The sequence below is a fragment of the Elgaria multicarinata genome, chromosome 10 (genome assembly GCF_023053635.1).
Source record: "Elgaria multicarinata webbii isolate HBS135686 ecotype San Diego chromosome 10, rElgMul1.1.pri, whole genome shotgun sequence".
NCBI lineage: Eukaryota > Metazoa > Chordata > Lepidosauria > Squamata > Anguidae > Elgaria > Elgaria multicarinata.
In genome coordinates this window covers 51,224,670-51,296,390 of record NC_086180.1, presented here as the reverse complement: position 1 = coordinate 51,296,390, position 71,721 = coordinate 51,224,670, and the positions used below count along the sequence as shown (strand labels likewise).

General features: G+C 41.1%; 4 protein-coding genes across 4 annotated transcripts in view; 3 read left to right on the top strand and 1 right to left on the bottom strand.

The window, feature by feature from the left end:
• FGG (fibrinogen gamma chain) overlaps window positions 1–6,319 on the top strand; it is an 11,585-nt gene extending 5,266 nt beyond the window's left edge. Inside the window, exons 7-10 of the mRNA XM_063135376.1 lie at window positions 1–148; window positions 1,303–1,580; window positions 3,188–3,394; window positions 5,854–6,319. The exon at window positions 1–148 is cut by the window's left edge and continues 37 nt beyond it. Of these exons, the coding sequence (XP_062991446.1) occupies window positions 1–148; window positions 1,303–1,580; window positions 3,188–3,378 (617 nt within the window). The 3' untranslated portion in view covers window positions 3,379–3,394; window positions 5,854–6,319. The remainder of the gene's footprint in view (window positions 149–1,302; window positions 1,581–3,187; window positions 3,395–5,853) is intronic.
• A 5,648-nt stretch (window positions 6,320–11,967) lies between these two features.
• FGA (fibrinogen alpha chain) lies at window positions 11,968–21,185 on the top strand. Its single transcript, XM_063135312.1, has 6 exons — window positions 11,968–12,049; window positions 15,209–15,337; window positions 16,445–16,628; window positions 18,018–18,163; window positions 18,878–19,904; window positions 20,316–21,185. The coding sequence occupies exons 1-6, from the start codon at window positions 12,002–12,004 to the stop codon at window positions 21,023–21,025; spliced, it is 2,244 nt and encodes a 747-aa protein (XP_062991382.1). The 5' UTR covers window positions 11,968–12,001; the 3' UTR covers window positions 21,026–21,185.
• A 7,357-nt stretch (window positions 21,186–28,542) lies between these two features.
• FGB (fibrinogen beta chain) lies at window positions 28,543–42,893 on the bottom strand. The gene is made up of 9 exons (XM_063136331.1): window positions 42,732–42,893; window positions 42,508–42,528; window positions 39,426–39,632; window positions 36,260–36,443; window positions 33,824–34,051; window positions 32,144–32,257; window positions 31,070–31,192; window positions 29,538–29,823; window positions 28,543–28,993 (listed from the first exon to the last, which is right to left on the bottom strand). The coding sequence occupies exons 1-9, from the start codon at window positions 42,882–42,884 to the stop codon at window positions 28,762–28,764; spliced, it is 1,548 nt and encodes a 515-aa protein (XP_062992401.1). The 5' UTR covers window positions 42,885–42,893; the 3' UTR covers window positions 28,543–28,761.
• An 8,935-nt stretch (window positions 42,894–51,828) lies between these two features.
• PLRG1 (pleiotropic regulator 1) lies at window positions 51,829–71,324 on the top strand. The gene is made up of 15 exons (XM_063135327.1): window positions 51,829–51,933; window positions 57,793–57,899; window positions 58,473–58,615; window positions 59,932–59,985; window positions 60,660–60,753; window positions 61,427–61,517; window positions 61,670–61,771; window positions 63,150–63,242; window positions 63,546–63,695; window positions 63,793–63,894; window positions 64,861–64,963; window positions 65,655–65,763; window positions 67,604–67,743; window positions 69,188–69,381; window positions 70,689–71,324. Exons 1-15 carry the CDS (start codon window positions 51,925–51,927, stop codon window positions 70,746–70,748), a joined length of 1,551 nt encoding a protein of 516 aa, XP_062991397.1. The 5' UTR covers window positions 51,829–51,924; the 3' UTR covers window positions 70,749–71,324.
• Window positions 71,325–71,721: the final 397 nt, after the last annotated feature.

Below are 71,721 nucleotides of genomic sequence, written 5' to 3'. Positions count from 1 at the left end.
TCCAGTACAAGGAAGGATTTGGACACCTGTCACCAAATGACCAGACAGAATTCTGGTTGGGAAATGAAAAGATTCATTTAATAAGCACTCAAACAGCTATTCCATATGCCTTGAGGATAGAACTGGAGGACTGGAGTGGCCAAAAAAGGTATGCCACGAGTACCATTTTTTTTAGGAATATGGCTCACAGTTCATTACTATTATATGGGGACGCCTTCACTCATTAGCTACCTAAACTTTCAGGCATTTCAGTAAGTCCATTCTGTGCATATGCACCAGGGTGGCCATACATAGGACAGTCCTTTATGTGAAGATGTTATCTGTTTGAACAGCTGTTCAGAGATTAAAGTTTAAGAACCGTAAGAAGGGAGAGCAGAGGCCTGCAAGTGGTCCAGCAACACACAGCATTATCTGTTGATGGGCAACTTGGGGAGACAGCGTGGGGAGATGGTAATAGCAATTCTAAACTTGCATCTAGACATATTAACTGGCACATGAAAAAAATCTGTAAATATGTATCCCTTTTTGCGCTCTTTTTGGGTGATGTGTTCCTCTTTTGGCTATGTGTCTGGCCACCCTACAACGAGGGCATGATGGGAACTTGCTCTTAACAAGTTCCTCATTTCCTTTTCTAAGATCACTATAAGATTGTGTAGTTGCTGACAGCATGGCTGCACATGGCCTATGAAGGTTAAGAGGAACTAGTGACCACAGCTTCAGAAACAACACATCCACAGCAGTTTTCCAGGGAGTAAAGGATGGGTATTGGGTGGGGTGGGTGGGGGGTGGGGATCTGAGGAAATGTCTTTGTTTGGGATTGAGTGTCATAGCAGCAAATGCTGGGTGCTTTCTGGCTTTCTTTGCCACGTGGTGGTATTGCCAGGACCGGCCCTAGGATAAATAGTGCCCTGAGCTATGGTCTGTTTTGTAGGGCCACCCAGAGGTTTTATGGGGCTTGGTGCAGGTGTGATGTCCAGTGAGAATGACAGAGCTTAAAACTTCGATCTCTCAGCCACTGTGCTACAGTTTGCCCGAGCCAAAGTCCAAAAAGCCACATTCTGAGCAGTGGCAGTGCACTATTTATTTATATAATTACAAAATTTATATACTGCTCCATATCTGAAACAGATTCCGAAGCGGTGAACGTAAGAACTAAAACATTAAAAGATACACAAATTAAAACCCCATTAAATTTATATATAAATGTAAATAATAATAATAATAATAATAATAATAATAATAATAATAATAATAATAGCACACTTTTAAAATTTGGCATTTTAAACATTTTTCTTTCCACAGCCATGCAGATTATGCCCACTTCAAACTGGGAAATGAAGCGGATAACTACCGCCTGATGTACACCTTCTTTGCTGGCGGTGATGCTGGGGATGCCTTTGATGGTTTTGACTTTGGAGACGATCCAAGCGATAAATTCTTTACCTCCCACAACGGCATGCAATTCAGCACGCACGACAATGACAATGATAAATATGATGGTAACTGTGCTGCACAGTCTTCATCTGGATGGTGGATGAACAGATGTCATGCTGCTAACCTCAATGGCAAATACTACCAAGGTAATCACATGAACTCCCTCCCCTCCCCGCAATGTGTGGTCAAGGGGGCTTCCAAATGACGCTTTTATTGTGCAATCGCCATGCCTTACTCAGAGAACTGTATGGAGGGTATCCAGACAACTTCATCGTAAACCTCCTACATTTCCCCACCGTTTCTTACATCTTTGTTCTTAAGTCTGTTAAAGCTCCAGCCAACAAATGTTTAATTGAACACTCATTACTGGGCACTCAGAGAGTTTGCTCAGGTCCCTCACATGACGGTGTCTGCCTCCCACGCGCCTTCCGCCCCTTCTGGCCTTCCTTGCGTGACAAAAAAACCCCTCTTTAAGTACGATTTTTTTTAAAACTCAGAATTGCTGCTCTCTCCTGCTGTGTGCAGGAGAAGCAGTGCCATTAGAACAGCGGACTCAATGGGCCTCGTGCTCGTTCTGGACTTCCTCTTCTGAAAAGAGGAAACACGAAGGTAGGGAGCTTATAAAAAGGAAAAGATAGAATAGGTGCACTAGGAGGAGGTCTACGCTAGAATGCCTTCCTTGTGTGACTCAGCATTGTGGCAGCATTTCTTGAAAGCATGTAGCTTCCACCAAAGCACCTGTGGTATGGTGCAGTATTAGGGTGACTATACTAGAGTGACCAGATACAATAGAGGGCAGGGCTCCTGCAGCTTTAACTGTTGCGATGAACAGGGCATTTCACAAGGTGCTGCATGCATACAAATGACACCTGCCGAGATTCCCTTTTCTATACAACTGTTAAAGATACAGGAGCCCTGTCCTCCTTTCCATATGGTCACCCTAGTAGCTTTAGTCTCTTCAGTAGTCAAGGATTAAAGCATCTATTGTGCTATGATGTCACCTGATAGCGAAATACCTGTATTTTTCTGTGGTTTGAAGCTTCCATTGATTCCTTTGATGAATCTAAAAAGAGCATGGCTAAAAATTAGAATCTAGAAATTGTAAGGCTAAAAATTGGAATCTAGAAATAGGAAAGCTAAAAATCAGTCATTTGCTGCTTAACTGATATTTTACATATCACATATTTACTGGTGTGTGGAAACTAAGGCCCAGTCTTCATGGTGCCGAGTTGGCGCTGCCTCTCCGCAATACACCACTGTTTTACTCACCCGGGGTGGTATCAAGTAATCCCCATGCCAAGGAGGGATGCCAGTCACTGGCCACCTTCCACCAACACCACTCCCCGGATTGGCCCCTGGAACAAGGTCAGATAGCAGAAGAGCCATATTGACCTCGCTTCCAATGAAAATGTCGGGGTAAGTCCCTGACTTTTTCAAAGCATTGCTTTACGGGAAAGCCTTGCGGTGGCTGCAAAGCTGCGGCTGCATCATATAACTGACGCAGCACAGATTCACAGCCCTCACGGGGCTTTCCCTGCATATAGACAGCTGCTAAGCATTCTTATTTGGAAGTAAGTCCCATTGAACTTAGCAGCATTTCTAAATAAACATGTTTAAACACAGGGTACAGAAAAGTTGAAGTAAATGCTGGCAGCAGAAGGATAGCAAATACACAGTATTACACTCCACAGATATCAGTCTTAAGAATCATCTGACAACCCACTCACATATTATGATGTTGCTTACATTTTAGGTGGTACTTACAGTAACGAAGACCCTCGTTCAGATGGATACGACAATGGTATTACTTGGGTAACCTGGCGCTCTAAGTGGTATTCCATGAAGAAAACCGTGATGAAAATCATTCCATTCACCAGACTTGCAATAGTCACGGGACAGCAAAGTGGAGGAATAAAAGATGTTGGAAACCGTGGAGACATTTAGAAAAATCATCTAAAATGTGAGTTAAAAGCAACTTTGTACCAGAATAATGTTTGGTTATTATACCAGTCTCTTATAGACGATGTCCTCTGAGTTATTTAACTATATTGAATATATTATATTTGAGTATATTATCTGTCTCATTTTAAAAAATAAATATACGATTGCAGTCTTATCACACGTACACACACAAAATCCTCCTTTCCTTATATATTTCACATGGTTTATTTTTTGAAATCAAAAATTGTGAACACATGGAACTTTCTGGCACAAGATGTGGTAGGGATCCCGAGCTTAAATTACTTTAAAAGGGGATTAGATAAATTCAACTAGACTTAGAACAGTCCTATGCATGTTTAGACAGAAGAAAGTCCTACAGCTCCTTGCCTAAATATGTATAGGATTGTGCTCTTAATCATACCCATTCAAATCAATGGGACATACAATAGTATCCTTCCCTTTAATAAAAGGTTCTCAGCATGGCTCACAAAATAAAAGAGGTTAAGGACAGGCTAAAAACAATAATCAAAATCTAAAAAAACTAAAAAGCCTCGGGGGGTGGGGAGAGAAATGCCTTTGCCTGGTGCAGGAAAGGTAACAATGTGGACACCAGATGAGCCCCTTTGTGGAAGGCATTCCATAAATAACAGAAGTCTAGCAATGGGATGGAGGGTGGGGCTCGCCACCCCACCTGCTACCCCATTGCTGAACTCCTGTCATTACTTGAAGGAAAAGGCACTTCCCACATATACAAGCACAGTCATATATTATCACATCTGTAGCTCTTCTACAGATGCAGCTTTTGAGCCAACAAAGGGTACGCATTTTGCAACTACTGGCATGCTCTTCAGGTTTCCAACAGACCAGCGGCCATCCACTGAGGGAAAACATCTGACATGCAGGAGAGAGAAGTAACTAAATGTATTATTTATATAAAGGGTGCCTAATAGTAAAAAGGGGGGAATCTAACCACAAATTAATATTTTTCAAAATTTAAATTAATTTCCTCTTCTGTGTCATAGGCCTAAAGTAACCTTTTCCCCATTTATTTCAGAAATAATATATCTAGGATGGAAGCTTTAATGTGAAATATACCACTATTTGTATTTCAGAGGTCTTAACACAGATCCTTTCTTTCAGAAATCCGGGGGCTATTAGATGCTGGCCTCAAGGACATGGTAGAACCATCTGAGGCCCGCTATAATGAATTTGCTAGGCAATTCCAGAATAAAATCTTTCACATCCACCAGAACTTCAGTGTTATAGCAGGTGAAACTAGCGAGGTATCCAGAGCACAGTCTTGTTAAGTTTTCTTGGATGAGTTTCAGTTGGTACAGCTCGAGGACGTTGACAAGGTGCATGGACAGGTTCTTGCAACTACCTCAGTATTGGATCCTTGCCCCTCTTGGCTAATGAAAGCTGGCAGGGATGAAATAGCTGGCTGGGCCAGGGAAGTGATTAATGCCTCTCTGCGAGAAGGAGTGGTCTCAATCCATCTGAAAGATGCAGTAGTAAAACCACTCCTGAAGAAATCTTCCCTGGACCCGGAAAATCTAAATAACTATAGGCTGGAGGCAAATGTTCCATTCCTGGGGAAGGTCCTTGAGTGAGTGGTTGCGAGTCAGGTCCAGACACTCTTAGATGAGACTGATTATCTGGATCCATCTTAGTTGGGTTTCAGGCCTGGTTTTGGCATGGAAACAGCCTTGGTCGCCCTTGTATGATGACCTATGTTGGGAGAAAGACAGAGGGAGTGTGACTCTGTTGATTCTCCTTGATCTCTCAGCGGCTTTCGATACCATCCACCATGGTATCCTTCTGGAACGACTGGCTGAGTTAGGAGCCAGAGGTACTGCATTGCAGTGGTTCCGCTCCTACTTGGCAGGCCGGCTCCAGAAGGTGGTAGTTGAGGAACATTGCTCGGCCCCGTGGATTCTCCAGTATGGGGTTCCATGGGGGTCAGTCTTGTCCCCCATGCTGTTTAACATTTACATGAAACTGTTGGGTGAGGTCATCTGGAGTTTTGGAGTGTGTTGTCATCAGTACACTGATGACACATCGCTCTATTTCTCCTTTTCAAATTCAGCAGGTGAGGCTGTGGATGTGCTGAACCGGTGCCTGGCTGTGACAATGGACTGGATGATGGCTAATAAACTGAAACTCAATCCAGACAAGACTGAGTTGGTTCTGCTGACCAGATAGAGGGTGTTGAACCTGTTCTGGATGGGGTTGCACCTGCCTAACTTTATTGGGGGGGGGGTGGAACAGGACAAAGATCCCAGTTGTGGGGGGGGGCAAACACAAAGTGGATGGAAGACGCCTCAGTTGGATTTCCCAGAGTACTGGATTGATGGACATTTGGCCTGATTCATTGAAGCTCTTACATTTTTATGTACAAACAATCCTATTGATAACATACGCAATTTAGCTTTTTCCTGGGAGAAAAATTATAATTGTTCTTTTTCTCTTTTGTTGTAGGTTGGAGATGTTTAAAAGAATATTTTTTGACAACTATTTACCTGGACAAGTCACAAAGCCTTTATAAAATGCCACTACTCTGAACTCACATAAACTTTTGTAAGATAGGATCCGGCAATTGAATCAAACCATTAAATGTTTGCATTTGTTTTCTCCACCAATGGGATAAAAGGCAGCCATAGCACACTTTCTGCATGCATTGTATAAACACAAGTGCACACAACTGCACAATTTTGCACTAGGTTGTGGAAATGTGAATGGCTCACCAGTGCAGTCCCACCTGTTAAAAGCCTGTATCTTGAAGCTCTCTGGATTGTGTCTGTATGCAACAATGATACATCAATTTCCATGCATGAGCAAATCTCCTTCTGCATAGGAAAAACTGTTCTAGATTAGAGCCACTATTTCTAGTTCATTTGCAATGTGTCTTCTCAACATACATTTAAATAAATATTAACAAATAAAATGTGTCATTAATTTCTTCTTAGCTGCCACAAAAAAATTGAGAAAAATTCTGCAAAGGTTTCAAACTGTCTTGAAAAGATTGGTTTATAAATCTGCATATGTACTCATATCAACATCTAAATGTCGTTCAATTTTTTAAAAAATGAAAAAAATTACATAACATATATATGACAACTGTTGAATTTCCTTTATTTAAATTTGGAGCAGGACAATTGCATTTTAGAAAATGCAAATTGGTTTTTGAATAAAAGCACCAGATGACCATATTTGGTAATTTGATAAACTCTTACTATTACTATTACCTTATTGCTATAAAAAATTACCTTATCACTGTTAAAATATATTTTCAGGAAATGACACCCCATCTATTAATACTGAGAGCCAAGATATTTCTCCTTGTTACTTATTCTTCTTTCAGAAATATTTCCACTGTCTTTAATAAAATAGGGATATTACTATGTGAACCATTATTTATTTTTTAAAAAGGAATAAAATAGAGTTGTACCTCTTTACAGAAGATTCTAGCCTGCAAGCACTTCTCTGCTAGTCATGGTGATTTCTCATACTGCTTATTCTCAGTGAATAATTGGTCTACATATGGTCAAATGTCACACACAAATAAAACCTGCTGTCAGACAATGATCAATGATGGGAGTTACAGTCCAAATTAAGTGGTGAGAACCATGTTGAGGAAGGCTGCCTTCAGGCATCAATCCAGATAAAGTTAGCCAAGCTTTTAGGCCCATTGAAATTAATGGCTTTATATGAGTAGCGACTCTTAGTGAATAATTTGTCTATTTTAGTCAAGTGTTACTCATACACATACACACACAACCTACTCCGTTCATTCTTCCAGAAGCATCATTTGGAGCAATGGATCCAGAAGCACCCCCAAGCTGCGAACGCAGGGGAGTGTAACCCCATCCAAAATTGGTTGACACACCTCCAAGCCCAGGTTAGGGCCCTTGACAGTAAGCACCTCCGTTTGTTTTTCCTCATCCAGCTCATTACTGTCTCTAAGCATTCATTCAGAGGAGACACACTATCCTTAACTGATGCTGTTGTTAAAGGCATAGAGAAATATATTTGGCTGTCATCAGCATACTGATAGCACCCCGCCCCATGCCTCCGGATGATCTCTCCCAGCGGTTTCATGTAGATGTTGAACAGCATTGGGGATAGGAAGGTGCCTTGTGGTACGCCATACAACAGCTTCTTCTTTGAGGAGCAGCTATCCCCAAGCATCACCATCTGATACCTACCCGAGAGGTAGGACCGGAACCACTGGAGCACAGTGTCCCCAATTCCCAATCCCCTCAGGCATTCTAGAAGGATATCATGGTCGATGGTATTGAAAGCCGCTGAGAGGTCCAAAAGCACCAGCAGGGACACACTCCCCCTGTCAATACTCAGGCGTAGATCGTCCACTAAGGTGACTATAGCAGTTTCAACTCCATAACCTGCTCTGAAGCCAGTTTGAAATGGGTCTAGAAAATCTGTATCATCCTCTCAATTGCCCTCTCAATCACCTTGCCCCAAAATGGCAGATTTGATAATGGTCTGTAATTATTAAGGTCCAGGGGATCCAGGGAGGGTTTTTTTTAGAAGTGTCCGTACTACTCCCGCTTTTAAGAATGATGGGAAACTCCCCTCCTTGACAGATGCATTAATAATATGCTGTAGTTGTTGTCTAACTGCATCTCCTCCCTGGACGACCAGCCATGAAGGACAGGGATCGAGAGGAGAAGTTGTCCTCCTCACTCATCCAAGCAACTTGTCCATGTCCTTGGTACTCACCAACTGAAACTGACCCAGTGCATCCTACTCGTGGAGTTGCGAGACACTCCATTGTCAGCTTCTGCTATAATGATGGCATCTTAGTTGGCTCTTATCCGAGAGATTTTATCTGTGAAACTACCGAAGGCTCTAAAATCGGGTTCAGGGTTAGGGTTAGACCTCTCACCACCCTGAACAGTTCCACTGGATGTGAATTCACAGAAGCAATGCTGGCGGAGAAGAAAACTTTCTTTGCTGCACATATTGCCACCCCATAGGAATGAAGATGTTCTCTATGTCGTGTCTTGTCGGATATGTCGAGTTTTCCACCATCGGCGCTCTAGTCATAGTCCTTCCCGCTTCAGCTCCCTGAGATCTTCTGTATACCAGGTGCCCTGTTAGAAGTGGGCCGGAGAGGACGTTTGGGGGTGTTCATCTATTGACCAGGGCTTCAACAGGATCATTGACGATACCAGCCATACCCTCTAAGGCAGTGGTTCCCAAAGTGGGTGGTACCACCCCCTTGGGGCGGTGGGATTGCATAGGGGGGCGCTAAGAGGCAAAGGGGCGGCAGGGGGGTGCTCGAGGTGGTCTTTTTCGAGAAGCACATCTCCAGAAGGTCTTAAAACCCAGGCACATTTTTATGGGAGAAGGTAGTTTGGTCCCAAGCCATATAGGGGAAGAATCCATACATGTATTAATACATTTAAGAAGAGTCTTTTTAATGGTGAATTGAAATGTTTCAAAAGCACCAAAACACTAATGAAGAGACATACCCTGCTTGGTGTGCCCCGCCACGCCAGCTGCAAAACAGAGGCGTTAGCTCTCTTTTCCCTCCCTCCCTTGGCAAGCCTGTGGAGGGTGCTTTCCATTTAAAGAGGCCAATTGAGCTACAAAATGACATTGAGCTGAAGCCAAAGTTTAAGAAATCGTACCAGGAGTTTTGGTTACAGAAGGAAATTTCTGATCGCTATCCTGCACTATGGAGAGTCGTTCAGAAGCTCCTGGTTACATCCAACATCATATTTGGTGGAATGTGGTTTTAGTGCGGTCTACCTACTTCTCTCCAAGCAAAGAAATTGATTCCAGATTACTAAACATGGTGATTTAAGACTCATATTAAGTGACTTTAAACCAGACATTGGGAAACTGGTGTCACTTCATCAAGCCCATCCATCACATTAAGAATTTACAGAATAGTGAGGTACTCTACCCTAGTTACTAAATGTGATATCTAATATTCTTGCTAAATAACTATCAGACTTTGAAAAGATGGTATCACTGGATCAAGTTCATCAATTATGTTTAATTGAATAAACTAAAAAAATGTAATTGGATTTTGAATAAATATTCAATTAATTGTTACTGTTTTGAATTTTATTATTATTATTTTCCTTAGTGGGTCATTGAAAACCACTATTCTAAATAATGATTTTTATAGGGTAGGGTAGGGGGCACTGGGCATGAGTTTGTGGAACCAAGGGGGCGGTTACCTGAACAAGTTTGGCAACCACTGCTCTAAGGCTATCTGGAATCCAAGAGGATTCATCAGCCTTCAAGGGCAGATCATTTTAATAAGTCCGCCACCCCTGCAGGGGCGGATAGTAGCTGTGATACTAATCCTAATCAGAAAATGATCTGACCTTGACAACACAGAGGTATTTATCACCTCCATCCACAGATCCATCTGTATGGAGCTGAAAACAGCACTGAGGGCGTGACCTGCAGAATATGTGGGTCCAGAGACCAGTTGGGATAGGCCCATGTTTGTCATGGATGCCATGAACTCCTGAGCTGCACCTGCCATACTGGTCTCAAATGGGATATTGAAGTCACCCAGGACCAGCTGCCTATATGCTTCTGGTCGGAATTCAAGGTGTTGGCAATGTCATTTAAAGCCCTAAACGGCTTGGGACTTTGGTACTTGAGGGAGCGCCTCGCCCTATATATGCCTGCCTGAGATTTGAGATCTGTGGAAGGAGCCCTCCTCTGCATCCCACCAACATGAGTCATATATTATGGTGGGATGTGGAAGACGGCTTTCTCTGTTGTGGCACCCTGCTTGTGGAATACTCTCCCCTTGGAGGCCTGGCTGGTGCTGATGCTGGCTTCATTTCAGTGTCAAGTTAAAGCATGGCTTTTTACTGAAGCCTTCGAAGGCTATATTCTCCAAGGTTGTACATAGTTTTAATTGTTTTTAATTGTTCTTGCAGCCACATAGCAGAAAAGGAAATAATAATAATAATAATAATAATAATAATAATAATAATAATAATAATAATAAAATTATTTCTTACCCGCCTCTCTGTTTTGATCAGCTGCTGCTCTCCTGTGGCCACTTCCCACAAAGTTTTAATAATGTTTAAGTCAGAGAGGTCATGTGAGAAAGACTGACAACATGGCACTTCCCAACAACAGTATGACATGTGGGGTAGGAGTTGATGCTGTCTGTTATTCAGAAAGTACTAGAGAAAAGGGTGGATTTTCCCTTAAGCTTCCAAGACGTAGAGAATTTTAAACTATTGCATCCTCGGTCTCTGTGGTGGGGTCTGACTTTTGGTAACAGAGTATGGAAAGGGTGGGTGTTCAAATCTAACTGTATGGACAATGCTAAACATATAGTTAAGACAATCTTGGCGGGTGGAGAACCACCATCCTCAATCACAATAGCGCATTCTTGCTGACTTACCTGTTGAGGAACGATAGGATCCACCTGTCCCAGGAGGATTGTGGTCCATTATTGAGGGATCTGCAGTAAGGCCTATGGGCCTTCAGAGTTAGTAAATAGGCTAAGGGACAATAGGCTAGCCCTTCCTCTAGCATGCACAGTTTGGGTGGGTGAATACAGGGAAATGGAGGGCACCACAGTGAAGACCCTGAGGCATCCTTGTGGTGAAGGGCAGCTAACTTTAAGCCAAACACTTAAAGCTCACCAGCTTGAAGGAAGTGAGGAGGATTGCTAACCTTGGGCAAATGAGGTCTCATGGATCCTAAGGCTTCATAGCTTGAGACGGATCCTCATTCAGAAACCTCAGATCCACAACTAAAGAACCAGGAGGAGACTTAGGCCCTTTCTTCACCTAAGGTTTATCCCAGGAAAATGGAGGGATCATCCCTGCCTGCTCCCGGGTTCCCCTGTGTGTCATTTTTATGCACAGGGATGATCCCAGGACGATCCTTGGGAAAAAAAGGCAGGTGTAGAAACGGCCTCAGGTCTGGACTAAAGCCGTGATCTGTGGTGGGATCACTTGATGGAAATAGATAGCTAACTAAGGAGTTCTCCCAGCAAGAACCCCCACTGCTTTTGGTGGGTATGGGTTGGGTTCTTTCCTTATCTGTTGCAGATCAGGTATGGTGTCAATAAAATTGGGGCTGTTTATTTAAATCCATGTTTGATATCCTGTATTTTCATTCCTGGTGGGTGGGGCCCAATAACCACAATGCTGACTCCTCCCATGCGATCTTCCAACTTTACCAGAGCAATACAAGAAACTGTCTCCGGTAATTAATGAAGAAGCGGCACTCCTGCAGTGCAACAAATGCCGTTGAAAAACATTTGCATTTACCAGAGATTGTGTGGCTTTCCTCCCCATGGTTTATCGAAAAGTGATTCATTTCAAACATTACACAATATGTTTCTTGGAATATGGTGGGATCACCCACCCACATCTGTCTTGCATGTTTGCTGGCACTGTGCAAACAGACGTACAGCAAACAGACTTCAGAACTTGTGCAATAGAACCTAGGTCACCAAACTCAGGTATTGCATTTTGACTCTACAAACAGAAGGGAGACTAATCATTAATTTAGACAGGGGCGGGGGAGGGAGACCAGATATAGTTTAAATTCAACTCAAAATACCTAAGTGAAAGGCATCCTTTAGTGTGGCATCCACACCTTTCTGAAGATGTTTCTGAAGATCTTCTGCGCACTGCTATGCTTCAGCGTCACCTGGGTATGAGTTAATTTTATCTGTTTCCCCCAGTTAGATTGAGTTTTGTTCCTTCCATTGCGTATCTGCATAGGCCTATATTTCAGCTAAAGCAATAGACTTCAGCCTTAGCTAGACCTAAGGTTTATCCTGGGATCGTCCCGGGGTCATCCCTGTTCATGTAAATGACACACAGGGGATCCCGGGAGCAGGCAGGGATGACCCCGGGACGATCCCGGGATAAACCTTAGGTCTAGCTAAGGCCTTCATCTAAAATCAACCCACTGCTACCAGTAAAATCGAAGTCAGAAATGGGTTTTCCCCCTACTTCAAAGGCTGGAATTGGGGAGGGGGGATCCTTGGGGGCAGTGAGAAACATACCCATGCTTGCAAGATGCCATCTGTATTGGCTTCTCTTTGCATATATGGAAAAAGGCCAGTTCCACATCCAGCTGGCAGACATGCACAACTGGTTGCATGCAATAAGTGGCTCCAGATACAGATGTGCTTCATCATCTGCCTCAAAACCTGCCCTCTATCCAATTCAACAGGACCCAGATGCGCATTACAAAGTGGATGCACATGCAGATGTGCCCCTGCATTTTCATCTGCATATATTGCTTCTATGCAAGCAGGACTTATTTATATAAAAGTATAATTTGAAATGTTTATTATCAAAGGTAAAACCCTTGACTGGCGTTACTGTGTGCTCTATAAGCATTTGTTTTTAATAATATAGGCCTTTTTCATAAGCAGTTCCTTCATATTTTTCATATGAAAACTAGCTGGAATGTTTGGGCACTCCATGAAATTTGTAACTGTATACAACAAAAATCATTTGAAAAATCTATACCACTGAGGTTTTGTTTTTAATTTAAACTCAGCTTGCAGTTATGTTGCAGTAAAAATGAGAGTACAATCTTTAGAAGTAAGCCCCACAGAATTCAATGGGACTTACTCCCAGGTAAGTGTGTACAGGGTTGCAACCTCACTTAATTATGTTACAGTGTAGCAACTCCAAAAACAGAATTAATGTTTTGAACTAAATAAAGATGCTTCCAATTTATAAAATAAGCATGTTTCCTATGTTCTTTTCCTATAGAACATATTTGGACATATGATAAACTTATCCCTAGGTTGTAAACCAAGGAGCTTGGTCAACGGAAGAATAATATAGAGCATATAAAACAAATATTTTGTTCAATCAGGCAGCTATATCAGAGTTCTTTCATATTTGCTCTTTCAGCCAAGGTGCAATGATTAAAGAGGGAATCCTACAGATAGCACTTTCAAAACTCATTGATTTTAACTGAGGATTGCAGGTCATATTAGTTTTTTTAAAAAATCCTGATCTTACCGTTTAACTAAACGATTAAGGTATCTCAATAGTAAGAATAGTTACTTAGTAACATGTACTTAGAGACTTATCATTTTGTTTCCAAAACCTGATTGTTAAGAATGCCACTGTATGTGGTCATTATCTGCATCAGAAACTTCATGTTTTCATAAAGCTTTGGGATTATTATTTTTTTAAAAAATGAAACGCAATACAAATGTCCTGACATAAATTATTAAGAAATTAATTTAAAAAAAATCTAGATTTCCAGCAATTATCTTAATGCAGATTCATTTGTTTGGGTATATGTGAGCAGAGTCCCGTGATTAGAACAGAATGTCATCAACTATTGTACATTTTCCAATAATGGCTAATGTTAAGGAAGGGCTTTAAGTTACCACATCCTGTTTGCAAAATTTAAAGTTCCATAACAAAAACAAAAATGGGTGTTTTATGTGCATGTTTTCCCCCTCCCCTTTTCAACATTAAATGTGCTACTTTGGCACTAAGAACACAATGGGTTGGATCCAGGCCAACTTACTGAAACTTAGGTCCCACTGAAATCTAGGGAATTTAAGTCAGTCTTGACTAAATGTCTACATTGGTTTCAATGGGACCTAAACACAGATACCAAGGCAATCCTACCTCCCATGGCAAGATGGAAGAGAGGAAGGGGTGGCATTTTTCCTTTCCCTCCCTGGTACCATTTTTATTAATTTTGCAAATTCCCTCCCATTGAAACCAATGGCTGGGAAACTGATCTATGCCTGCTCCAAGGCACATGTAGATCACTAGCTGGGTTGGGGACATGCCTGGGGGCAGGAGAGCTATCCACAGATTTTCCTGGGATGCCCTCTGACCCACCCCAGCCCTCTTCCATTGTCCCCATTACCCCAGAAGAACTATCACATACATTTCCATTGCAGTTGGTTGAGGGGCAGGTCTCATTTCTCTCTGCCCTCAGTGGAGGAGATCTGTGGCTGCTGGGACATCCTCCCAGGGACCAAAAGATTCCAGCCTAGGTTGCTTAGAATCCAGTGCTATCTCTTTTGAGGGAAGGGGCTTCCCCCTGTATCTGGGACAGCTCTCAGATGTGCAAGTGATTTCCCAGAAAACTCACATATTTTTAGATCTTATTATGGAAAGTGATGAGTGTTTAGGATTGGGATGATGAAACTACAGCCAATGGAAACCAACATCCTATCTGCAGTTACATTTCCTTGTGCGCTGAAAATCCATGACAATTCATTGTAATGTTTTCTCTTTTTACTTTAGTTCTTTTATGATTCATTTTAAATTCATTGGACTGAAATGAAAGAGCTGCTTAAGACTAAACAAAGAAAAATGAATTAAGGCTGTAATCCTACCAATGTGTCAGATTCTGCTGTATTTCAAGTTAATATAGGCCTTTTATAAGCAATACAAAATTATTAATGTAATTGAGGAGGGGGGGAAAGCACAATCTAAAGCCTGGATATAAGCATTCTTTATTTCGTGATTTCATTTTTTAAATTTTTATGGCAGAGCTCCCTAACATTTTGCAATTAAACATTCTGATATTTATTAATGCAGAAAAGCAAAGATTCAAAAGACACAATAGAGTACAGATGGGTCACAAAGCATCACTCCAGAATTTGAATTATAAAAATATTCTGGGGAAAACAATTGCAAGCAAATATCCAGATATGGGTGATTATGTTATTTTCCATGTCTTTCTATGTTCTAGACGTTATACAGTAGGAACACATTGGCTGTTGTTTTTAACTCAGGGGATGATTACTGTGAGACTAATGCAGCCATCACTTGATGTCTCTCCCCCACCACAACCACCACTTTTTCTCTGACAGGCAACAGAAAATGGAAGCACCTTTGAGGATCTGGGTGGCTCAGCTCGTGGTTCCAGAATAGTGGAGCATAAGACCCAAGCCGGCTGCCTACAAGAATCAAATGCACAAGCATGCTCTGATGAGGACTGGGTAAGCCAATATTTATTTGTTTATTTATTTATTTTCAATTTAATACTGCCTGTTAGCTGAGGCTCTCTGGGCGGTTCACACAATTCACAAAATCACAAACCACATATAGAAGATAATGAAATGCGACATAACTTCTCAACATGCAAAATTTAAAACAATATGAACAGCTAAAAACAAATTTTAATAAAATTAAGAACAGCTGACATAAATGTCCCGCATCATATGCCATTAAATGCCTGGGAGTCCAGGGCAGTTTTAGCCTGGCACTGAAAAGTTCACAATGTTAGTGCCAGGTGGGCCCCAGTGGAGAGATCATTCTATAACCAGGGGAGCACCACGGAGAAGGCCCTCTCCCTTATTGCCATCTTCTGAGCCTTTTTTGGAGGTGGCACTCAAGAGGAAGGCCTCAGATCAGAGATGGAGAACCTCAGGTGTGCAGGCCATATCTGGGGTCCCCAGATGGCCATGGCCACTTCCTATGGCCCCAGCCATTCCCTTGACCACTGATCATTCGGTGGTTTCCTGGCTGGTCTTTTGTCCCCGCAATTTTTTGCCTTTGATCCCACCCACTGCTGAAAGGCAGACCCGAGCAGTTTCTCCAAAATGGAATTTGTCCCTCAGGAGTTCAACGAGTTCAACTCCCCTGCAACAGACAATGAAAGAGCCTGAAGCACACCAGTTGTACTATTTGCCATGTACCACCATGCAAATACAAAACAGTAGTTGTGGCATAAAAATAAAATAATTCTATTATTGCTAGGGTGTAAATAAAAAAAATCAGGTTCTCCAAGTAGCTTCATCATAATCACACTCACTCCTGAAGGAGAACAATGTGGAATCAAAAGCAAGTATAACTGAATCTGTCCCATAACATGTTTATTGTTATTCAACCTCCATTCACTTTGTAAACTGGCTTTTCCAATCTGGTGCCCTCCAGTTATTTTTGGACTGCAATTCCCAGCATCCCTGATGATTAGTCATGAAGGCTGGAGCTGATGGGAGTTGTAGTCACTTGTCTAGAGGGGGAGGCTGGTATAAAACATATGGGGCTGATTAAGTGATAAAACAGATATTTCTGTCCTTTTGCTTGCTTCTTCTGTATTTTAGGGCAAAAAATGTCCCTCAGGATGCAGGATGCAAGGACTGATACATGAAACGGATCAGGACTTTAATAACAGGATTGGCAAAATTAGGAAACTACTCACACAAAATCTAGAAAGCTACAAGTCATCAAATATTCTGAAGCAGGAAATCACGAACATTGTGGACCGCAATGTGAACAGTGAACAACGTGAGTTTAATCCCCACATTTGTATTGTCCTTTCTGACTGCTAAAAACACCAATTGAAAAGTATTATTTGCTTCAGGCTTTTACATAAGCTCAAGTGGGTTTCATCAATACAGTCAAATGGATTCATCAGTGTGACATCAGGGCTGAAACAACTCTGGGGGAGGCTACACCAGCCATTCGTTGGAGGATCATATCACAGTCATCACTAATGGGCCACATCCCTGATTGCTTTTGTCACAGTTTTTCTGGCTCTCTCATGTCTATCCTGAAGTCCATGTGTGGTGTGCCCCCCCCCTTTGTGAGGTCATTGCTGTTAGCTGCGAGTTCCAGGCTCGGTGAACAGCCAATCAGCTGTGAGGGGTGTGCACATGAGTTTCGGCATGTTTTACCACTGAGTGTTCTTTTTTTTAAAAAAAAAATACAAACATATCTTTGCACAGGAGCGCATATTCAAGAGAGTTCCTATCCCCCATGTGTTGCTGCATGTCTGCATTCATGCGCATCCCTCACGAGTCATAAAAAAAATCTTTGCCCCATAGCCCCGTCATCTGCCCAGCTCTGCCCACTTCTGCTGATCCACATGCGCTCCAGCAATGGCACTCCTGAAATTGCATTACACATCAATGCCATGTGCCCCGTGAGTGCCGAGGAACATTCGGGAGCATCCCTCTTCCATGCTGAAATGCCTGCAGGTGTAGATTAGCCCTACGTGAGATAATTTGGGGAGAAGTTCCCTTATCCAATCCTTTACCTTATTCAACTCCCTCCAGGATCACAATCATCAACTGCATCAGTTATCTTGCTTTGAACGCCCCCCCCACAAAGAAATCTCCTTCCCCCATTGGGGTCTCATTCCATCTCCCCTTCCAAGGGAAGACTGCTTGATTCACTCCAGAATTGATTCTGCTGCATACTTTTCAAATCTGTATGTAATTTTGCCCTACTCTCTTGTATGTGTAAAATCTGGTTAGTGACAGTAATAAAGTTGATGATGCCTTGCAAATCCATTCTTTAAATTATTTTGAGGATTGTCCTCAGGCTGCCCTACCAGTGATGGTCCATTCTTCAAGGATGGATATTCACTTATTCCCTTAATGCAATTTGTGGCCCTCCAGATCTTTTAGCCTAATCTCAATCTGGAACCTCAGCTGCTTCTTGTTAAAAATAAATAAATGCAATGAAGACCATGGGAAATCCTAAACAAGGAATTCAAAGACACCATTAAGGTTTGGCCTAAAATGAGTTTTTATTACTACTACTCCCTCCCCCATTAATATACACATTTATATTTTGAAATGCCAAATGAATATTTTAGGTCATTTTCATATCTTCCAATAACTATGATGAGATCCATGAAAATGATGGCTTCTCCTGTCTTTTTGGCTTCAGAGATTTCTGATAGTTATGGGCAAACATCTGATAATCTGAGGAGCAGACTTGTGATACTGCAACAGAGAGTTCTCAACCATGTAAACAAGATTAAAACCCTGCAGAACACTATCCAGACTCAAGTTGGAGAGATAAAGCGTTTAGAGGTGAGTTTGGCCATTTTCTTTGTTTTCCAAAGCTGATTTAGGACAGATTTCTTTGTTTGGCCCAAGCTAAATATTCTCTCCCCATCCCCTATTTCCAGTGGAAGCTGGTGGTTCTGATGTCAGTGGGGTAGCGAATTTGCTCCATGTTTCAATCACAATCAGTCAGAACTCTAAAGGAGAGATCCAAGGTGCAAAACTTCACACCTTGGATAATTCCATTAGGGTTCTGACTGAAACCTGGAGCGGAGTCACCAGCCTCTATGCCCATTTCATGGGTCCATATGTCTCCCATGAATGGAGGAATTTTCAGGAACTTTTTTGGGATTAGAGTAATTCTATCATTATTTGGGGGAGAGGAGGCAAGCTTGCCATTACAGATGACGCAGCGGAGGGTGTCCTTTCTTTGCTTTACAACATCCTTCCCCAGCCTGGTGTCCCCCAGATGTTTTGGACTTCAACTCCCGTCAGCCCTAGCCAGCATGGCCAATGGTCAAGATTGCTGGGAGCTGCAGTTAAAAATATCTGGAGTGCGGCAGGTTGGGAAAGGCTGCTTTAAACCACTTGAAGAAGCAGTGGAAATGCCAGGAGCAGCAGCCCGGTAGAATTCCACATTTAGACAAAACGGTCCAATGGTTACAGATAAAACTGCTTTGGGAGATTTAGGAATTAAAGTATACACATGTGTGTGTTTTTTCTCTACCCACCTCTGCCTAGGTGGACATTGATATTAAGCTACGTGCCTGCAAAGGATCTTGTGGTCGTGTTCAAAACTACAACGTGGACACAGAGGGCTACGACAACATACAGAAGCAGCTCATCCAAGCTAGTACCATCAAACTGCAACCGGAATTTGAAGCTACTCCTTTGAGGGTGCTGAAGATGAGGCCGCTGAAGGACTCTACTGTTCCCAGCCACTTTAAAACTAAAGCTCCTCTGTCCCAACAAGAAGCCGAAACACTTAATCGTTTACAGATAGTTGAAGCAATACTGGAAAATTCAGGAGATGAGTCCAGAGGCTCTCCAGTGGACCACAAGCATGTTGTGCCCAGACCAGGGGCAGCAGGACAGCCACACACTACCAAGTTAGTCACTACTACTACTACAACTTCTGGAGGGGGTGGCGCTAACATGAAAGTAGTCAGACCTGATACGGCTCACTACACCCAAACGTGCGTCAGAACAGTCACCACGAAAGTAATCCGGGGCCCTGATGGTGAAAGAGAAGAGACGGTGGAACAGTTTAGAGCTCCCGATGGTTCGGACTGTTCCCATGTGCAAGGCTTTGAGAAAGAGGCAGGAGGTTCCACCTACCATATCAAAGGGACCTCAGGCGTCGTCGGAAGTGGCTCCCTGGACTTGTCTTTGCTGCCTTCAGAGGCAAGAGAGTTTTTCTCTGGCAGCAAACTCCATACTGACAGCACATTTCATAGCACGGGAACGTTTGATGGACCGGACTTCTCTGACTTAGGGGAGGGAGAAGACGACTTCACAAGATTTGACCACTCCTCGGCCTTTGAGTCTAGGACAAGTGGCGGCTCGACCCATTCTGTGTCCAGCAGCAGTAGCACTAGTGGATTCAACAAAGGGGGCTCCACTTTTGAAACCAAGTCAATCAAAGTGCCAGGATTTAGTGAGACAGAATGGGTGCAACACGATCAGAGTGGAGAGGATAATCCTGATTTTCAGGCGCGCAGCTTGAACCCAGGAGGACAGAAGCAGGGGGAAAGCTACATCGGGACAGGTACCCATCCAGTTCATGAGAAATAATTGTTGCGGGAGCAGGAGTGAAGTTTGCAACCAAACTCACACACAGGCTAAACCGTTACTGCATTCTCTGTCGTTCTTTCACCCCTCAAAGCAATGAGTGTTTGTTACCATTTATGAAAGGTGTGGGGGGAGGGGGGAGATCTTACAGTGAGTAATTGGATAGCAAGGCGGTTATATACAGAAAATGATCAGTAATTCAATTTGCATGTAAGCTATCAGTTTGGGGCAGCGGGGCTGGGGGAGAGGTGCAACGTGTCTTTCCACTGTAGCACAAAATGAAGGGTGGCCACTTGACTTCAGCGCGGTTACTGTTTGGATTCCTGTGACCTTGTAATAAAAGTTTATCTGAAAACGGCTGTCAACCCGATCAACTTTGTTTTTTTAGACTGTGAGGATATCCGCCAAAAGCACACTTCTGGTTCTCGAAGTGGTCTTTTCAAAATCAAGCCAGCAGGATCCGCTAAGGGGTTTTCAGTTTATTGCGACCAAGAGACCACTTTGGGAGGATGGCTTCTGATCCAACAGAGATTGGATGGGTCATTGAATTTTAACGGGACCTGGCACGACTTCAAGAATGGTTTCGGAAAAGTGGACAACCAAGGGAAAGGAGAGTTGTGGTTGGGCAATGAAAAAATCCACGTGATGACCCGGAAGGACACCGTCCTTCGGGTTGAAATGGAGGATTGGGAGGGCAATAAAGTGTATGCAGAATATAATATGCAGGTGAGCTCTGAATCAGAAGGTTATCAGCTCATCATCTCAAACTATGAGGGGACAGCTGGGGATGCTCTGATCAAAGGCTCAGAAGAAGGAGGCAGTCAATACACATCTCACGCTAACATGACATTTAGTACTTTTGACAGAGACAGTGATCAATGGGAGGAGAACTGTGCTGAGATGTATGGAGGCGGATGGTGGTACAACAATTGCCAAGCCGCTAATCTCAATGGGATTTATTACACAGGAGGTCAGTATGACCCACGGAACAATGTTCCATATGAGATTGAAAATGGGGTGGTTTGGGTAACTTTCAGGCCCTCAGATTATTCTCTCAAAGCTGTTAGAATGAAAATCCGACCTATAGAGACAGAGTAGATCCCATTGCAAAGACGAAAAACATAACAAACAAAAACAGTTTCCAAAATGATATATACCTCAAAACTATCTTGTGTGTGTGTGTGTGTTTTATTTTTACCTAAAGCAACTGAGAGACATCTGCCTATTAAATAAAATAAACAGTTCCACTCAAAAAGAAGTTTCTGGTGTGTTTAACTTATTTTCAAAAACTGTTAATACATATTTTAAAATGTCTGGTGGGAGTGTTTCTCACACTTAAAATATCTCTGTGCTTAAAATCTATTCATAGTCACATTAAGGAATACACTGAGACATTCAAAAACAATTCCTATGGGGGGGAATAATAGTGTTTGTGGAGCAAAGAAATTTTAAATCCATCCCATTGCCTCTCTGGTTAGTTTCCTAATAATGGAATACTTTTTCAAATGTATAACATTATTGGAGGAGAGTTCTAATTAATTGGGAGAAAATTGTGTGTGTGGCAGGAGTGCCTGGCCTCTAAAATGGGGAAATAGAAAACCTTTAAGCAAGAAATAATCAAAGGACAAAACACTTTAAAATGTGGATGCCGTGAAGAACAGAAAACCTTCTTATAAACAATGAATTAAGTAATATTATGGGGAGAGCTAAGACAGTCCAATAATGTGCAAGAAACACATGGGAAAAGCCCTTTTCATGGGATGGGATGAGTTAAAAATGCAGGCTGAGGAATTGTACAATGTCAGCCTGCCCAGCATTAAAAACTCCTTGCACATATAAAATTAGCCTCTCAGGGAAAATATTGGGTGTATGTCAGTGCCAGTTTCACGTTTTAAAGAGCTCTTGGGCAAGACACCCTCAATGGGGGCCCTCCCTCAGTGAGTATTACTGCCATTGTAGGGTGACCATATTTTGGAAGCCAAAAAGGAGGACAACATGATTTGCTTCTTTTGACCTTGGGATTTCCCCAAACAGACTGATATCACCCCCTGTTCTCTATGGTCTCAACAAGGGATTGGATTCATGCTTAGTCAAAGGTAAATTCTACTTTGTTCCATGGGATTGACTTCTGAGTAAACATGCAGAACAGGATACAGTTGCAGAGGGACAGATCTAGGCATGAGGCAATGCTCTGAGGTCTTTGAGGTTGCACTGAGGGGGAGAGAGGAGGAGGCAAGAAGGAAGAAGACCCCTTCCCTCCCAGCTTGCTAGGAGGTTTCAAGCCCATTCTCATGCCTAGATCTGTTGAACTGGAAAAGGGGTTTGAAGTGGAGTAATCTGGAATAAGTGTGGTAGATATCAGGCTGCCCATAGATGGAGATGGACCTTTCTTTTGCTTTTACCTCCTTGGGCTCTTTTGGACCGGCCATTTTCAGCACACTTAAGAGCAGCTAAGCTGACTACTGGATTTGAACGGCTATTTGCATCTGAGGAAAGGCATTTTAGTGGGGAAAGAACTTCAGTTTATTGAGACATAATGCTTTAAGGGGGAAAGGAGGACACTTTGTACAATGCTAAATGCTATGGCTACATTTGAGCATTAATGCCTAGATCTGTCCCTCTGCAACTGTATCCTGTTCTGCATGTTTACTCAGAAGTCAATCCCATGGAACAAAGTAGAATTTACCTTTGACTAAGCATGAATCCAATCCCCTGTTGGGACCATAGAGAACAGGAGGGTGATATCAGTCTGCTTGGGGAAATCCCAAGGCTGACAGAAGCAAATCACGTTGTCCTCCTTTTTGGTTTCCAAAATATAGTCACCCTAACTAACAGAGCATTGTCCTCTGTTTGAGCATTGGGCTCTGTGTGTGTGTAATGTAAATAAAGTCTCTGTAACTGTTCCAGCAGACAGGAGCTACCTCAGTTGCCTGATGTTTTCTCCTATCCTGCCCCAGTTGACATTTACTTTCTTGCATGCTGACATTTAGTGAGTTGGAGTGCCAGCAATTTTCAAATATCACTCTTAATCACAATAGATAGTACCAGAGGTGCAACCTGGACCATCAACCATGCTACACCTCTTCCTTTCTTGGGAAAGTGCTTGACAAAGTGCTTGAGAGGGGGAGGTGTTTGCTTTGGGGGTTTCAAAGTGAATCTCTATCTTGAGATGGCAGCTTTTCTCAGGCCGTTGCTAGACGAGGCGTTAGCGTGGTGTGAGGCCTGGTCTCCCTCCTGTGCATCCAAATGACGCACAAGGGATTCTGGGGTCAGGCTGGGCTAAGACCTCCCTTAACCCGGGATAAGCGGATTTGCTTATGGCCCGGCTTTACCGCAGCCCCAGCCTGAGGCAGGGGCTGCGGAAAGTTTAGCGACTTCCATGGCTTTTCCCGGCTGCTCGCTTACTCATGAGTAGCCGGGAGAAGCCAAGGACTGGGCACAGTGCCGGGGGGAATCACGGGGGGGGAGGTGGGGGCCGGGGGAAAGACCGACCCTGCAGGAGAGAGGGGGGAGAAAAATGGGCATGGGCATCGGGGACAGGGGGCGGGGGAAGAAGAACGGGCACGGGCATGGGCATCGGGGATGGGAGGCGGGGGAAGAAGAACAGGCACGGGGACAGCCATGGCGGACAGGGGGGGAAGGACAGAGACAGGCCTGGCGGATGGGGGGGAGAACGGGCGAGCAAGCAAGCGGGCAGGGGGGGGCATCAGACATTTGTGGGGGGGGAATCAGGGGCAGGGGGAGCGGGAGACCCTTTATTTTTTTTTAAAAAAAAAAACCCTACCTTTTCCGGTGGTGCACTCCTGCACACATGGCCCTTTAAGGGGCGAAAACCCGGAGCATGCAACTTCTCAAGCTGAAACTGCTGGATTTTTGATTACTGACTATGAGGAACATACTTTTCCTAGGTATTCAGCAATTTGAATAAAAGAAAGAAACCCAATTGGTCTCCTTGGAAGGAAGGACAGAGAAGCACTTCACACATCCCTCAATTACACACACACACACACACAGAGAGAGAGAGAGAGAGAGAGAGAGAGAGAGAGAGAGAGAGAGAGAGAGAGAGAGAGAGAGAGCTGTCTCATATCCCAGTCCATCACACAAGCGTAGACCTTGTCTTGGAAATATGGAGGACAAAGTTGACAGAAGTTCCACCCTAAAGATGGCAATTAAGTTTGTAGCCACAATGCAAATACCTACCCCTCTCTTGTCAAGCACTATGGGTGGTGCTCTAGATCCCCTCTTTGAGGATATTGCTGTAGGAGCCCTGTCCTCTTTTGTATTTGGTCACTAGAAGGCAGGGCTCCAATGGTCTGAATTAGGGCCTCGCACACGTATTCTGGAGTAAGTAAACCAATCATGCACAGCTCAACTATGAAAGGGGAAGCCAACATTGTTCTAGTCGGGAAGCCTAGACATGCCTACTCAGGAGCAAGAACCATAGAGTTGAGTGGGACCGAGTCCCGGGCACAGGCGGTGGTGGCCTTGCTTGCCTTCTCCATGGGGTGTTTGGAGTCCTCTTTCCCATCCCCTTCATAGTTGAGCAGTTGAGCGAGACTGCCCTTCGACACACACGGCCCCAACAACAACAACAAAAAAGGGATAGCCCAATATAACGTAAAGACAACAATACATGGGAGGGAGAAGTGGCTTTTTTGCACATGGAGGGAAACAAAACTAGACTTTCCCCACTCTAAAATAAGATGGAAAATGGAGGGGAAGAGGCAAAATGAGCACAGGACAGGGACATCATCATGTGAGTACTGTGCTGCAAAAACACATACCAGGCATGGCAAGAGTGCGATAAATCGCTGGTGTGATGGAGCTCTTACCTGCTATTCGCTGAAATGATACTACATCGGGCTTTCCAGGGTGTGATAGAAAAGTAAAAATGGCAGGCAGCTTCCCAACTGCTGCCACTGTAAGACTGTAGTCAAGGGACCATGTAGGTGGGTGGGTGGGACAAATGGCAGAGCAAGGATGGCAGATGCTACCATAGGCCCTGTCCTAAACACATTTACTAGAGAGAAAGTCTCATTAAACTGAGATACTGCCAAATGAATAAACGTGCTTAAGACTGCACTGTAAGGCTTACTTCAAGGTAAGTGTGCATAGCTTTATGTTGTAAGCCAGGACTGCTAAGCCACTGTGCACTAATATTCTTACAAACTGGTGAAACTGCCTTATCCCGATTCAGACCAGTATTGTTGACACTTGCTGGTATCAACTCTCTGAGGTCTCAGGCCAGAGGTCAGTCCCAATCCTACTATCGGAGATCTTCCAGCTGGCGATCCCAAGGACTAAACCTGGGTCTTCGGTATGAAAAGCATGTGCCTCACCCTTCTCCTGGCTAAATACTCTGCATCTTTAGGGAGTAAACAAACTTCTTCCTTCAGACAGTGTTCCTGCATAGATGGAACTGCAGCTGCATTATGATTTGGGGTAAAATGTGTAGTTTGTCCTCATATCTTTTCATCTTCATATACATCCCAAGACCTGAAGGAATTGCATTAGGTATTTGGAATAAAGTGTATATTATGGAAGAATTAGGCTGCAGTTATTCCAGTTCCAACAGCTTAGAGGTACTGTTAAATACAACAGTAACGTCTCAATGCAAGAGGGAGGCAGAACCTCTTTCAACCAGAGGGCTGAATTCCATCCTGGAGAAGATCTCAGGGGTCACCTGCCAGTGGTGGTGGAGGCCAAACATATATAAAAGCTGCCCTATTTTAGCTTAAAACTCTTAAGCCTTAGGAGAGGCATTTCAACTTTTTATGCACAAATGCCAGAGTGGGCTGGATTTGGCTCCTGGGCCTGATGTTTTGCCTCCCTGCAGTTCAATGATCAAGGACAGGGAGATGTTTGTCCATAAGCCCTTAGCCAGGGGGCATGGCTGAAAAGGGACTCTGTGAGCAAAGGTGACTCATCTCTGCAACCATGGTCTAGACAACTACCGACCAGTCGCAAACATCTTCTTTATAGGGACGGTACTGGAAAGGGTTGTGGCAGAGCAACTGTAGGCACTTTTGAAATATACTGATGACCTAGACCCATTCCAATCTGGGTTTCGATCTGGTTATGGGACTGAATCTGCCTTGTTCGCCCTGATGGATGGGCGAGAGGGACAGGGGGGAGTGCAACCCTGTTAATTCTGCTCAATCTCTCATTGGCTTTTGATACCATCGACCATGTATCCCCCTGGATTGACTCTGTAGGATGGGCATCAGAAGCACTGTGCTACAGTGGTTCCAGTCTTACTTATGGGGCCAATTTCAGACAGTAACATTGGATGATTATCCCTCCACCCCTTGGCAATTGAGCTATAGGGTTCTGCAGGGCACCATCTTGTCCCCAAGGTTGTTTAACATCTATATGAAGCCACTGGGAGCGGTCATTAGGGGATTTGGAGCCAAATGCCATTAACATGCTGATGACACGCAACTCTATCTCACTGAGATATCTGAATCTGGTGAGACTGTGCAAGTCCTGGACAGGTGCCTATACTCAGTAACAGGCTGGATGAAGGACAATAAAGTGAAACTGAATCCCTGCAAGATGGAAGCCCTGTGGGTGAGTGATTCCCAAGTCCGAGAGATAGGCTTATTGCCTGTTCTGGATGGGGTTGCACTCCTTCTGAAAGATCAGGTTCTTAGTTTGGGGGGTACTCTTAGGTCCATCTGTCACTCCAGGCCCAAGTGGTTATAGCAGCTCGGAGTGCCTTTTACCTACTTTACTTAGTTCGCCAACTATGGCCTCTCCTGGACAGAGACAGCATGGCCACAGTGTGCAGGCATTAGTAACCTCAAGGCTAGATTAGTGCAATGCACTCTATGTGGGGCTGCCCTTACAGCTGCTCCAGAAGCTGGAGCTAGTGCAGAATTCAGCAGCTTGGCTGGGGACTGAACCTGGGACCTTCTGCATGCAAAGAAGGTGCTCTATCTCACTGAGCTATGGCCCCTCCCCAAACAAACAACAGATAAGAACTGCTGACTTTCTGTTCTTCTAGTAAACTTCCTAGAGGCATGGAGCTGGCCAAGTCTGAAAACAGGATGCTGGAGAAGAGGAACCATTGATCCAATCCGGCAGAACTCACATGCTCTTAAGCCTTTCCATCAGAATTTGAGACGAAAGTTCAGTTTTCAATGGGTAAGCCAGGTGTCTCCAACCCAGTGCTTTCCAGATGGGTTGGATTACAACTCAGAGCATCCCTCATCCAGGGAGTTGTAGACCAACACCTCTTTATTGCACCAGATTGGGGAAGGCTGGGGGAAGCTGATGGAGCAGAAAGTATGATGTGCTAAGCAAAAGATTTCTGCTATGTCTATCTTGGGGTCCTTCTATGCAAGATGAATGACATTTGCAAGCTAATGGGGTTGGCAGGTTCATATCCAATAGAGCATTTCTGCTTAGTCACATTGCATTTAACCAAACAAATATAAATGGTTGAGAACAATCCATGGCATCTCCAGGGGTACCCATATATATTTTCCTTTGAGCAGAAACCGGTGAAATGTCTGTCAAATCTATTATTATTATTATTATTATTATTGACAATTAATTATTGGCTTAAAGTATGTTCTTTTTCATGTTCCCGTTTACCCACCAAATCCATCATTACAGCATTTTCGGGGGTGGGGGTGGTATTTTCCCACTCTGAACTTTACTCATTGTGAATTTTTTTTGAGAACAGGTCTGCAGTATTTCCAATCAAGTCTGACCTCTTGTGCTACCATCACATGTAAAAGGGTAGCTCCCTAGTCTGGACGATTTAAATCCAAATCTGAATGTGAGAACTATCTGAAGTTATCTACAATCCTACCCTCAGAAATGTTCTAAGCAGACTCAGGATGCACCAGATGTTGACTGCTGTTTTAGAAGAGTGTTTTAACAAAATACCGTATGAGTCCAGATTTCGCCCATGTGGCAGTGGGTCAGTGGAGGATTGCCTTCATTATTTGTTTGTCCTATTTTCTCTACAGCTTGAATCAAGTTTTTAAATCCTATCCTCAGGTGGTAGTGGTGGGAAATGCTTGGTCTGACGCGGAGAGAAATGTGTTTTTTTTGTTTACAACTCATAAGAAGGTGATTTTATTGGCAGTGGTGGACCTTGCTCTTGTAGCAACTAAACTTTGAGCCATTTTTTTTTACTTTCAAGTAAAAAATAAGTAGTTTTTATTGATTATTGACTACTTATCACTAGATAAAAACTAGTGATAAGTAGTTTTTATTGATTAGGGTGGTATAGAGCTAGGGTGGTGTAGTGGCTAGAGTTTTGGATTGGGAGTCAGGAGATCCATGTTCTAGTCCCCACTTGGCCATGGAAACCCACTGGGTGACTCTGGGCCAGTCACAGACTCACAGCCCAACCTACCTCACAGGGTTATTGCTGTGAGGATAAAAATGGAAAGGAGGAGGATTATGTCCCAGCACTGGGAAAAAGGTGGAATAATAATAATAATAATAATAATAATAATAATAATAAGAAGAAGAAGAAGAAGAAGAAGAAGAAGAAGAAGAAGAAGAAGAAGAAGAAGAAGAAGCTGCTGTCTTGGGTTCCTTGGAGGAAAAAAGGTGGGATATAAATGTAATAAAATAAATAAATTCCATTTCATGTGTTTTTAAATGTTTTCTCATATTGTACTTTTATTGTATTCTTTGTTTATTTTTCTCACTCTGTGACTTTTGTAATCAATGGTTCTAAGAATAAAATTTTATTCTTTCATACAAACATGTCAGAGTCACTTTGTTTTTTACTGTTTTGGTGAAATGTAAAGTTTTCATATCATGCAACAGATATGAGCATAAAAATTTGTCATTGTTTATTTGAAAAACAATCACGATTGTTGGGAGACTGGCCTAATTTTCATGCTCACTTTCTTCAGTGACATCCAGGACCCTTTCCAGTTCATCCATACAATTCCATCATCTGTTCCGTGCTTTGCCATATCTGGGGTATAGTGTCCACCATAGTAGAATCTGCCATTTAGATTGCATGAATGACAGCGATTGTACCACCAGCCACCACCATCTTCCTTAGAACACTGTTTTTTTGGATCTGGGTTTATCCTGTGAGGAATAAATATACAAAGCTGGTGATACTGGTCTAAGGTGTAAATACACAATCTGTGAATATTCTCATATCTTCCAAAATATATGTACTGTAATTATGCATTCAGAAACAGCTATCTCTTGCTTGATCAAAGCCTATTTATCAACTGTTCTATTTCAAGAGATCATCTTAGTTCTCCAAACAATGAATATGGCTTATAATTCTAATTCTGGGATACTCTTCAGGACCTGTTCCAGACTGACAGCACAATCCTATATATGTTTTCTCAGAAGTAAATTCCACTGAGTTTAATTCTCAGGTAAGTGTGGGCAGGCCTGCAACCTAAAATGCTCTACAGGTGTAATTACAAACCCATCAGTCATCAATATTCATTCATTCCAATGGCACCCATGCATGACTGCCGCAGTTCGATATTAAGGCTCCAGTCCCAGTCGACTCTGTAAGAGGTGTAAAGCAGGCAATCCTTCTCTAGTTATACAGATGTCTCAAATGGCTGAGGCAGAACATAGCAGCAAATCAAAGGCAAATGCATACACATACCATCCATCATTGTCTCTGTCAAAGGTGCTGAAGAACATCCCATTATGGATTGTCATTGTTCTGTTATCACCATGCAGCTGCGATGCTCCTTCTAGGAAGGTATTTCCAACTGTGCCTCTATAGTCACTAACTGAGAGCTGGTACTTGTTTGCTTCATTCTGAATGCTGAATCTTCCATAATATGCTTTGCCCTTGGCACCAGCCCAATCTTCCAGTTCGATTAAAAGTTCTGTGGGTCCCATTTTGGTGAGCTGACTGATTTTGTTGTTTCCAAGCCAAAATTCACCTGTGGAACAATAAAAGTACAATGAAAAGAAATTGCCTGAAATTATGTCAATTTGTCCTGACTGAACTTCTCTTATGGCTCATCTACACCAAGCAGGATATTCCACTATGAAAGTGGTATATAAAAGGCAGGAGCCACACTACTGCTTTATAGTGGTACTGAAGTACACTGACAACTATTGGGGCTCATGACACATCTACACCAAGCAGGGTATAACACTATGAAAGCAGTATGAAAGCAGTATATGGTATGTCTGGGCCCCAACGGTTGTCAGTGCGTTTCAATACCGCTATAAAGCAGTCATGTGGCTCCTGCCTTTTATACACCGCTTTCATAGTGGGATATCCTGCTTGGTGTAGATGAGTCCTTACTGAGGCCCAAACGACCTGGCTTCCTCCACTTGATGTGAGCCTGACCAGTGGAGGCTGGTGGCTCTGATACCAGTGGGGCAGTGAATCCGCTCCAGGTTTGAGTCAGAACCAGTCAGAACTCTACAGTTCCACACCTTGGATTGCTCCTTGAGATTTCTGACTGGTTCCGACTGAAACCTGGAGCTGATTCACTGCTCCACTGACATCAGAGCTACCAGCCTCCACTGAACCTGACAACAGCACCTACTCCCTGCCAATGGCCTGTGGGGAGGGATTTTTGTCAAGATTTCAGAGAAGGACAAAAGGGTTAAGTCTCTCCCTCCATGCACTGCTGCCCTGATTCAGGACACAACCACCTTATGCTTACTATTCTTTTTGTTTTCAAACCCATACACGAGGTTGCAGATGACACATTTAAAATCAGGTGTACTCAGGCCCTCAGTCTGTAATGCAGTCTTCCCCAACCTGGTGCTGTCCAGATATTATGACTTCAAGTCCTATCAGCCCCAGCCAGCATGGCAAATGGTCAGGAATGCTGAGAGCTGTGGTCCAAAAGAACTGGAGGGCACCAGGCTTGGAAAGGCTGCTTCAGTAAGTTCCACAACTCAGAAAAAGGCCTCTTCTCTGCACAAGTTTTATGCCCTGATAGAAAACCCAAGAGAGAAACATCAGACCAAAGAGGCAGCCGTAAAGGCCAAACCCAACACCCTGATTATATCTCCACAAGCAAGACGCAAACAAGAGCAATCAATGGAGCAGAGACATATTAAAAGCCCCCAGTAATATAACTCCAAGATGAACCTCTTCTATTCTGCACTAGCAGAAGTAACTGATAATCATTTATTAATAAATGCTGCTCAGAGTCCAATTTTTACCTGGGGTGTCACAATAGTTCTTTCCACCACTGGATGCAATATTTCCAAATCCACCTTTATATGAATCCCATGATCTTCCAAAGCCAACACTGCCATCTTGGCGGTTCTGAATAAGAAGCCAACCTGTCAAAGGTAAGAGGGGACATCGAAATGTAACGATAGTTTGTAATTAATGCTACTTCATGCTAAGAAAAGCTTTTTAAAAAAGGAAGGAAACATCCTGGCATATGGCATTTCCAAAGCCATTAGTAATATCCCATTAATATTTTGTGTCTTATCATGTCTGATGATACTAGCATAAAGAACAGTTGGGTGAAATAAAGTTAGAACCCTATTCAAAAAAGCACACAAACCACTGGGAAGCTCCGTAGGGAGCAATCCTATGCATAATTAGAAAAAAGTCCTACAACTCCCAGCATTCCCCAATCAGCATGGTTGGCTGGAGAACGCTGGGAGTTATAGGCCTTCTTTCTGTCTAAACATCCATGGGATTATGCCCATTATCTGAAAACATAGGGCATGATGCTAAGTACATTAAAGTCCCCTTGGTTTCAATGAAAGAGATTTAAAAATCTTCATTGAAATCAATGGGACTTAAAACATAATTAAATTTGCACTGATTGTTCCCATAACTCACAAAATACTAAAGGAGAAATCCTAACAACATTAAAATCCTACCATAACCTGAAATAATGTGCTGTATGTTTAATTAACAAGTACTTAATTTCTAAGTTAAACTGACAGCTAATAACTATGTTTTCTTGTACCTGCAGAATTGTAAATGAAATGCTGTCGGTTCAAAATTGTTTGCCACTGTTTCTCTTCTCTTTACTTAGTACAGTATCACAATTCCAGAATTTGGAGAGCATGGGGCGGGGGGCGGAGCTTGGATAAGATGCCTTCAGTGGGGCCTCACCCCTGAATGGGCCTCATCTTCTTCCCACTGACACTATTGCTCATTCACTTACCTTCTTCTTCTGGGTACCATCCACACCACGGTATGAAGGAGCAGAAGCTCTCCTCCTCCTCCTTATCATTTAACATAGTCTTAACATTTTTCTGACTAACATTTACCTCCATTTTCTGTGGTCATGTCACAATAAACTTTGTATGGTTTGAAGAAAGGATCAGGTTGAATGAGGTACATCTCAGATGTTTCACCTCCTTTCCTAATGATGTCTTCACACTCTGCAATCAGAAATCAGTTGTATGTGTTACTGCGCAACCTACAAAAATCTGTTATGAAGGCCTTGATATTACCAGACCCAAACAGAAGAAAATTCTCTGCTCATTATTATACACATGCATAAAGTTGTTTACCACATCTCACTTTCACCTATCAGTGTAGTTCCCTGAACTTCCCTCAAACAGAGCATTTTCAAAGTTCTTTGGGGCCAATACCCTACTGAAGTCAATAACGCTTTTGGGAATCATACTAATTTGGCAATTCTTCCCCCTATTGCCATCAATGTTGTTGAAAGATGAGCAACCCTGATAGGATACCTGTGCAGCAATAATCATGAGATTTTAACGACTCAGGGCAAGGGATTTTTCATTAGATCAAACATAGGGTGACCATATGAAAAGGAGGACAGGGCTCCTGTATCTTTAACAGTTGCATAGAAAAGGGAATTTCAGCAGGTGTCCTTTGTATATATGGAGAACCAGGTTCTCCATATATACAAAAGACACCTGCTGAAATTCCCTTTTCTATGCAACTGTTAAAGATACAGGAGCCCTGTCCTCCTTTTCATATGGTCACCCTATCAAACAGGAGTGTCAGAGAACAAATTCCCTTGAATCCTATCAAGTGGTTGGAAAGAAAGCGAGGAAAGGAATGAACATCAAGTAAGATTGCCTGACCAGAGGTGGACAACCCATGATCCCCTCGGACTAATTGCAAAACCTTCTCCAATCAATGGATTCAGATCTCTGGTAAGAGCGATCTGCCTGCATCCCAGCAGGCCACTGGGTGGGGAGGAAGAACGAGGAGAAAGAGGGTGGGAAGAAAGGCAGAGAAAGAGGGGGGAGAGAGAGAAAGAGAAGAGGTAGCCCCATATACACTTGATTCTGGCCCTGCCCACACTGCTGGCTTCATGCCTGCCTGCCAGCATGTGCACGCCCCCCACCAACAGTTTACCCCCTAGGAAATGTGGCCTTGGCAGAAAAAAGTTTCCTCACTATTGCCTTGGATAGGGTGACCATATGGAAAGGAAGACAGGGCTCCTGTATCGTTGACAGTTGTCTAGAAAAGGGAATGTTAGCAGGTGTCATTTGTATGCATGCAGCACCAGGTGAAATTCCCACTTCATCACAGCAGTTAAAGGTGCAGGAGTCCTGCCCTCTTTTGTCCTGCAGCTTTATCTGTTGAGATGAAGAGGGTATTTCACCAGATGCTGCATGCATACAAATGATACATGCTGAAATTCCCTTTTCTGTGCAACTGTTAATGATACAGGAGCCCTGTCCTCCTTTTCATATGGCCACCCTAGCCTTGGACCTCTAAAAAATTAACTGATAGGGAGGCGAGGGAGTATGAGCCCAGCAGCCATCTTGAACTCAGAAGCTGCAGTTGTAGCCACAGGTTGAATTAACATTGGTTAATGTTGGGGTGCCTTTTGTTCAGCGAAGCAGAGGATACGGAGAGAGATAAGCATGAGGTCCTCCTCTCAAATGCACAGGGGCCTTACTCAAAGTTGCTGATGCACCTGTCCTGACTGCACAGCAAGGCAAACAGAGGAAGTGAGGCATTACCTTTTCCAGACACCACTGGTATATTGCAGGAAACAGTACAAGGAGTGCGGCATTCTATCAACTGGCTTGTGATGGCATTTTCCAGTTTTATTAGTTTTTTGTGTAAATTATCCACAACTCCACGAAGTATTCGTAGGCTAGATGGGATGTTGTTTTCTAAGTTATCTTTGATGAAAGTGTACTGATCCTCAATCTCCTTGTTGTATTGAGAAATTACATTCTCATTATCTGAGGGGGGGAAACATATTCATGTAAATAGATTGAAGAACTTTTAAGATGATGATGATGATGATGATGATAATGATGGTAGTCTTACACCTACCACCATTTTCCTCCCATTTCTCTGTTGTCTCCTTTGTGTCTATTTCTAGGTTGTTGTCCCCACCCCACCCCCGCCCCTTGGTGTGGGGACCTGTCCTCAGGGCCAGGTTAAGAAATGCTGTGTCCCTAAGCCATGTCAGGATTTAGAGGCTCCATGCCATAAAATAAAGAGAAAAAAGTCTTTTATATTATAAGAGAAAGGGTAATGAAAGGTACCACCCAGCTTGTAGTTCAACATTGTTAGATAGCCTTCCCTGAAGATGTACATAAAAGCACTAATAAAGTAAGTTGATTTGAACTTCTTTTAAACTGGCTCTAGTTTGCCCTTATTGCTTCCAATACTAAATGCTATGTTGCCATGCTTTCTCTATATAGAGTAACTCTGCTCTAAGTAACACCAGACTTTCCAACGTATTTAAGCCAAAGCGATTTCATCTTAGTTATGTAACATCTTAGTTATCTCCAATATATTTACAGGCTCCTGATAATATGAGGCCCTAAGCCATGGCTTACATGGCTTGTTCCTAAATCCAGCATTGCCTGTTTTCGCAATCTTTGTAAAACACCACATGAATGGCACTATCTCTAAAATAAGTAATAAATACTCATCTGGTTTGTAAACCATGACCAAGGTTTGATTTCTGCTTTATCTCCAGAACAAGCATCACAGATGTCTGAGGGATGCATCAGCCTATCTAGTGTAGAACCCAAGCCCGGAATCATTACCCTAATTCAGTAGTTCCCAACCTTGGATCCTCATATGTTGTTGAACTATGACTCCAATCACCCCCAGAAAGCATGACCAATTGTCAGGGATGATGGGAGTTGCAGTCCAGCATCATCTTAGAACCCAAGGTTGGAAACTACTGCCTAATTACTCAGACTGAGAGCCAACTTATGTAACCAAATTGGCATATTGTTAAATGTGTCCCAATAACCAATTACTATAGCACAATTCTATATGGTCTACTTAGAATTAAAATCCATTGTTTTAAATGGGGCTTACTTCTAGGTAAGTGTAAATAGGATTGCAGCAGTGAAAAATACATTTATGTAGGTGCCGGGCAGACTTATCTGGGGAGGGCATTTATCACACCATGAAAAAACCTGTACAGTGACAGAATAGTATAGGCTGAGTTGCAAACCAGGTACATCCAGATAAAATCATATGACTCTATATCATAGAATCACAGAATAGTACAGTTGGAAGGGGGCCTATAAGGCCATCGAGTCCAACCCCCTGCTCAATGCAGGAATCCACCTTAAAGCATCCCTGACAGATGGTTGTCCAGCTGCATCTTGGCTCTAGCAGTCAGGAAGTTTTTCCTGATGTCCAGCCGGAATCTGGCTTCCTGTAACTTGAGCCCGTTATTCCGTGTCCTGCACTATGGGATGATTGAGAAGAGATCCTGGCCCTCCTCTGTGTGACAACCTTTCAACTACTTGTGCTATCATGTCTCCCCTCAGTCTTCTCTTCTCAAAACTAAACATACCCAGTTCTTTCAGTCTCTCCTCATAGGGCTTTGTTTCCAGACAAATGATCATTCTCGTTGCCCTCCTCTGAACCCCCTCCAGCTTGTCTGCATCCTTCTTGAAGTGTGGTGCCCAGAACTGGACGCAGTACTCAAGACGAGGCCTAACCAGTGCCGAATAGAGGGGAACCAATACCTTGCATGATTTGGAAGCTATTCTTCTATGTATGAATGAATCCCCAAATAGCATTTGCTTTTTTTTTTTTTTGCAGCCACATCGCCCTGTTGGTTCATATTCAGCTTGTGATCAACAACAATTCCAAGATCCTTCTCACTTGTAGTATTGCTGAGCCAACTATTCAACTCATATCAAAGGTGTGAAGTATGTTAGGAATCTGGGGGAAGTGTGGTATGCTACGGACTATAAGAACACATTACAGGAAACATGTGGAGGCCAAGGGATATTTTGCTGCCCCCACCCCTGGGCTTTACAAAGCTGAATGCATTCACGGTAATCTGCTCTTTCACAGTGTTAATTGACTTTTACCCTTTTGGAGAAGCCTTTTAAAATTATACCAAGAGCAAAGCAGTTTTGTCTATATTCTGCTTTCCTGATGTGATCAGTACCAACAGTAAGGATTACCTTTTAGTTGTTTCTGTCTTTTTGCTAACCGCTCATCCAGGATAGTGGTGTAAATATTTATACTTGAAGAGGATTGCTCTAGCCGCTTCACTGCTTCTGACAGATCCTGAACAGTCGGTTTCACCGTCTTTTCCTGTTTTAACAGTTCGGTTCGCAGCACACATCCAGTTGGACACAGTACTCCCTTTAAACAACAACAAAAACACAATTATGAATGCAGAAAGCGAGGGCCTAACTAGACGTGAAGGGTTAAATGCCACTTCCCACACCTCACAGACCCAATGCTATTTGCAGCCCACTCAGCAGCTGCCATTTTCATAACAAAAACATGCACATTAATTGAATTCATGCAATTAACATCACATTTCCACGACCAACAGAATGTCACCCTGTAGCTAGCTTTTCTACATGAAACATTTGTTGCGCATTCGTCATTTCCAACTCCCGGTCGTTCACAGGTTCATTAGATAATGTCATGACCCTCCAGTGTAGTTTCTGTTTGTAAACAGCACTTTCTCTAGGTTTTTCAGAGCAGGGAAACTGAGGTATTATTTCAGATGGCAAAAGAAAGTGTGATTTCCTCTCATGTATTTGTGCTAAATATCCCGTTGGCAGCAACCTTTCTCTGGAACACCCTCCTCCACACAGCTTGGAAGGCAGAAAGTGTGGTATGTCTTAAACGCCTTCTGAAAACAGACTTGTTCACCCAGGCTTTCTCTGGCTTGTAATTAATTGCAATCCACCATACGAAGGTGTTGTGGCAATACAATAATAACTATTGCATCACAGAGACCTGGGAAGTTCCCTTATACCGAATCAGACTATTGGTCCATCAAGCCCAGTATTGGATTATGAACTAGACTGAAGAGGATACTGATGGACCCTGGTCACTGAGCAGCAATTTATGGGAGTGAGTGATGGATTGCTACTTAACTTGGATAAAATCTGGGCATTTCTATTTATTCTTGTAAACTCAAGGGTAGCCAAATCAAATACTTATGGGAGTGTATAGTTAACTGGTGTTATTTTAAAGGTGGAAACATAAACCCTCAGTCTAAACACACTTTCTTAAAAGCAAGTCCTCCAAAATCCTTGAGAACCTGTTCACAATGTGAGAATACAGTTTGTCTCAAAAGTCCCCTACTCCCCCAATTCACTATTAAAACTGTGAGTCAAAGTTTTGTGCATCGCCAAAAAGAGATTCAACCAGCATGATAACTGGACAGTTGACTACTGGGGAAGGGCCCCCCAAATCCTTGGCACTCCAGTTAAAAAACCCCAAAACTCTGTTTCTGTATCTAGAAAGTTGCTTAGGATTTTATTTCTTAAATATTAGGTTTGGCCCATTCTTCTGCTATTGTTTTCTAGCTTCTTTAAACTAAAGGAAAATGTGTCTCATTCCTGCAAAACCTGAAGCTGCATTTCTCTAGTGCCTCAACTTAATTCTGTCTATGGAGCATGCAAAAGATCTCATAGGCCTGGTTCAGACAACACACTAAGCCATGCTGCTTAACCACAAAATGGTTAATAGAATGCATTGACTTTAATGCATTCCATTAACCATTTTGTGGTTAAGCAGCATGGTTTAGCGTGTTATCTGAACCCGGCCAATGAATCATAAAATTATAGAGTTGGAAGGGGTCATGTAGGCCATCAAGTCCAACCCCCTGCTCAGTGCCAGAATCCAGTTTAAAGCATCTCTGACAGATGGCTGCCCAGTCAGTCTTCGATTAAATAGTATCAGCGATGGAGAACCCATCACCTCCCTAAGCAGACAGTTTCATTGTTTGGCTGCTCTGACAATTAGGAGGTTGGTTTGTTTTTCTGATGTTCAGCCGAAATCTGCCTTCATTTAACTTAAGCTTTTTATTTCGTTTCCTACAGCCTTGGATGATAGAGAACATGTAGTAGCCCTCTACCTCTACCTTCTGTTCCTTCTCTTGCTTTGTATTGTTATTGCAGTTGAAATTGTTTTAATAGTATATTATAAATAGTGATTCTTAATAATCACTATTTATAATAGGCTATAAACCACTTATAGATCTTCTTACATTAAGCGGCATATAACTATTATTATAAATATTATTAATAAAATAAATAAATAATTTAGTTTGGTCTTTATATCCCTGGATTCCAATGGGACTGGTGCTCCCATTCAGATAAAGCTGCAGTAGCATAACAGCCATTTCCCCATGCAGCTTGGGCGTGTGGATGGGGCTCTGAACGGATAAAAAATAAATGGCAAAGACCTTAAGCAATTGGCCTCGCCCATTTGATTGCTGAATTCACACATGCTCCTGAGTGATGTGGATTCACATCACAGGGAAGTGGCTCCCACAACACTCCAGGCATGTATGAACGGGCCTTATCTATGCATTTGAGGAAGTGGCAAACAAATCAATTCACTGGGTAGCCGCATCTTTGTAGCTGGCTTAGGGCTCATCTACACCAAGCAGGATATTGCACTATGAAAGTGGTATATAAAAGGCAGGAGCCACACCAAGCAAAATATAGCGGTATGAAAGTGGTATGTGTTATGTGTCAATGGGCCCCAACAGTTGTCAGTGTACTTCAGTACCACTATAAAGCAGTAGTGTGGCTCCTGCCTTTTATATACCACTTTCATAGTGGAATATCCTGCTTGGTGTAGATGTGCCCTTAGTCATCACTGATGAATAGTAAAAGTGGGTGGAAAATGATATATAACAATATGCAAACAAGAATAAGTTCTCAAACCATTAAGAACACATTATAATAAAATGTCTATAAAAGCATCAAGCCGTGTAAGTATTCTGTAAGGGTCCAAAATAGCTCTGAGTCAACCTCCCCATGGATGAAGGTTCTAACATAGGCCTTAGCTAGACCTAATGTTTATCCCGGGATCGTCCCGGGGTCATCCCTGTTCATGTAAATGACACACAGGGGATCCCAGGAGCAGGCAGGGATGACCCCGGGATAAACATTATGTCTAGCTAAAGCCATAGTTTTGGAAATACAAGTGCAGGATTACAGCCCACAGCAAACAGATAAGCCATGAATGGACAGGCAGATAGATTTTCAAGTAAGTGCAGAACGAACAGAGAGGTGACCTCTACAATAGGGATAGAGCTACTGGTTACTTTAACGTATTCTGTTCCCATTGCAATACCAATGAAAATACACCTACCAGCTCTGGTGCAAAATGTTTGCAGCCTCCCCGGTCAGGGTAAACTACTGGCACTTTCCTTTGGCCGGCAACAGGTGGTTTTGTTGGCCGAGCCCGATATCGAAAGCCACCGCTGGCAGGAGGAGGAGCTGGTCTGACAGGTAGAAGTGTCTCCTTTTTTTTGTTTAGTGGCCTGTGGCCTCGTGCATCCACAGCTTCACCCTCGGCCTGTGCAACACCAGGGAAAGAAAACAATGCTACTCATGTTATAATCTGTAAAGAACGAAACGTTTAAAAACACTTTGCGTGTTTTCTGAAATACTGCAATCCTACGTCATCATCCTATTTGGTTCGGAAAAAGTCTACTAATCTATCACACCATGCATTAGTTCATGCATAATAATAAAGGACCATTTTATCAAGCGATGCGTAAGGTGGTGTTGGCATTTCCTAGTCTGTCCATGGAATGAAACGGCTGAATTTGCTAGAATGTACCTTTGATTTTAAAACGGCTCTCTTCTGGTTCCTATATTACATTCACACATTAGGAATGACTAATTAAAAAGTGTTCGTAGCAAGTAGTTCATAGACCCAGGCTATGTTCAAAGATGGGTCTGGGGAAATTTTCAGTATCTGGGCTCCCCAAAACGTTTGATATTGGCTCCTAAAAAGTTGATGGTGGAACATGCATTTTTTTTGGGGGGGGGGAGGCTTTCTGGTGCTGTTATGTGTTTAGTAAGGAGTCCACAACGGGCATAAATACTCAGAATAAATTTAATTAACTGTGAGCAAACATATGACAAAATAGCTATTTGGTTGTAGACAAGAGTGGCTTACTGCATAGGAAAACTCTGGTGCAACTATCTAGCCAATTTGCTTAATTTTTAACCATTGCTTTTAAACTATTTGCTATGTGGCTAAAAAATATAAATAGCAAAAAATATGTACTGACTCCAATTCTGTCGAAAGGAAAAACTCGAAAACAAAATATTTTAATTCTTTTTCTTTTGGTCCACAGAATAATATCACACAGAACAGGGAAATAGCTCCCTATTCTGTCATTCTGATGTGCAGCAAGTACAGAGCATTTACTTAATGTGGTTGAATTGCAACATTAACAGCGCAATCCTATCCAAGTCGACTCAGAAATAAGTCCCACTGAGTTTAATGGGGCTTACTCCCAGGTAAGTAGGTATAGGATTGCAGGCTAACTGCACTGTTGGGGAACTTCAGTAGATAGCAAGCACCCCAAAAGTGCTACTATGACCCAATTTGCACATAATGGCAGCGAACAGTGGGTGTGTTCCATGGTCATTTTGAAAATTCAACCCCTAATTGGGCTGATCAGGGGTTGCTATATAACATCTGAACCCAGACACTCTAGGTTACTTGTAGGTTAAACAACCTACAGTTAACCTACAATTAGTAGTTGGGTTAACTGGATTAACATATAATGTCCAGGTTCAGATGTCATGTAGAAACACACACACCCCATCAGCAGTTAAATATTTTAAAAGGATATAGAACATGCCAGTCCTATACTGGGGCAAATCTAGGATTAATTAACCCACAATTTCCCACTGTTATATTCGAACAGACCCTGTTACATGCAGTCAGGAATCTATAATTGGAGGCAACTGAATGGTTCAATATATTAGACATGCAACTGAAATCCTTTGGGAGGGGTTAGGGGAGCCACTGGGAATGTGATTTGCAGAAGAGGAACAGTTGATGTCAAAAGTGTTAAGGATCCCTTTCTATTCTTTGCTCTCAATTCCACCCCTTTTAGAGCAGCTTTTCTAGCAAAAATGCATGTAAACATATAGTTGAGTCTTTACAACAAACAGATTATCTGCTTAAACATGCCTAAAGAATAGGCTACAAAAGTTACTAAAACTACAGGAAAGTTAGATATTTCACCTAATATCCAGACAACTCCCCCACCTCACCCCACCCCAATGTAAATCTATACACATGGAAAATAACAAATCCAAAAACATTGTGCATTCACTTCAGGCGTGCATTTGCTTTAGGAACAACTCAATTATTAAAAAGAGCCAGTCCTGTGCATGGGGACACTGGATTTGGATTCAAGAAATCTGAGTTCAAACACCAAGGGCAAGCTTTAATTCCCTATCTGTAAAATGGGAATAATCAAATCAATCTCCCAATGTTGTATGGGATGAAAGATGGAGAGAAACAGCATGTCAAGTATTTTGTGCATTAAAACAGCTGTATAAATAACACATGATTAATGAGCCTGTGATTAGGAATATGAAAAGAATTAGATTTTCACTACAGCTCTTCTTAGATCAAAGACACTTTTGCTGATTAATTTTATGAGTTTGAATGGATTACTCTAATAAATAATGGATTCAACATGTGTATATTTTTCATATAACTGATTCATCAGACAAGAGTTTTTAAAAAATCGTAAATATTCTTGGGGCTCGTGATTATTTTTATTTTAAAAATCTTTTAAATCTGTTGCTGCTGCAATATTGATTTGGGGCACATTTTTAATTGATCAAAAGGTGTGTGTGTGTTTTGAAATCAGACTAACTGAGAATTGAGTAAACTACGGTTCCATCATAATTTTCATAGATGCTGGGATTTTCCTTCATCTTCGTAACAACTGTAGGTGCTCAGTGCCTCTGTCATTGTGCATTATCAAGACACATAGTTTCTCCTCCTGAATTTATGAATGAGGAGCACTTCTAAACTAATACACTTTTACATATATATATATATATATATATATATATATATATAGGCTTTAAATTATTTTTAAAAACATTTAACTCGATAAAAATGGGGATACTATAAGTAATGTTTATAAATCTCACTAGGGTCAGCTGTCTTTCTCCCTCTAGGCTTTATGTTAAGAAGTACTGATGAAATTTACCCTGGGATGTCAGTATTTTAACAAATTCTAAAACTTGAAAGAAGCATTTCTGTATGTGGATTTTTTTTGCATATATTTATTTGATAGCAAATTATTTGCAAATATTTCTTCAATTTCTAGAATGCAAGCCATCATATTAAGTAACCTTTATACAGTCTATTATCCTTAATTAAAAACAACAACAACAACCAGTCTTACCGTTGGTGGGGCAGTAGAGTCCTATATAAAGAAAAACAGGAGAGAAAGAAAAAGAATCAGGAAACATATACACATATGAAAACAACAACAGTTTTCACTTATTTGTTTAGGCTGCAAATTTAGGTTTCCTTAATACAAATAAAAACATACTAATGTTTCCTCTACTTATTTGAAATCTGAAACAAAAAATTGCAGTTACAACATAAAAGAACATATATTCTAACCTCATCATCATCATAGTCCGAAACATCTCCCTGACATTTAACTAAGGCAACAGAAAGGAGAAGTAGCAACAGTAGTTTCATTATCTTGGTTTGCCCGAACATCTTAACAGCTTTTCTCTGCTGTAACTCAGAGAAAGCAATCAGTGAACACATATAAATGAAACATTATGAAGTGTCTTAGGTTGTTGATGATAGGTCTAGCCGTCATCCCCCTGTTAACGTTTAACCTTGTTCACTTTGTGCCTGGACAAAGTCACCAGTTGTGCAACCTCACTTGCTATGTACTACCTTAAGAACAGGAAAAATGGGAGTTGTTTAAATATAATCCTGCTCATTTATCGAAATTAATTGGAAGCAATTCAAAATATTGTAATAACCAGTTATTACAAAATAACCAGAATTACAAACAGACTAGCAATGTCTCTGTGGTTGTGACAAGGGACTTTCCCCCATCCCTGTAATCTCTACTTCCCTTGTTCATTAAGTTCCCAATTCTCAGTAGCTCTAACAGCTATGTATTATGATATTGTCCCAAATCCAGAGAAAATTCATGATCATACCCCATTAAAAGTAACAGGACAAGTAAATTGTGACTAATTTACGTCCTATTCATTTCAGCTTTAGTGTGACTAACTTCCTTTGGATTTGGACCATCCCCTTTACTGACATGAAGTTATAATTCCACTGCTGTAGTTATACTATGGGATGTTTCCTTACAATATAATTGCTATCCTACTACTTGTCCCAAGCCACGTCATCCCTGTTTTTAAGGAGTACAATTTGTCCCCGACTTCTAGCCTCACTAGGCAACAAATCCACAGCATTGAATGCAAATGTTCATGTGGAAACCGGTTTCCTGCACATGAACCAAGTTTCCTACATCATGGTAGCTGCTTCTTCGGGAAGAAGAGTATCGTTTGTTTGGACAAAGGAGAGTTCACATTGTCCTTTGACAGGATAAAACGATCCAAAACACAAGGTAATTGCCAGACTGTGGATACTGGATTTTTTTTTGTTATGGGCCATCATGGCTTCCATTGCTTTTCGAGTGTCTTGATAAAAGCAACATTATGGAAGTCAGCTTTGGGGTTTCCTGCTATGTTTCAGTGATGGAGGTAGCATCAAGGTTCCATAGGGACTAAAATAAGCTAAAATACGCTGGTGTTCTGGGTATTTTGGCATTGCCCCTTATGCTTTTGGCTCTCCATCACTGGTATTCAGCTCTGAAATTAAATTCAGCCCTCAGACCAAAAGAGTTTCAACACCGCTGATGTAGGCAATTGCTTTCACTCACCATCGCTCTCAGCAATTGTTACTCAGTTTCATATCACCTCTTAACATGGAGGCTCCATTTTACTGTCATGGGTAATAAGCACACCCTCCATAAATGTGTCTAATCCCACTGAAGTGAGTGGCTATCACTGCATCTTGCAGAAGTGAATTTCATTAGTACAGCATGCACTGGGCGTACTTTCTTTCATCTGACCTGAATCTTTTGTCAATCCATTTCATTAGCAGACCCTGTCTTTCTACTATTATGGGAAAAAGAAAATGTGTCTATCCACTTTTCCCATACCATGTATAATTTTATAAACATCTGTCATACCACCTGCTTCCAACCCTCCACTCCTGCCATCTATTTTCTAAGCAAACCAGTCTCAAACGTGTTTTACTCCAATCCCTAGATGATATTTCTTGCCTTTTTCTGGATATCTATGACATCCAATAGTTTCAGAACTGTAAACAAGTTCTGTAAACATGAGTAGACATGTATAGGATTGCACTGTCAATGTAGCTGATTCATTTCCCCACCCCAGGTATTATTTTAATTTATTTTAATTCACATTAACTGATCGTTTAATTTCCTTACACAGGTAATTTTCCAAAAGGATCCTATTTAAACAAAAGGTAAAATATATCTATGTATGAATTATGTTGAAAATTGATCCCAAACTCAGCAAGATATTTTGATGAGGTCATACATCCTGGAATCTATTAGCATAATCCATTAGCAAATTATGGATCGGTAACTGGTTAACGAACAGAAAGCAGAGAGTAGGGATAAAAGGTCTATTTTTGCAATGGAGGAATGTAAACAGTGGAGTCCCACAAGGATCTGAATTGGGACCAGTGTTTTTTTATCTTCTTCATAAATCATGTGGTATTAGTAGTGGGGTGGCCATGTTTGCTGATGATACCAAATTATTTAGGGATGTTAAAACAAAAAAGGATTGTGAACACTCCGGATCTCTCCAAACTGTATGAATAGGTGTTAAAATGGCAAATGCAGTGGATAGCTTGATGAAAATGTTGACTCACTGCTTCCGGGGATGGGGGGGAACCTAATTCCATGTTGGGCATAATTAGAAAAGGAACTGAAAATAAAACTGCCAGCATCATACTACCACTATACAAATCTACGGTGCAACCACAGTTGGAATACTGTGCACAGTTCTGGGCACTGCACCTCAAAAAGAATGTTGTCGCGTTAGAAAAGGTGCAGCAAAGAACAACCAGAATGATCGAGAGTCTGGAGCAACTCTCTATGAGGTCTGGGACTGTTTAGCTTAGAAAAAAAATGAGTAAGGAGACACATGATAGAGGTGTACAAAATTATGTGTGGCTGGAGAATGTGGGTAGAAAGAAGGTTCCCCCCCCTCCTTTAAAATACATAATGAACTGAAGCTGAATGGTACAAGATTCAGGACAGACAAATGGGAGTATTTCTTCACACAGGGCAGTTGCAGAAGATGTAGTGATTGCCACAAACTTGAATGGCTTTAAAAGAGGATTTGACAGATTCATGAAGGATATGGCTTTCAATGGCTACTAGTCATGAAGGCTATAAATCACTTGCATGTCAGAGGTAGCATGCTTCAAATCTGTATGCAAGTTGCTGGGAACACAAGTGAGAGGGCGCAATTGCACTCATGTCCTAGAGCTGGCCATCACGGCGCTGCTTTGGTGTCACACTGCCGCTAAACCCCGCAGTTTTGCTGCTTTGGGGTAGTGACAGGTAATCCAAATGAAGGAGGCAGCACCGGCTTTCCAGCAGCTATTCGGCTGGCTTGACCCACCCCCTGCCCAGCTTCTGGAGACCAATTAGAAGATGCCTTCTTCCTGGGAATGCCTGCTGCGCAATGTCAGAGAGAGGCCAGATGGCAGAAGTGCCATGCTGACCTCGCTCCAGTGGGAAAAGTCAGTGTAAGTCCCCAACATTTCCAGTGTGCAGCTTCATCTATTTGCCCCATGGTGGATGCAAATCAGTGGCTGCGTCATGTAACTGACGCAGCACCGATTCACAGCTACTGCAGGGCAAAGATGACATTTAGACAGACACCTATTTGTGGGCTTCCTGCAGGCAGCTGATTGGGTACCATGTGAATAGAATGCTGGACAAGACAAACCTTTGGTCTGATCTAGCATGGATCATCTTGTGTTTTCTGCATATGCCCCATGGCTTGTGCAAAGCTTTTAATTTGAGTTAGATAGTGGGGAGGGGAACTTGGTACATGTCCTTTGACCTGTACATGTGGTTTTTTAATACTTCCTATTAAAAAAATAGCATGGAAATTAAGGGTTGGACCCTTAGAGTTGTTGGGCCAGATCTATACCAAGCAGGATAAAACACATTGAAAACGGTTTGAAAACAGTATATGTAATGTGTCCTGGGCCCAAACCGTTGTCAAAACCATTATAAACTGTTATAAAGCAGTAGTGTAGATCCTGCCTTGGTGAAGCATCCACTGATACTTCAGGGCTTTCAAGAGAGCTCTCTTTACCCTTTTGTCTCCTACAACTAGTCTAGAATAGGAAGGAACCATGTTACAATTATCTGATGTTGCAGCAGGAGTAGAAGTCACAAGGGGAAATCTTGATTCTGAATGCATGTGCAGAAATGTCAAGTGACTTTTTTAGACCTCACTTTAAAATGGTGCCCTTAGGACTCGAATATTTAGGGCTATGGTTTAGAATTATTTAGCCAATTTAGCAATGTGAGCTATGGGATTATGTTATTTGGGGTATCCATTCCTGAACATCTTTATCTATTAGGTTCCTTAGGTGACTCACTGCAGGAGTATGTGGAATGGAGCAATAATTAATAATGTCCTGCAGACCCAACAACTTGAAATATACTGTACTCCAAAGTAAGTTGAAACAAACCATACTAACTCAGGCCATTAAAGGCACTCTCCCCGTCGCCCAAACCACACATACACACCATCTTCCAGTATTTCTGGAAAATCATTTGGTTTAAAATTTGATTATCCAGGGGACAGAAGTTGCACAATTTTAGGACAGCCACAAAGATCCCTTCTCTGTGCCCACGCTGTACTAATTCAGCAAACAGATGACATGGAAGGATTGTGATTTCTTTGTATTGTTCTGACAGAACACATTATTTCCTTGGCTTAAACTTTGTTTTGCCAAGAAAACCAGCACCTCAGCAATTAATTGAAAGTTTTGTAATTTATTTATTGTTCATTCTGCTAAAGGAAAATAGAGAGAATACCCTTCTAGATTAATGGAGGTGAAGATAAAGGAGAAAATGTTACATGTTCCTCTTTTTCTAGGTTTTTCTCTCATTTACCCATTTATTTGGCTAGTGCAGGACAGAGTTGCTAACTTGCATTGTTTGCTGTGTTGGTTTGTTCAGTGGTGGAATGCCCTGCTCTGGTAAATAAGTCAAGGCCACTGGTTAGTAACTCCCACATCAAAGATATGCTTATGTGCAGGACTCCAGGAGCAAGACTTTTAGGCCAAAGGTAAGCTGTGTTTGTGGAAGGGGAAACCCTCCCTACTGGATAATTTATTTAGAAATGTTCTTTTTACACAAGTTGTGTTGCAAGCCTTCTGTGGCCACAGCTAGACCTAAGGTTTATCCTGGGATCATCCAGGGTTCGCCCCTGCCTGAGCACTGGATCCCCTGTGTGTCACCAAGATGAACAGGTTTAACCCCTGGACGATCCAGGGATAAACCGTAGGTCTAGCTATGGCCTCTGTCTTTTAAAACAGCATTGCAAACACAGACCCTATCTGTGACACACACACCCCAAAATTGTTGTATGAAGTCAACAAATATTTGCAGCAGTGGTTTCTCGTAAGTGAAAATCCACCATAACCATTACAACATAGGCAAGCAAGCACTTTAAAGATTAATGTGTGGGATACTTCCTGCTCTTTCCTAACACTAGCAAAGTAAACTTGGTTGCAAGATATAGCACGGGACTCAATCCAAATCAATTGTTTAAAAATCTTCTCTGAAAAGTTTTTCCAAAATTGTGAGCCTTATCTATTTTTAAAATATATAATATGTATGCATTTGTTCACATTTTACCAAAAATAAAAGTAGTGATCTGTAAAAGGCCTGAAACAACTTATTTGACCCAATCTATCTGTTATTTTTTTAAAAAACCAAAAAACTATCTGCTAGAAGGGAATTTGGGTGTCTCTCAAATGGCAAGGAAGGATCATTTACAGTGCAACCTATACTTGTCTACTCAGATGTAAACCCTGCTGAGTTTAGTGGGAATTACACCCAGGAAAATGTATATAGTACTGCATCTTCTTTAGACAGAAAAAAGTCCTACAACTCTCTCAGCATTCCCCAGCCAGCATGGGAGTTTTGTTGGGCCTTTGTGTTTGGTCTAGACATGCATAGAGTTGTGGCCTTAGAAAAACTGAGGCTGCAATTCTATACACACTTACCTGGGAGTACTCTCATTCAACTCATAAGTACCATTGAATTCAACAGGACTTACTCCCAAGTAAATGTGCACAGGATTGCAGCATAAATCATTTCAGATTTTTTTTACAAGAGGTTAAATTTTGTGATTTTATACAAAATAACCCCATTGAGCAGTATCCATTGCTGGGAATCCACCAGCACCAAACCCTCTGCACTAACAGGAATGACTGCTAGCGCATCAGAAAGCTAGCGTTCACTAGCGCAACCCAGGAAACTAGCTGAACTACTGCTTCTGGAATGAGACACATCCACGGAGTTCCCTTTTGTGGGTTCTGCTGACTTGTTCCATTCCGGAAGCAGTCGTTTTGGCTAGCTTTCTGTTGCACTAGTCAGTGCTAGCTTCCTGTTATGCTAGTGGTCGTTCCCACTAACAGCATTGGACTTTATCTGATGTTTGGCAAGTGTTCCACATTGTCAATGAAAAGCTAACTCATGCACTCTTCTGTTCAGAATCTGTAACTGCAGTTACTGCCCTCTGAAGCATAAAACGAAACCTGTTGATGAGGCTTGTACATGTAATAGAACTTAACTATAGCTGCATTCAATAACTATCACACAATGCTACATAAGCACACATTCTATATTATGTTCTGCAGTTCTTTATCTTCAATCTGTCCTAAAAAGGTATGGGTGTGGAGCGGAGAAGGCTGTTTTGTTTGTTTGAAATACTCACATTGAGTTGTCCCCTTTTTGAGCAAGGAACTTTAAGAACAGGCTAATGTACTTTACCAATTTTGCTCCAAACCAGAGGAAGGAAACTTGTGGCCCTCCATACATTGACCCTGTTCAGATGACACGCTATGCCATGGTGGTTAAGCATTTTCAGCTAAAATGTATGGCTTAGTGTGTTGTGTGAACCATTCCTAACCACGGTTTAAATACACTCACTCACCATTTGCTGCAAAAGGGTTAGCCTGTTGTCTGAACAGGCCCATTGTTGGACTTACTTCCAACTTCCCTGACCATTGGCCATGCTGGCCCGGGCTGCTGGGAGTCCAACAACTAGAAGGCCTGAAGTTTCCCCATTCCTGCTCTAAGCATTATTTAGAAGTTGTGCAAGAAAATCCTGCTGGGCATGAATAAAAAAAATGTAGTTGGTACCAAAAAAAAAATCTGGATAGGCCTTTCTGAACTTTTAACGCTTCCATTAACAAGAAGAAATGTTAGGAAAAGCTGCACCTGTTGACTTGGAGACATAGCAATGGAAAAACTATTTCTTCATGTCATATAGATGTTTAAAGCACAGCATCCAAGCTCAGAAAAAGTGGCAAAGCTATTCATTTCTTCTTGCCCCATTAAAACAGACTCAACTTTCAAAATGTATACCAAGTCCAACATCAAGTGAAGTTGGAGCCCAATAGGTTTCCTATCCTTAGTTCACATTGACTTGCAGCCATGTTCTGGGGCTTCACAGAGGGTTCCCCGCCCCCCCTAATCCTACCTGGTTATGCCTAGGACTTTTTGCATTAAACATTTGCTCTGTCACTGAGCTATGACTCTTCATTAGTATGTTAGGGAAGAAAGTAAAACGAGGACCCATGAAATAAAAAAGGGATCCTCATGATTTCATGTTGTTGTTTTTACAGAGCAATACCCTCCAAACCACAATCCAATCACAGAGCCCAACTGCTTCTGCAGACTGAACCACAAAATTCATGGGTCGTGGGTGTGGCAAAGATGCAAAAACATGGATAACAGGCAGGGATCCCCCTGATTTCATATGAGTTTTGCAGCACAACCCTCCCTTCAAATCACAATCCAATCACAGAGCACATCTGCCTCCACAGACTGATCCAGAAAATCATGGTTCCTTATGGGTCCACTGGATTTTAATCCATGTTTTTGCACTGTGGCTGCACCCATGAGTGGTGAATCCCTGATTTTGGTGGTTTGGTCTGTGGAAGCCGACGAGCTCTGTGACTGGATTGTGGTTTGAGGGTGTTGCTCTGTAAAAATCATATGAAAACATGAGGATCCCTGAGCATCCTTGCTTGTTTTCCATGTTTTTGCGCCATAGCCATGCTGAGTGGTGGATTCCTGATTTTTGTGGTTCAGTCTGCAGTGGTAGATGAGCTCTGTGATTAGATTGTGGTTTGGGGGTGTTGCTCTGTAAAAATCATATGAAATCATGAGGATCCCTGAGCATCCTTGCCTGTTTTCCATGTTTTTGCACAATGGCCACACCCACGGGTGGTAGATCAAATTTTTGTGGTTCAGTCTCAGTGACTAGATTGTGGTTGGGGGGGGTTTGCTCTGTAATATGAATCATGAAATCAAGAGGAACCCTGCCTGTTTTCCATGTTTTTGCACTGTGGCCATGCCCACAAGTGGTGAATCCCTGAGTTTTGTAGTTCAGTTTGTGGAGGCTGATGTGTTCTGTGATTGAATTGTGGTTGGGGTGTGTGTGTGTGTTGTGCTATAAAAATCATCTGGAATCGGGGGATCCTTGCCTATTTTCTATGTTTTTGCACCTGGATCCCTGATTTTTGTTGTTCAGTCTGTGGAGGCGGATGTGTTGTGATTGCATGGTGGTTTTTGTGGGTGTCCTCTTTAAAAATTGTCCTCTTTTGTGGGTGTCCTCTTTAAAAATCATAAGGATCGCTTTTTGATTTCATGGATCCTTGTTTTACCCAGACCCGTATGTTAGCATGCTTCTATGGATAGCTCAAGTTTAAAATCCGACACTGTCAGGCCCATTTAAGTTTTCATGAGCAAATTCCTTGTTTTAGGAAGCTTTTTGTTTCAGAGCATTCTTGCTCACAAACCTATGAAGTCCTGATTTTTGCAATTTCTGCCATGGCACTGACTACCTGGTAAGGGGCCAGAGAGCAGCAAGCGACGTTTGTGATGCTCCCTTCGATGAGTCCCCCCCAGCTTTATGCCCGGCATCCCCCGTTTGCCATGCTGAGAGTTGTAGTCCCACACACTTCTGGGGGCACCAGGTTGGAGAAGACTGGCATATATCTTCAACCAGAAGCACTTCCCACTGAATTCATAACTCAGGCGCCAATCCTGTATCAAAGTACCTGGGCGCAAGTCACACTGAACTCAATGGGGCTTTCTTTTCAGTACCCCTGAGCAAGATGGCGCGATTAACGCGCGTAACAACCCTGTCGACCTGTCATTTATTATGTTTGTATGCCCCCCGCCCTTCTCGAAGGAAGCCGCTCGCCATGGAGCCCTGCTCTCTGTCACGGCACCTTCCGGCTCCCGAGCGACCCGGGCCGGGCCGAAGCAGCGCCGAGCCTCAGTGCGTGGACCAATGTATGGATGAGCCCGCGCATGCGCCGTGGAGGGAACCACGTCACTTCTGTCGCGACGGAGAAAGCGCCGGAAGTGGTTGCCTCATTACTAACGGACCCGGGTCCGGCGTCGGGGTTGTAGCGGTTCCGGTGAGCGATCCGAGGGCTGCAGTGAGTGTAGTCGACAAGGCAGCCTGTCGCCATGGTGGAGGTAAGTGGGCAGGATTTTTCTCCTCGAGTGCTTTTCCCAGAGGAGAAGGGAGGAATGCGGGGGCTCGTTTGCCTGTGGCGTGAGGTAAAGGCCTTCCCGCCTCTTTTTTTGTGGGGTGGTCGTTTACTGCGCTACAACTAGTTTCCCTGCCAGACCATCAGCTATTTGGAGCAGTTTGTCTTCGCCTTGGGTGCAGGCCTGGGTCTGGTTTTTTCTGCCCCGTCCCTTGATTGTGTCTCAGAAGGGGTTGGATTCAGATTTCTTGTGTGTCGCAGCGAGACTAATTGATGAAGAGGAGCTGGGGAGGATTTTCTTACTTGGCTTGAAAAACAGTCTGTAACTAGCAAAGGTAACCGTTTTGTCCATAGGGCGGGGAGAACCCAGCTTCAATATCAATGTAGTATCTTTATTATGTGCAAGCTTTCGAGATCTCTTCATCAGGCAAGATGTCCAGGACTAATCAAAAGTTCTAGAAAATTGAAAGCTTACAGACTTCTTGCAATGTTTTGGCTGACCTAATAAAGGTATTACATTGGTATGGGCTTTTTAGTATGTAATTATTCACTTTATTTCAGGTGGCTGACATGTAACCACACTGCAGAAAAACAGTAGCAGCAGCAAATTAAAATTACTTCCCCCAATGTATATTAATTGCAGTTAACCTACATAGAGTTTTCATCCATGCCTTTATAATTTCCTAAACCAGGCTGTGTTGAACCTACTGAAATTTGAAATAGAATTTCCTTTCAGGTGTGGTTTCGTTTGAGACAGTGGAGAGTCACTAACAGCATAGGTAAAGCTTTTCTATTGTCGAAGGCAGTGTAGATAGGCTCAGTATAAAGCAGATTTGTATATATATTTCCATTTTATTGGATGTGACCAATGTTTCTTGTTTTTCTGCACTCCTAAATAAATAGTACACTAAGAATCCTAAGGGCAAGGAGCTCTCCAGAGTGCTCTGACTGTGGAAGCTTCTGTCCATCCAAGAGCCCAGCAGAGTGGGAGGATCATTGGAGGCATTTTTCCTCCTCCAAAAAGGGTATTTTTGTTTGACAGGGCTCAGAGCCTAACTTCTCCTATATGCTGGGGACTGGGACTCACAGACGGTTGAATTCAGTAGTTCCATGGCTTCTCCTTTCCCAATCATGAGCATGCTCAGACACCCCGTTTTGCCCCTTCCTGAAGTCAGAATTCTGACCTTGGGAGGGGCCACCACAGGTTTGGATCTGCATTCAGATATTCTTCTCTAAGGTTGGAGTTCTGTCTCCAGCTTTGGAAGGGTAGATCCGCTGCATCCTATGTTCCCCGGGGCTCTGTCTAGGGGCCATAGGATTAGTCACTTACAGAACCTCTGTTAACTTATTTCAGAAATAAGATGAACTATATTTTATTTTTTAAAATGGTTTGCAGCAATGGTGAAAAATGGTTGGGCTTGAACTTCAATCCTTGTGGGGTTTCCATCTTAGGATCCAGTGTGCCTTATATGCTCGTAACACTTTGTAGTAGTTACAATCACCCCCAAAGTAGAGGGGTTGTTTCTCTCTATGATGTGGGGTGTTTGATGGTAATATAAAGCACATGGTGCTATTTTTTGGTTTGGTGAAAGCCTGACTGCTATCACAGGGTCTGAAAACCAGCACAGGCCAGTCAGTAGGAACAGAATGTTGCTGTATCCATGTTGTCCATACACATACAGCCAGGAACATCACTATTACTTGCTGGGTTATTCCTGCATATAAGGAATCTATGATAATTATCTGTTAAGAATGGACAAAGTGCAGCTGTTGATTGCGCTGGGCAGCAAAGCAACCAACTTTAGGGTGTTTTGGTTTTCTTGCTTTTGTTACCACTCAGACAAGAGTACTAGCTACAGACCAGGGGGAATGGTTTGGGGAACAAAGAGGTCTATCATGCATTTGAGTGTTACAATGTCTCTGCTTGGTTATCTGATCTAATGAGAAGCACAAGAGTTAAGATTGCTGGAGCACTTCCATTCACCAGCAACCCCACAGCTTTTATACATATAAATTACACCTTAGTTCAGTGGTTTATAGTTATCTTAGTAGTGGGATACAGCCAGAATATGCTTGTTGATATAATTCTGTACAGGGTGCTCCCTCTCAATGTCACAGAATACTGTTTCGTATCATAGGAATCTGACTTATACTGTGTCAGACCATTGATCCATTTAGCCCAGTATTGTCAACACCGATTGGCAGCAGCTCTCCAGGGTTTCAGGCAGGATTCTGATGTAACCCTACCTGGAGAAGTCAATGATTGAATCTGGAACCTTATGTATGCAAAGCAGGTGCTCTTACCACTGAGTTGTAGCCCCTTCCTTTCCTAGCTGTATATATTAGTGTTGTCTAGGCCTTCCTCATCTCCTTATATTTCATTAGTTCCAATCCAATCTAATGCTGGAATGTCTGAGCTGGATAGGATGCTAACTTCAAGGGTACTAGACTCCACTTTGCATGGGTGCAAGAAGCCTAAGCAGGCCCTCAGTGTAGTTGCCTCGTTCAAGGGCTTTCACAGATCCCAAATGAGTACAATGTAGAAGGAGTTGTTAGTCGTTTGGCAGCATATCCATGATGTCAGAATTGGGACCTGACTTTATTATTATTTGTTACATTTATATTATGTATTTCCTCCAAGGGTTAGGCTGAGAGTAAGTGAGTCTCCCAAAGTCACCCACTGCGCTTTCAGGGCCAAATGGTGACTAGAGTCAAAGTCTCCTGAATCCCAGGCCAACACCCTAACTACTACACCACACTGGTTCTCACATGCAAAGCTGCATTCCAAAAGCTTGACTGAAAGAACAAAACTAATGCCAATACAGAACCTTGTTGAATCAACAGTACAATGCTCCTTCCATCAAAGTGGCAAGAATACAAATAACATGTACCACAAAAGAAATATATGTCATGCAGCCTGCACATGCACAAATTCTTTGTGTGTCAAAAAATTGGAACAGACACAAGATGGGTCAGTAAAGAGACTTGGGAAGCACAAAGTGCGGGCACAGCACGCAAAATATACAGAGCATCAGTTTTAAGGTACCAGACAGAATCTTCTAGGCAATTTTGAACATACAGGTGCCCATCCTCCTAGCTGGAGAATAGAATCAGGTGGTACATTCTTAGGTTTCCATGAAAGTGCTTAAAATAGCAGCAATGTTACTTATGGTATAGGTTAGTAAGGAAGAAAAATGATTCACCTATTTATTTAAAGCTCTGCAGCCTGATGGAATGGTTATAGATAACAGTTGAAGGACAGCCAGAGGCAACTGGTCTCTCAGCAGAGGCAATGGAATAGCCCTGCTTTAATTTTCTCCATCTGTTCGGCAGCCTGATGGAATAACAAGGGCTGCTATTTAAGGAATTAACTACATGGTACTTCATGCATCTATAGGGCTTCATACATCTATAGATGCATCCATAAATGGCTTTAATATATGCTTTTGTTCAGCAATAACTGGCTGCAACAAACATATACACCCCATTACCACTGTACACAGGCACACACTTCAGTGCCTTGGTAGTTCACATTTTGAAAATAAACTGCTATGTGCTAAGCATAGCTGCTTTGTCACTTAAAAAAGGCAGAAAATTCCCGAGTCACTAACATATTTAACTTTTTGATGTATGGTATTAATGAACAGATTAATGTGGCATCTGTGTAACAATTACTTCTGTTAATCTGTTTAATTGAACAATAGTGGATTTGAGTCAACAAACATGACTAACAGTTCTGTGATCTTGGGCAGACAGGAGGTAATAGTTCATGTTTAATGTTCTGTAAATGATATCCTCTACTTTGTGGGGGGTGGGTGGGTTACACAATTTTTATGATGGCAATAACTTTAGAGGAGCTCTGACCTCTAAATATATATGAAATGTATCCTGCCAGACTGGCAGTGGAAAGCTTTTATGTTAAGATTTGCACCCAGTTCACCTTAGAATGGAAAAGAGACTGTTGACCAAAGTATCTCTCTAATACCCTTGATCTTGACTCTCCGGAAGGCGAGAAAGTTAATGTAATAGTTCATTTGGAAAGTAGGGTCAGACTTTCTAAAACTGAGCTCTTATGGATTTTGTTGCAAAGTAAACATCTGCTTATTAGAGTGTGGGGGTAAGAGTTGGTTTGCTTCCTTTTCTCATTTGTTCTTGATGCATTGTTGCCGATGGGTGGAATGTGGGCTATATTTGCTGTAATAAGAATAAAGCCAAGCTAACCAAACATGCATAAGCAACATTAGAGTAATGTTTAGTAGGCAAAACAAAATGAGGGGAACAGTTGGAAGTGAAAACAAATACAATGTTCTGAAAGCGTGCAGCTGATATAGTTAACCAGTAAACTCTTAATATGTATGCAAAAATCATATACACACTATTACAAAGTGTAAGACAAATGCATCTTGGATGGAATCCAAATATACAGTGCTTAAAGGCTGGTTGATCATATAACCCATCAAAAAATTCAATGGCTAAATATACTTTTTAATAGGATCAACTAAAACATCACAAATTTGTGAACAAATCAGTTAACTGCTAAATTTTTCAATCAGTTTATTGCTCATTACAAGTACTACTTAAAACTATTATTTTTAAGATGGTATTTCATTTCCAGTATAGCATTTTAATGGCTATTGTGAATTTATTTTAGCAATTTCTAGCCAAGTTTTCCAAATTAGTTTACATAAAATTAAAATACAATAAAATCACAACAGTTAACAGCAGCTAAAAACATGTCAGAAAATTTGGTCAAACCCAAGCCTGTTTATTTTATTTAGTAGATTAATGTTCTGCTCTCCTAGTGGAGTCCTCAAAGTGGGCTCGCAGTGTTTATAAAATACATACACACAATACAGTTAAAACAAAGCAAATCTAACCAGAGAAGGAGCAGGTGCCTTGTGTTTTCTTCTCCCCCCCCCCCCCTCCTGTTCCTTGCTACAGGAAAGTTGAAGTGGACAGTTTTTACAGCCTTTATGGAAAGTGGGCAAAAGATAACAGCTCCTCAGCAATAGGAAGAGCATTCCTGCTGCTCGCAGCTGTTTTTCTACCTAAATTCTAGTATAAAGCTTAGCGTTTAGCTTAGAAAAGAGGCAAATAAGGGGAGACATGATAGAGGTTTACAAAATAGTGCATGGTGCGGCGAAAGTGGATAGGGAGACATTTTTCTCCCTTTCTGGAATCCTGGATCATCCATTGAAGCTGATTGATCGAAGATTCCAGACAGATAAAAGGAAGTACTTCTCCATACAGCGTATACATAAACTATGGCATTCACCACCGCAAGATATAGTAGTGGTCACCGACTTAGATGGCTTTAAAATGGGACTGAACAAATTCCTGGAGTAGAAGGCTATCTATGGCTACTAGTCTTGATGGCTATATGCTAACTCCAGTTGCTGTAAAACATGTTCGGGGTGGTGCTGTTGTTACACTCATGTCCTGCTTTGTTGGTCCTTGGTTGGCCACTGTGTAAACAAAGAGCTCGACTAGATGGACCCTTGGTCTGATCCAGCATGTCTCTTTTTATGTAAAGAAGGTAACAGAACAATACCTGACTTTCCAATCCCACTTGGCATATGGGCTGATAACACTGAGAGTTGGACCTTCAATTACTTTAATAACTGAATTAAATTTTATAGGACTTTGTAGTGACCTGATTAAGAAAGAACCCAATAGTCCAGTGCGATGTAAGAGCCTCCTTTCCTGAGTTCTCTGGCACATGCAAAAGAATCTGCGCTGATGACAAATTATGGTTGTCTAGCAAGCTAAGCCAACATTTGTGGAGTCCTGTCTTTAGTTGAATTGCTATTGCCAAAGATAAATCTGCAATTTATTTCCTTTTTAGGAAGTGCAGAAGCACTCTGTGCATACCCTTGTATTCAGATCTTTGAAGAGAACCCATGACATGTTTGTAGCTGACAATGCAAAACCTATATCATTGGATGAAAGGAGGTAAGTAAGATTGCAGTAAGCTATTGGTATTTTTGAAGCTACAAACCAGTCTAGACTCTTAATGTATGGCCTTGTACTCAGGAATCCCATTCATCATTAATGCACATAGCTTTGGATCGAGCTGCTTTCTATCAGCATTAGACCTAACAACCGATTGGGGATGCACTTTGCTTGGAAGTTAAAATCAGGCTAAGTTCCCCCAACCAATGCTGTATCTTGAGCCTCCGTGGCAAAACAGCATGTTGCTCCTCAATCAATGTAGTTAAATGAACTTCCTCTAAGGTTATGCTAAATTATATTAAAATGATTTGGTGATGGTGGTGTATGTGTGCAGGCATGTACATATGTACCCAAGTCAAATCTAGAAAATTTTGTAATCCAGTATAATTCCAATAGACTCAAATACAGGTAATCTCGGTTTGAGCAAGATGTGCCCCATCGTAACTTCATATAAACAACTAGCCATGTTATCTGAACTCCTGATCATATGACCATCTTTTACAGAAAGATGGCTTTGTTATTATAGAATAATGTCTCAAAAATAAAGATATAATAAAGTGTTTTCTTATACAGCCACAAAGTTAAGATGGCAGTTAAACTTCGTACAGAGTACAGTTCTGTGCTGCACATGCCTGTATTGAAAGAAAGTGCTCGAGAGAAGGGTCCTCACAGTGTAATTGATTCCTATGGACATAAGCAATACCTTCAAAGTCCAGGTATGGCGATAATTATTTTTATATATACACACATAGATGTAGGCTGCAATTCCTTATCTGTTTATCCAGAATTAAGCCCTGTTAAATCCTATTGAACTTACTTTTGAGCGTTACTTTTTCAGCGTTGCTTCCATTCATTCAAATGTTTTTTGAAGTAATAAAAGGCAGTGATCTGTTGATTACTCATCACTGATACTCATTTCACTTTCAAAAACTGTAGGCAGTGATGTTGGTCCATAAGGGGGAAAAAATCCAAACGAACAATAATGCAATTCCTTTATTACGATTGACTGAAAGATAAAAAAGACTTTGAGTTTCTAAAATTGTTGATCAGACTGAATGGTAAGCCCCCATTTTTAAAAAAGAAAAGAAAAGGGTGGGGAGAAATGAATGTTGCTGTTCCTGATGAAAAAATGTCATTAATAGTTTAATATCGAGTATGAAGTATTCTTCAGCCTTTTCAGAGCTGAGATGCACCTTTAGCCCAAAAATGCAATTGGGAATCCACGATAATAGATTTATATGGTGGCAGTTGCTATTGTGACTCGCCTTGAGACCTACTAGTAGTATGTTATGCAGATTTTAATAGGTTACATTGTGCTTAGTGCAACAATAACTTTGATTTATCTAAAAGATAGAAAAGTATAGCTGTTCTCCATCTAAAAATATAAAAATAAGCACTTATTTGTCGTTGTCTTGCAGTGATCAAAATAGTTCCAAATAAGTGCTTGTTTTTATATTTTCAAAAATAGAGCAACCATAGTTCTTTCTTCCGTAGCCTTTGGTGTAACCTCAATTATTTTTGTACCAAGCGCACCCAACAGTGCAATCCTAAACCAGCTTAGTCAGTTGAAGCGTATACGATTCTGCATAATATCCACTATTCAATCTTAAGCTATTGGAAATAGATATTTTATTATTTATATAGCCACATATTAATATCAACTTTTTCTCTCCTCCCCCTTCTTTTTTGTGGGGGATAGTTACTTATCATTCAGCCTGCTGAAAGTTTTGATGAATTCAGAAGTTTCCTCACTTTGACTTTTTAGATGCTCTTTATATAAGTATTAATGGTATTGTTGCTTTTGGATTATTTCAAATTCAGTAACAACACTTGTTACAAACTAATTTTAAAGTGTGAATTCCTCAGTTTCTTGTTAAGGATATACACAGCACATGACAAATATGTTTAGAAGGTAAACATTAGCAGCTTTTCTTGTGTGTGAATTGTAATGAAAATTGTAGGTTAGGATTCTAATAAAATTTGTGTACTATAATCCTCTGTAAAACAATAATTAACAAATTTTACTATCTAGGGGAAGATAATGAATACTTGATAACAGGAACACATCCGTATCCCCCTGGGCCTGGTGAGTAAGCTTTTGGCCAAACCTATATTAGGTCTGGGTGAAATGGTGGTATTCTAGTATAAAATCTTAGGCAAGATACCTGTCACCATGATGTAATACTTAGTAATTTTTGTAAAGCTGGAGGGTTCGATCCCCAAAAAAGGTTTGGAAGAGTAACTGGACAGACATTTTAATGCTTTTTATATAAGTGGATTATGCAAGTAATAATACTGATTTCATTGAGAGTTTTGTTTGCTTAATGAGTTCCCTTTGTTTTACTTCAGATAGAATACTGTTGCCAGTGTGCTTGAGATGTTTAAATGTGTTTGAAAGCATTAGCTTACTTGAAATTCAAAATATTTACGTATTCTAAGCAAAGAAATTTGGGTATTGCCATGATGTCACTCACTGACAATTGAGACAAATAGAAAACATTTCTATTATGGTAGAATTCTGAATCTAGGTATTTATGTGGGATTCTAAAGAATTTTACAGTTCAAGCTCAATTTGAGTTTTTGACTCTGAAGCTTGTTGTTTTTAAAGAACCTGCACGGGGGAGAAAGGAGAGGGAAATCCACTCACCTAATGTTGGATTTAGCTCATAAGATTTCAAGACAACTTTTGTCAGGAAAAAATGAACAATAATGATTTAATTAACTTGGTATTAACCTTTTTTCCCTTTTTCTTTTTACAAGGAGTCGCATTGACTGCAGACACTAAAATCCAGAGGATGCCTAGTGAATCAGCAGCTCAGTCATTAGCTGTTGCACTGCCTCCTTCTCAATCCAAGTAATGTTATTTTATTAAAGTAAAAAATCTGTTAAATAAGTAGAATATTTTTTATATAGAATACAATCCAGAGGACAAGTGATTCCACTTGGTATTTCTTAAAGCACAACAATGTACTCAATCTTAATTTGATCTTCATAATTTTTCATAGATGCCATGTGGATACGGATGGCCTCATTCCTTCCTCTATATTGAGTTGTTAAGAATAATAAAATATTGTATGCTGTTTGATGGGTGGATTATGCTGGAGACCCTTCCATTTTACAGTTGATCAGATACTATGTATCCCCTCCTTGCAGAGGAGAGAAGAAAAGAGGAACTTTGGATTATGTGGTAGTAATGAGCCACTAAATTATAACAGCATGTTACGGTCTTTTCTCCATTCTTGTGTGAATAAGCCTTTTGAGTACCTTGAAGTTTCTTCTAATGAGAATTTGCACAGTGACTAATGATTTGAGCAGTGAGCTAGGAAATCCTGGTTTAAATGTCTCCTGACCCATGAACAGTGCAAGCCTAACCTTGCCTGCTCAGAAGTAAGTCCCACTGAACTCAGTTGGATTTACTCCCTAGTAAGTGTGTTTAGGATTGCAGCATAAATGGCTTGATCCTTTACTTTGTATGGTGAAGTATCTTAACATTTTCCTTGCTCCACTTTTTTATCTTCTCTTTCCAGAATGGAAGCAAATCGAACTGCAGCTGGTGTAGGTGATATATACAGACATGCTGGGATTGCTGAGCGTTCACAGCCTCCAGGTTTGACTATGGTAAGTCTCATTGATAGAAATCCCTTAGCTGCAATACTACCTAAATTGGATTCCAGTTTGCGCTGAGTATCAGGAACCAGTGTTTTGTAACAGAATTACACTGTATAACCATAGGATTGTTAGATAAATTAAAACTTTTCTTCCATTTATAGGCTATGATGGAAGCAGGTGGGAATAAAAATTCTGCATTAATGGCAAAGAAAGCTCCAACAATGCCAAAACCACAGTGGCATCCCCCATGGAAGCTGTACAGAGTAAGTAGTAAATAAATTAAAAGATAAATCTTAAGATAAACAGAATGCTAAAAACTGGCCAGGTTTGGATGTAATGCTAAACCATAGTTTAGGGTTACCAGAATGAACCAGAATCAAAGCTTGGATTCGAGTACTCTCCCACCATTTCTACTCCAATGTGCATTAAAGGAGGAACTGGAAGCATCTGCATTAACATTAAAACTAACTGGTTTGCCATTACATCCCAAAAGGGCAAACTGGTTTATTGAACCAAGCTAATCATCTTGTAGTTTCTGATCCTGGCTTGTTTCAATACATGTTAGTTTAAGCTAGCTGCAGATCCTTTGGTCATTTAAATCAGGAGGTGGATGCTTCCAGACACCTCTGGTGTGTGCTGGAAGAAGAATGGAGAGGAGGTTGAATGCTCAAGCCACAGGCTCGTTCACATAATACAAAACTATGGTTTATTGTTAGATCTGAACCAGGCCATTATCTAGTCTTCCTACTGTCCAGTATTGGGCAAAAGGCGGGATACAAATAAATATAATAATAATAATAATAATGTCTGCAGTTTCAATTGTTATTAGGCAAAGGTATTGTTATTAAGCAAAAGGTTGCTTAATGAGGGGGCTATAACAGCAATCTCTTTCTGATTTTCTTCCAGTTTGTCTGAATACATTTGTAAGCTTATATGCTTAGTATCTTTGTAGTCTGGAGAAGCTATCAAAAAAATTTGGTTTTTAAAAATTGTTAAAAATTTGCCTGCAAAAGCATTGTTAGTATTAATAGTTGTGTACTGATATGTTTTGCCTAACATACAGCAATAAGTTTAAAACAAAACATGAAATATGTGAATCACAAAGCTTTGTGGCCATTTTTAATATTAATTCTTTACATGTTGTGCCATATAGTCTGATGTATAGTGAATTTTAGTACTGATGTAAAAAGCATATGAATGTTCTCCTGGAAAGTGATGCTCTGCTAGGTTCCGAACAGAAATAAGGAGGCAACATGCAGAAAGCCCTGGGTGTTTTTTCTGTTTTTCTATTTATTGGCTCATATGTGAATTGATTCACTTGAAATTGGCACTGAGTTGGGGGGTGGGGTGGGGGGAAAGATGCCCAGCAATGTATGTGCTGGTTTGTTCTTGGATTGTCAGTACTGTGAAATCTTTATGGCATTGGCAAAACAGTCTAACCTGAACTGCAGATTATATTACCAACTGTGGTCAAAATCATAAACCATGAGCTATATCTAATCGGTAATTAGGTATAGCTTTGAAATAAAGTACATAAGCAAAACTCCATTCTTATATATTTTGTCATAAATGGACTTGTATATAACTGCTTAATATTGATAATCCTCTTTAATCAAAGAATCCATTTTGGAATACTTGCAGGTTATCAGTGGACACTTGGGCTGGGTGAGATGTATTGCAGTAGAACCAGGAAACCAGTGGTTTGTTACTGGCTCTGCTGACAGAACTATAAAGGTAAGAGGTACCAAAGAACTGACTTAATTGTAATCTGGTGCCATTGACATTATTTTAGCTACTGATAAGTTTTCCTGAACAGTCCACTTCAATTTGATTGCCTTGTCTTTCTTTCTGTACTCCAGAATTTTGGATTGCACCAGGGTGCGGAAACTAAGATATTTGAATTCTCAGACTCTACTTTCATGTAGGAATATATTTTGCATGCTAGTTAGGTCTTTGAACTGTTGGCCTCAATTTAATTGACAGTCTTTGATGTCTGGCATTTGCAAGAACATCAAACGTTTGCTTCTCTCACTGCAGATCTGGGACCTTGCAAGTGGCAAATTAAAACTGTCTTTGACGGGACATATTAGTACAGTTCGAGGGGTAATTGTGAGTGGAAGGAGTCCATACCTCTTCTCTTGTGGAGAAGATAAACAGGTGAAATGCTGGGATCTTGAATATAATAAGGTAAGTAAAGCACAATGGTAGCTGTTGAAATCTTTCAGTAATTAAAATGGTCTTTTCATGGAACATCCAGTTTTAACTGAAATATGTTTATGTCCAGGTTATTAGGCATTACCATGGTCACTTAAGTGCTGTCTATGGCTTGGATTTGCACCCAACAATAGATGTGCTTGTAACATGTAGCAGAGATTCAACTGCACGTGTAAGTAAAATAGGAATGTTTAAGATATATTTTAACTTTGTCTCGATGTGTAAAACAATGTTGAAATCATCTTCTTGACACTATTTACATTTCAAAAGTTACAAATCTTGCTAAACCTCCTTGTATAGGGTTGAGCCTTGATCAGATATCAGTCATACATTGAAGAGTGAAACTTGGCTTTTGAGCAAGAAGACAAGAAGTTCTTTACCTTATATGGAGATGGTGCACCCAGTTTTGGAGATTATCATTTGGAAATACTTGCTGCAAGTGCATAGTTGCTTCTTAATAAGTGTAGTTACAGCAAAATACACTTCTGTCTTCTTCACACAAGACTATTATGTGTGTTATATCATAATTTTTCTACACAAATACTATCTCCATATAGAAGGAAAAGTCCATTTGTGAAATAGCTCTTAGACACATGTTGATGCTTTCCTCTAGTTTCTTCAACTTCTAACACTTGACTAGTAACATCTTTTTCTGTACTAGATTATTTGATTCATTATCTTTAGGGGCATTGTGGTGGGTTGCAACTTATTTCAATAAAAGCAAAAGAATAAAGATAGAAGTTAAATTTTCTAAGGCTGCCTGTGACACATCTCTTTAAATTTTCCTAGACATTATTACCAAGTGTTCAGTATGATATTTGTGGAATAATAATAAAAAATGATTTACGGAAATGATTCCTAAATGATTGGCTGGGGTTTGTAAGTGGATTGAGGGAAGGCTGCTAGGTATTGGAACAATATAACATGGGTTGATGGGCAGATGAAGAGTTCACATTCGAAATCAGAAGCATCCTGAGTGATAATGGTATCTCTGTAACAAAAAATAACTATACAGGAAAGGTTATAAAGGGAGAGGTTGCATACTAAATTGGTTTCGCCATTGAAGATTATGAACCAGCCTTTGGTTGCTGAGGACTTTGTACTTACAGTTGTTCAAATTTGTTTGCAATCTCATTAGATTTGGGATGTAAGGACAAAAGCTAGTGTGCATACGTTGACAGGACACACAAACGCTGTGGCAACAGTGAAGTGCCAAGCAGCAGAACCACAGATCATCACAGGTACAATGAATGTTGTTTGTCAAAGTGGAACACCATGCAAACGACGTATCAAGCTGTTCGTTGCTGTAGCCAGCTTGTGTGCAGATGCTGCTACGGTATGCTGGATTCAGCTTTTTGCATTCTACTTCAATGGGCATTAGACCCAAAAGCTTAAACGTTTTAAATAAATATATAATGCTGTTTGTAAGTGGCTACCCCTGGGCATAAGAACTACATGTAAATGATAATGTTTTCCATGCCCAGAATCCCTTTGGAAATATATATTGGGAGCCAGAAAACCACTGTTGATTTGCAAGGACATCATGGATTGTAGCTGAGAGAACCTGTTGAACATTTTGCCAATTGTCTTGTTTGCAACTGTAGGCTAGAACCAGGAGTTCTTAGGATGCATTGGGAAATGGTAATGTATTAACCAATAGAGCATGTTTAATCACAGATCTATGTACTTGAAAAGGGAGAAGTCTCTTGTTGCTGTTGAATAAGACACTTGAATCTTTCATACAATTAAGGTAACCCCAGGAACATATGATGTTGCTTTCTCTACAGGGATTCTCAAAAGTGGTGTTGAAATAGAGAGACTTGGAAGTGCAACAAAATTGTGGTGTACAGTTCTATAATAATGCTTAGTTAAGAGGTGTTTATACTTTTGATATACCTTTCTAAAAAACACACATCCTTTTTTTAATTGCAGGAAGTCATGATACCACTATACGACTCTGGGACTTGGTGGCAGGGAAAACTCGGGTGACTTTAACAAATCACAAGAAATCAGTAAGAGCAGTTGTACTGCACCCGAGACAGTAAGCTTTTTCAGGTCTTTTCCTATGCTGTTACAATATGGTAACCATAACCCTGCATTTACTACAGATGAGTTAGGCAACCTTGCACAAATTCAACACTGGTTGGTTGTTTCCCTGTTCAGAGGGTTAGCAGACCTCGTTTGCTCAGGCTTCTGTAACTTATTACATAGCATCATGGCTAATTCAGATGACCACCCCCCACGGGGCCTGTGATAGTTGCTTGAAATTCCAAGGGGGTTTGCTCACTGTCCCATAGCCAGCCAATTTGTGTCCAAATGTTTTCAGCTGCAGTCCTGTGCATACTTGCTTAGAATATGTCTCGCTGAAATCATTGGAACAACTTGGGAGTATATTTGTTGTATTTATTAATTCTTACATTTATGTTCTTCCCTTTCTCAACACATTTTATCTTCATTTTATGTGCACATCAATCCTGTGATGTAGGTTAGGCTGAGAAATAATGACTGGCTCAAGGTCGCCCAGTGTACTTCGAAGCAGAGTGGAGATTTGAATGTGGATTTCCCCATCCTAGTCTGACACTGACCACTACATGTATGCATGGATTGCTATAAGCTTTTTGTGTGTTGGTCCAAACCTTTTTCGAGCTGGAAATAACCTAATAGTGCCTGTGTCAGTGGCTGTGTGCGATTAACTAATGTGGGCAGAGAACCTACACACACACACACACACACACACACAGAGGAATTTCAGTCTGCTAGCAACTATCAGCCCGGTGGTGGTGGTTGTTATTATTTATAATACTTATTTACCACTTCATATTTCAAAATCCCTAAGTGATTCGTGTTAAAATACAACATAGCAATATACAAACAATAATGTAATATAAAAATGATAATAAGTAAAAATTTAAAAACAACAGTGACAAATAATTAAAACGTGAAAAAAATTAAAGTGTCACAATGTCATAAAATAGGGTCATAACAGAGTCCTTCATAGGTCAGAGAAAACCTGAGTGAATGAGATGCTCAAAATGTCTTACAGTTGTGTTTTGTATAATGTTATGGTTTGTATTTTTTGTAAATTGTTACAAACCACCCAGAGAGCTTCAGCCACTGGGCGGTATAGTAATGAAACTTGTCGTCATCATCATCTAAATTTATACATTAAAAAACAAAGTAAACTTCTTATATAGACAGGCAGATACCTTCTATCGTTCTGCTTACCGAATGGAATCAGTAGCTATTCATTTGAAAATAAACATGCTGTAGTCTTGAACCGACTGATACTAGAGTATCCCCACTGATCCAAATGACAACATCATATTAAATTGTTCATGCAATTATTGTGATCGTCTTGTTGTAATAGACCTTTTAATTGCTTTGCTCAAATTGGACTCATACCTATATTGAGATATTTTATCTCTTACAGCGACAACTGTGTTAAATAAGTGCAAATTAATGAAACTAACATGATGGACAGGATCTAAAGAGCCTCCCATGAGATACTCTGCTATCACACCAGGATTATACTGCCCTCCTTTTAACTGCAATCCTACCACCACCACCCAAGAGTTATTTGTGAATGGCAGCTGGCCTTCAAGAGCAGGATTTGATGCAATGGCAGCTGAAAAGCAAAATTGGCAATTGCTGTGCACATTGAGAAGTGATTTCTGCTCACTGGGACTTAAATCAAACTTAAATCTATATTCAGAAATACAGGAATAATATTTCAGCTACAATGCTTAAAACATTGGAGGAAATATTTCCAGCATTGCAGCTTTAAGAAAAGTGAAATTTTGAAATAGTTAATTGAGTACAATAGTCTTTTGCGAAGCAGACTTTCAATACTTACTGATTTCTTAACACGCATTTTGTTACAGGTACACTTTTGCATCTGGGTCACCAGATAACATTAAACAGTGGAGATTCCCTGATGGAAACTTCATCCAAAATCTTTCTGGTCATAGTGCTATTATTAATACGCTAGCTGTGAATTCAGATGGAGTTCTAGTTTCTGGTGGTAAGTAAGAATTTACAAGTAGTTTCAGTTGAAAGAATCCTCTTTCTCTGTTGTGTACTGTAACACTCTATGCAAGGCTGCCTTTTGTACATTGTTTGGAAACTTCGAATAGTTCAGAAAACACGCCCTGCTTAGCAATGGGAATGAGTCCAGAGACATAGAACACTAGTAATGAAAGAACATAGTTCATTCCCAGTTTACTTCTAGATGCTATTTTGAAGTGTAGGATTTAGCCTATAAAGTCATCAGTGAACTTGACCTAAGTAACTTTAAGGAATATATCCTTCAGTATGAGACTTCTCAACTCCCCATCCTGTAGATATCTGAAGTCTGATGGGAATAAGGACAAGGCCTTAGTGGTGACTGCTGGATTATTGGACTCTCTGCCAAAGGAAGCATGTGAAGCCATAGTTCCCCCCCCCCCCAAAAAAACCCACCGTGCAGTAAAGGCTATTATTCCAACAAACATATGTGGAATAGTAATTGTTTTTCTTTTCCAGCTGTTGTTTATTGGAACCTGTTTTACCAAATAGTTTTTTTAACCAAATAATGAATACAAAGGTGCACCAATTAATAGGGCATCTTTTTTCAAAGTATTATTAATAATGATGCTATAATTAATCTATTTAAAATAAGTACATGATGTCCAATAACCATGTTCTCATAGCAGCTTACAAGAAAAATAAAAACAAATTAAAGGTATATATGGTAAGTGAATAAAACAGCCTCTCCTGACCTGGTGCCCTCTAGATTTTTTGAAGTACAACTCCCATCATCCCTGCCTACTGACTGCTGGCTGGAAACAGATGGGAATTGTAGTCCAAAACATTTGGAGGGTGTCAGGTTATGGAAGGCTGGAGTAAAACATTAAGGCAGCATTAAAAACATAGTTCAGATAAAACACATTTAAAGCAGGAACAGATTAAAAGGCTGAGAAAAGAAAAGGATCTTTGCCTGGCGCCAAAACGATATCAAGGCAAGCCTCTCTGGGGAGGGTGTGTAATTAAAACAGCCACTAGCTTGGTGCAACTAGAGGTGGCTGGAGATGATGGGAATTTTAATCCAACACATCTGGAGGCCTATAGGTTGGGAAAGACTGGCTTAAAGTATTTTGAAGTATGCTTACTTAAGAAGTACTAGTACCTTTGTGTAAATTTAGCTAAACATTTAATCGTGCTGCATTCCTATACATGACGTACCTGCAAGTAAGTCCTATTGAACTCAGTGGGTCTTCCTTCTGAGTAGACATGCATAGGATTACACTGGGGTTTTTTTTTTAATGGGAATGGATTTCTTTTGTAAGAATGGATGTATGCAGGAAGTCTGCCTCTGTATTAAATAATGACTTAATGAATGTGAATGTTATGGCTTTTGACATATTAAACTTGGCACAGTTCCTATACACGTTTGAAAAGAACCATATATTTCACTGTTTCTTTTTCAGCTGACAATGGTACTATGCATCTTTGGGATTGGAGAACTGGGTACAACTTCCAGAGGGTGCATGCAGCTGTCCAGCCTGGCTCATTGGACAGTGAATCTGGAATATTTGCTTGTGCGTTTGATCAGTCTGAAAGCAGACTTCTTACTGCTGAAGCCGATAAAACTATAAAAGTCTACAGAGAAGATGATACTGCGGTATGGATACATATTCTTGTTAAACAGTATATTTTACACATAAAACTGGCTTTAAAATACTCTTAGGACAGATATTCTGGAAGCATTATCCCTAAAAAATGCTTACTTCTAAAGCAATTACTTATCAAGTAAATAGAGGCTGAAGGCATACTTCAGCCATAAATACTATCCATGAGATGGGGGGAAATAATAAAAAAGCAATTACAAATTGAGGTCAGCTAAGTTACTTGGTTATAATATTCCAACAACTGCATGAAATAAAATGCTTTCTAATTTCATCATTCAGTCTGAATAAGTTAGCTTTTAAAATAGTTAAAATGCTCAAATGCTGTGCATTTATTCAGCATATGTGTGTATTATTGAAAAGACTTAATATTTGTGTTGCAAAATAGAAAAGATTCTCCGGAGGTGTAGAGTAGTGCTATAATTTAATGGCAGGCAGAAATGTTAGCCGGATTGGTTATGTGCTATGCTTACAGCACAATCGTTTGCCTATCTACTCAGAAGTGCCACTGAGTTCAATGGGCCTTACTTCTGGGTTATTGCATATAGTATTGCAGTCCTAATATCATATTTTGTAGGTCAGAAAGCTGCATTGTTAGTCCCAGCATGGCAGCAATATTCTGATATACAATGAAAGACAATACAACCGGACAAGCAGCTTGTTTATAGGGAATAAAATCGCTCTTGGATTATTTGTCAGGAATCTCTGATCAAAAGAAACTCTTATATTTTCAATTGCTTTATTAACTTTCAAACAAAAAATGTGTTCTTGTATGTCTCTGCTGAAGCTGTGGTGTGTTTTACCCTCTTGAGTGTGACCTTGAGTCTTTAAATTTCAACAGTTTCTGTAGTTTCTATTATAAATATCTAGAGTTGATCTAATAAAAACTCCCTGTGTGTTTCCACACCCATTAAAGTTGGCGGAGAAGTAGTGGACATTGCTTTTGAAGATCAGACATCAAATCCTTCCTGAGTTAGAACTTAATTGGGTGAGCTAGAGCTGTCTGAACTGGTGGGCTAACTCACAAGAGGTTTCTCTGGATAAATTCTAATACACGTGTGCTTGTGTGTAGATTTAAATGAAAACATTATGCACATCTATTTATAATGGACCGAAGCAGATAACTTTCCCCTCCATTAATGGCAATATATTTCATACTGACCTCTTAAATTAGGTAGTTTGAACCAATGTATCAAGTGAGATTTCACAGTCAAATTGTCTGGAGGTGATCTTATTAAACATGCTTGTGTAAAGTTAGAATTGGGCTAGAATTCCAATCTTTGTTTTTTAAAAATATTTCTAGACTGAAGAAACTCATCCTGTCAGCTGGAAACCAGAAATCATCAAGAGGAAACGATTTTAATGAGAATCCACCTGCAGAGCTGTGCCATAATCCTGACTCTGACTACAAAGCCTGAACTCTGCTAAAGTCATTGCTTTGTTCAGTTTGCAGTTTTTATATTATATATGGCTTCCCTCTAGGATTTTATCCTCTCTCTGATCCCAGGAAATCAGCCGCAGCTGTTACACACGTCTGAAGAAGTCAGAGTTCGTTTAATAAATTGATAATGTGCTGGTGATTATAGTCACCAAATGTGTGCATGTCATTCTATGTGGGCAGAAGGTAGTGAGAGACTCTTCTGCTCTTTTATTGGCTTCCCCCTCTCCCTTTCCTTTGATGGAGAAATAAATATTTAAAATCTTGAACATAATTTTTCTTTTTTAAAAAGCACCTCTCCTATCTGGTACTTTATCCTACTGGAGTAGGTTACTATTAAAACCGAATAGTAAAGCTATCAAAAGGGGGAGGGGAATGCCATTGTAGTAATGATTTATGTCCTTAATACAATGTGCTGCTTTGTTGAGCTGTAATGCAATAAAATATAAATTTCATTTCCATTTTGTTTGTGGGCTTTAGCAACTAAAATAGAGAACTGAACTTCTGTGCTCTTTTGTGTTGTACGTACATCATTCTGTTTCAGAGTCACGTCTTAATTTTGTCTACCCCATATCAGAATCCTACTTAAAATTTTAATGAAACAATCTCTTAAAATATTTTCTGATGTGTGTTTTTTCATTCTCACTTCACAAACCTTAAAAACACTGAAAGTGAATATAAAACTCTGGAGAGGAGATAGACTAGCAGCTCTGAAATGCCACATGTGTTTTGGCTGGAATCAAAGTGGAAAATTCTTTCACTTACGTAGGAAAGGGTTACTGGTTTTGCTTTCTGACTACAGCATTTCATGCAATGTTGAATCCTTTGTCTGTTGGGCCTTGTGACTTTCAGGTGCAGCTTTTCAGAAGGGGAAAGAGGCTTCCTTAGGAGGAAGGGT

Coding starts and splice junctions, on each gene's coding strand:
- FGA (XM_063135312.1), top strand. CDS start 12,002: ATGTTTCTGAAGATCTTCTGCGCACTGCTATGCTTCAGCGTCACCTGG. Junction 16,629..18,017: donor CAATGTGAACAGTGAACAAC/GTGAGTTTAATC, acceptor TTTTGGCTTCAG/AGATTTCTGATAGTTATGGG. Junction 18,164..18,877: donor GAGAGATAAAGCGTTTAGAG/GTGAGTTTGGCC, acceptor ACCTCTGCCTAG/GTGGACATTGATATTAAGCT.
- FGB (XM_063136331.1), bottom strand. CDS start 42,884: ATGTGTTCACTGATTGCTTTCTCTGAGTTACAGCAGAGAAAAGCTGTT. Junction 42,529..42,731: donor CGGACTATGATGATGATGAG/GTTAGAATATAT, acceptor TTCTTTATATAG/GACTCTACTGCCCCACCAAC. Junction 39,633..42,507: donor ACTCTACTGCCCCACCAACG/GTAAGACTGGTT, acceptor GGTGTTGCACAG/GCCGAGGGTGAAGCTGTGGA.
- PLRG1 (XM_063135327.1), top strand. Junction 61,518..61,669: donor AGCCTCCAGGTTTGACTATG/GTAAGTCTCATT, acceptor TTCCATTTATAG/GCTATGATGGAAGCAGGTGG. Junction 64,964..65,654: donor AGAACCACAGATCATCACAG/GTACAATGAATG, acceptor TTTTAATTGCAG/GAAGTCATGATACCACTATA.